We start from the raw sequence: 72,089 nt of genomic DNA on the forward strand, positions 1-72,089 counted from the left end.
GGACAAACACTGAAAGCACATTTGAACCTTTGTTGTTTGTGCAGACTTTTACTTTTGTCTAAATTAGTTTGCCTGTTTGTTACAGAGCATGCATTTTTTTTCTGAGGCCAGTAAGAAAAGCAGTCTGAAGTTGAACTGACATTTTATCCTACATCTTATCCTATTCACGTGATACATGTCTAGGGTCAAGGCAAGTTCACTGAAATGTGCAATTAGTTTTCAAGCAAAGAACTGAATCTCGATCGAAAACTTGATTGAATATTCACTGTTGCTGGCCTACTTTTAACAGAACTGACTTTTCCAGGATTCACTAAGTTTCACTGGATAGAAAAGTATACAAGATTTGTCCAGTGCTACCATGAACACCAGACCTTAAATAGCCAGACTCACTATAACTGAGTAACACAAGTCATGGTTTGATCAACAAATGCGCAGTGAAAACTGCTGCATTATTTAGTATCTGCTGTAATTACAAGTAAGAACTACGCCATCAGACTATTATCAGCTTAATGACAGTATTATGCACTTCATTTGCATTTGTCTGTGAACGTCGAATTGTTCACCTTTAGTGTCTTCACCCCTTGAAAGCTGTAAACACTGCATACTGTTCAGCGACTGGCAAATAATCCATGCACTATTTGAGCGGAATTATGTGAAAAGCAGAGCGGCTATTGCATTTTTTTGCGGCAAATTTGCGTCACAACAGGTCTAATCTATTAGATAATCAACGCAGAAATTCACGACTTAGTTATTTGGGTTGCTTGACCTACCTGCACTCATGCACCCATATGTAACGTTTGACAGCCTGCAGATTACTAGGGCTCAATGAAACGCAGGCCCCCCCCCCCACCCCACTCTGTTCAGGGTATATGCGTGCTCCACCGAAGATCGTGCTCAGTGTCTACCGTGTCCGGCGAAACACTAGTGATGGGATTTCCGGCTCTTTTTAGAGATCCGGCTCTTTCGGTTCGGCTCACTAAAAAGAGCCGGCTCTTTCGGCTCCGAACCGGCTCTTCAGGTTGTTTTGTTGCTTTAATTAATTTATTATTAACAATAATATAAAATTATGCACAAAAGGAATTACTAACGTAAAAACAAGTGGTTTTATTTATATATGTTTATATATAAATATATGCGGTGGCCCCTAGAGACAAAACACGTACAAACTCCAAAACACATTTCTAGCATTAACTGAACTTCCAAAGCAGAGCTACTAGATCACTTAAATTACACAATTGAAAGCATGTGTGTATTTGTGTATTTATACACAGGCACTCATATATATATTCAAATAATTTAAAAAAAAAAGTTCATTTACCTGTTATTACCACACACCAAATCCGGTCGTTGGTACTTGCTGGCTTGTGTAGCCACAAGATAACAAAGGCTCAACACTGTGCCCAGCATCCTGGAGCACTTCTGTTGTCTTTTGTACGTGTTTTGAGTTTGTATGTGCTTCTGAGTTTTTATATGCTTCTGAGTTTTTACGTGCTTCGGAGTTTGTACGTGTTTTTACGTGTTTTGGAGTTTTTACGTGTTTTGGAGTTTGTACGTGTTTCTTACGTGTTTTGGAGTTTGTACATGCTTCAGAGTTCGTACGTGATTTGAAGTTTGTATGTGCTTTGTCTCTAGGGGCCACCGTAAATATACTTTTATTTATTCACTCCACATAAAATGTAATAAATAAATCATATAATACAAAAATCAACTATTCACATTTCAAGTTTTAACTATTTAAATTTTCAGCTTTTTCCTTTCACAAATTTAAAGTGAAAAGAACACAAAACACTGCAAACCACAACACAATTAAATATAAATTATAATATGAAAACTAAAAGAACATGCATATTCTCTGTCATATGGACCTGCATGAATAAACTTTCTCAATCCTTTATCATCTGCAACCGAAAATAGTTGTGGATGATTACTATACCTTTCTAATGTTGTTGTCCCTGCCTCTTTCTCTCTCTCTGGCTCTGTTCCTGTGCTACTGAGTGTAACTACCGCCCCTCCCCCCTCCGCCCAGCGTAAAGCACAAGGCTCGCGTGCAGAGTGAAGCGGAAAAAAAGTGTGAGAGAGAGGCTGAGAGAAAGAAAAAAAAAACCCCCACGTGACGGCTCGCGATAAGGAGCCGGCTCGCGTCGTTCACGTCAAAGAGCCGGCTCTAAGAGCCATTTCGTTCGCGAACGACCCATCACTACGAAACACGCTGTTCTCCCTTCATAGCACACCGTGTGAGTGTAGGCGACTTAATGAGGAGAGACTGAAGATTTTCTTTTAAACCACTGGATGTCATTTCATCTCCTCTTTGTGTGCTGAATAAGAAGTAGCCTCAAATACGTCGTTAGGAGAGAAAGCTTTGAAGCCCCCACAGTTGGGTAAGTATCATGATGTTCTTTCGAGTTATTATCCCCAGTCATTCATGAGAATGAGAATATTCATTTCTTGACGTATGTGTGTATTTAGTGGATAATCAGCGGTATAATAATAGCTGTAGATTCAAGTGACAAGAAAAAAAAAGCCCCAACAGAAAACTGTCAGTGAAGCTTCAACTGTGCATCATCAAACACTTAAATGGTGCAGTGCACACAGCTGTCTGCAAGAACAGCAGGTGATTTGGAGAATTCGGTGAAAGCTTACTGAGTACACAGTGATTAATCAACCTGCACGCACTGCCACCGATGGATAATTAAACAGGGGTCACGTGCTTACCATCATTTGAAGTTTCTCGGTGTTTTGAGCTCAGCTTGATTAAAAGTGTTTGCTTTTCGCTCGGTGATCATTTGTCTTGCGCAACTGAAAGCGCAAAAGATCCTGGCGTGTTTTTCCACAGTGAAACTGTAACAGAGCAAAGAGCCTCACACATTCATATCACTGATATTTGTAGCATCAGAAATGCAATTTCTGTAGGTGTGTAACCATTAATCACTGAGATTCAATAAAGGACCTGCCAACAGATGGCACTTGGATTCACCAGGACCTTTAGAGAGAAGGCGGTATGATTGTACAAAAGGAATGCTTCCTATCAACATCTCTATCGGAGGAAACTTAAACAGGCTTCAAGCCAAACATATGAAATGTTTGGGGGATTTTGTGGATGTTTATGCACACTAATGATTGAGAAACCTTTCATTACACACAGGGGGATCTTTGTTGTGTGTGCAACCTTAATTGGTCGAGGTTTTATAAAGAAAATGTAGCTTTGCCAGTGCAAAACATGAGTGTGGGCATTTGTATAGTTTCCAGACTAGCTGTGTCAAAAGAAACTGCTGCTCCACTGAATGTCTGTCCTTGTTGAGTGAGTGTTTAAGCCTTTACATCTTCAGCCCTCTCAGCTTTTTTTTCTGTAAGACAGAAAGGAGTAGTTCAAAGCCATGCTATGGTTCAGTGCACTCAGTGAGAAGTTCACATCACTGAACAAGCATCCTGGCCCTGCTGTCTCTCATTCTGTATCATTTGTAACACTAGACCACATGCCACACACAAGGTTTTTTCTTTATATTTTTATATCACCAAGTTGTTGCTTCTTCGTCTCCCCAGGATGAAATAGCCAATTTGGTGTATTTACTGAGCTGCCCTTCATCCATAAATCAGCTGCTTGTATTTTCCATTAGCTTCATGAATGAGCTGTTGTTCCTGCTGACGTGAATGCAGTTATATGCTGTCATATAGTGCTCGCATTATGAAAACACTGCTTCTTTTTTTGCATCATGAAATCATTAACATAATGTCCCCAGTGTTTAAGAACGAGTGCTGCTCTTCTGCTTGACTTACTCTAAATATTATTTGCAGTCTGTTTTGAAGACTGTCAGATGAATTCGCTATGCTTACCTAACGGCGACATTTGGAGAGTGGCTCACACATTCATTGTCTTTATCCGCTTTTTTAAAAAACAAGGGTGTGGGGATTTTTTCCCCTTTGAAATACCATTCAAGGAATTGCACTAGTCATTCTTGTAGTTCAAAAAGCTAACAATCGTGAATAAGAACAATTAACTGAAAGCAGATTTGATTGAAATCTGGTGTACAAATTTGACAAAAATTGATTGACTAGATCTAACTAATAGTCACATTTATACCACACACACATTAATTTATCGGTTCTGGAGATTTTGTAGATCTTGTAAGTCTCGTGTTGATCAAGGAAGAATTTAAGCATAAAAATGTGGAAACTTAGAAGTGGTATTGTTTAACAAATTCTTAATTTGATGCCAGCATCAAGTCTCAAAAAAGGGCATATAGGGCTGTGCCCTACATTTTTCATAGCAGGCTTGTACAAGTCATTTTATGAGTATTTCTTTAAGTTATGAAAGCTACTTTCATCTGCTTCCTTATTCATAAGACGTCACCCCAGCAGGTTGTTCCACATGATGTAAGCCCGAAGGGATTTGTGTCTCCTTCCAGGATTGAACCAGGGACTCTGCAAATGCTGTTATCCACTTATTTCTTTAAGCTATAATAACCCTTAACAATAAATATTCCTGGACAGGGCATATATTACTAATATAACTGCTAAAATAGGAAATGGTATTTCTATAGTTAAATGCCATGCAAGGTCTTTGGCACCAAAATCCATGCAATTAATCCAAGCATTGATATTTTCTAATCTTGATTATTGCCCAGTAGTATGGTTGGGTGGTACAATGGAACGGATTAAGAAATTGCAAATGTTACAAAACAAGGCAGCAAAAATGATTTGAATGGTTGTCAGCGTAGAACAAATATTGTAAGAATGCATAAATGTCTTAAGTCAGTTAATTGTAAAATTTAGATTTCTTTATTCTTTACTTGTATTTATTAGAAATATTATTGTTACAAAGGTAGTAATTCATTTGTATAAACACTGTATTTCAGTATAGACAGAATATGCTACTAGTTAGGTTAGTTAGATTTTTGTTACCCAAACCAAGAACTAGTTCAATCAAAAGAACAGTTTTGTATAAGGCTATGGAAGAACTGAATTTGTTACCAATGCAGATAATACAAGAAACCAGTAAAACTGGATTAAATAATTGGAACTGGATTTGGTCTGACTTTTGACCAGTGTTAAAAATGGCAACATGAATTTGAAATATTGTCTGTGCACTGTAGTAATGATGGTAAATCAGTCTTATCTGTGCAAAGGTTAGGTGATCAATGCTTACCCTGATACGAGACCTTTGCATTATCAAAATGTAAAGCTGCGTTGCAGCAGCTGATGGGGATCTTAATAAACTAAACTAGACTAAACTGGTTGTTGTTGCACAATAGTGGCTTGGTATGTAATCTCTAAATCTGACTTCATTCCAATAGGCCCAAGTGAGAACAGCTACAGTAAGTCATCAAAAGAGAAACCACAGTAGGAGGCTGCTATGAAGAAAATGGACAACACAGCCACAGACAGCTGGATTGTGGACAACAACCCTGACTCCTCCACAGTGAAAAACTCCTGTCACCCAAATCTGAAGGTAGTCTACTTTCTCCCTCTTACCGAAAACAATCTTAAGTGAGTTAATATTCACAAAAAACTGGCATCATGTATTTTTAATTTCTAAATATTAAAAAATATATATAATTCTTTTGTTCTCATTCTTAAAAAGTCCAAACATCAAACTGGGAGGACCTTCCTTTCTACGTTTCTTTTATAAAGCCTGTAATTACACATGAGACCAGCCAACGGAGACGGTTATGTTTACCAGAGAAAAGTCATATGAACACGTAGAAATCATTTCAGCCAAAATGGACAAAGGCCCCACATGTTTGTCATTTTCCCAAGTCATCTGACTGGCCTAGAGGGTGCACACAAATCTCTCTCTCTTCCTATCAAGTGGGGTCACGTGTGTCTAAAAGACACAGAGTAGATTCATTAGTTGGCGGCACTCATTTATGTGCTTTCATGTGTAAAAATGGTAAATGGTAAATGGCCTGTATTTATATAGCGCTTTTACTAGTCCCTAAGGACCCCAAAGCGCTTTACATATCCAGTCATCCACCCATTCACACACACATTCACACACTGTGTAAGTAAATGCTACTACTCGAGATAACTCTTCAGCCAGTTTGTGTAAAAACACTTTATCACACTTTTTTCTCTGTGTTGACGAATCTATCAAACACCTACTTAAAATCTGAGTTAAGTGTAGGGCATGTAAGCCTTGTTAATGACCATGCGAGGTCTAGTGCAACAGCTCACGGTGCCCTTTGGACTTGGTATTAAGTCGCTGTGAAAAATTTCTTAGACAAAGTTTGTGCTTTTGTAAAAGAGGTCTGAAAGGAGGTTTTGTACCTCTTTATTGGATTATGAGGCACACTGAGCAATAATTAAAAAGCTGCTTAGTGAACTGCTTAGGTAACTACAAGAAACAGTTACATGGAATTCCAGTAATGCTGCTTTTTTCCTCTGTGTGTGCTTTCCATTTCTGCATAGTAAAGCTATAACAAACCTCTCAGCTGGTTCTACTGATACAAGCGGTCTGCATACTTTTGATCTGAGCAGTCTCCATGCTTGTTAATCTCAGATTAGGCTTGTCCTATGTGCATGTGTTCTATGTCACTTGCAAACACTCTGAATATTCCAGTTGACTTTGCATGAAACTCTCGTTTAGATTCTTGTTGAAATGTGTTTCATTTGTCTAGTAATGATTTACAGAGACAAGCCACCAGAGATTTGGCTTTAGTTTTGTGGAGAAATTTCAGTGCTTGTCCAAATTTCAGCGTTTTCTTTTTAAATTAGTGTTAAGATTTTCTTTATGTGAAACGTTACCTTTTCTTCAATGTACAAAACAAAAATGTTTCTGTAAGCATATTATCTGTTTTTAATAGAGGTTTCAATAAATGTTAAATGGTAAAATTTAATGTGTTATTAAAAAATATAGGTTAAAAAAATTCTTGAAGAAATTAATACAGAAAATTCCTTCATTTTTAAAATGTACATTGTACCATATTTATACAGATTTCTTTTTACTGTGTTGGTATATATAAGCTCACGGCTGATGGTCAGTTCCTATAGAAAAGTGTTAATGGTGAAAATTGATTCGTTTGAATCAATTCGTTTTCTTTTGCTATAAAAGGAAAAGTCCAGAGTTCATTATTTTTCACAGTGTGCAATACAAAGGGAAGCATATGAAATGGAAGTAAGTAAGTAAAGTAAAGTAAGTCTGGATTGAGTGCTGCTGCTCAAATGTGGATATAGTGACAAAGCAATATGATATCCTCAATGCCTTCAATAGAGGAACGAGAGTCTGCTAATTATTAGGGCCGAGGTCACTGTAAAAGAAAAAGAACAAGTACGCTGGCAGGGCCCTTGGATGTGGATGGTTTCCTTAAGGATCTAGCTTGGGTTTGCAGAGACTTGTGGAGGTTTTTTACTGAATGATACACGTCTGTAACGTCATGTAGCAGGGGTACTAAAGAAGAGAGTTTATGCAATAGTTGACCTTTGGAGGAACAATGCAGTTTTCACTGTGGCCATGGATCACTGGGCTGGCACTGTCTCGGAGATATTCGAACGTGTATGGGAGTTTGTCCAGCTTGTGTTTTGCGCATTTATTGTGGTGTCCTGTATGGGGTGTGAATAATGATCCTATTTATGATAATTTTGTCAGTTATGCAATCATTATGTTTTGAAATTAAACTTTAAATTGTAAGAAAAAAACAAAGTGAAAAGAATTTGATATTTCTGGACAAGTAGGTTATATTGACATATTTATTATAATGCATTTATAATGCATTGCAGTTTGTTGTTTGGAAGCAGTCTCTTCTGCTTTCACTATTTTAATCCCTTACAGTGCAGGCTATGGTTACCGCACACCTGTTTCCAATTATGTGTCCAAGGATGTGTCTGTGTCCTTGTGGGATTGGCTTCTCTAATCCTCCCTTTGTGACTGACTGTCAGTGTCCACAGGCGGCTGAGCAGAAGAAGGAGGCTGCTCAATACACTCTCTGGCCCAGCGCATATTGCCAGCTGCCCTTTTATAAAGATGTATCTGAACTGCAAATTCATGTCATACACACACACATGTATCCTCAAAGAAATGCATTCACGTGCACTGCTGTAGCTCACTGGGTTCAGCATGCAACCCATATCCCATATGCCCATATAAGACTATTGCAGAGGCCCGGGTTTAAATCCACCCCCAGCAGTTTACTTTGTCTTCCCTCACTCTTTCTTCTAGCTTTTCTCTCCACTGCTCTGTCATAATAAAGCCTTAAAACCCCCGTATAAAAGAAATACATTCACTAAGTCTTGTGATAGGTTTAAGGTTAATTAGTGCAGGCTTGTGTTTTTGCTTGTTAGTCGAACTTCATTCAGAAATTCATTTTTATTTTGTAGTTGTATTTGAATCTGCGCCTGAAAAATGAAAGAAGGAAATTATGAGATGTTTGGACTGCAGTCAAAATCAAAAACAATCATATATCCATATCAGAGCCAGTGTGCCTGACATTGTATTGTTTTTTTCTTTTTGTGTCTCTGCAGATGTTCCTTGCAGCCTTGTCCTTTGCTTACTTTGCCAAGGCTTTATCTGGCAGCTACATGAAGAGCACAATTACACAGCTAGAAAGGCGATTTGATATCCCCAGCTATCTGATTGGCATCATAGACGGCAGCTTTGAAATAGGTGAGTTTCTCTGGCTCTTTGTGTACATTTCTGTATTTGGTGGCTGTATTTGTTTATTCTCTATTTATTGTATTTTTATGATACTAATGCTACAGCGAGACTGCTTAAAGGAGGCTTAAAAGTAGAGACGGGTGACAAAGCTTATAGTTAGAACTGGATCAGGTGACTCTAAACCATTCCTTAGTTATGCTGTGGAATACTGTGAGGTCTTGAACCAGGAATATTATGACGGCATGTTAATATTCCCAATACCATTGCATACTTCCATCTCATTTAAGCTTTGAATAGTGCCTTGTTGCATACCTAACTGACTATTGAAGAGTGAAAAATAGTTTTAAGCCACAGTATGCAGACTTGGAGTAATGGTTTATGTAGTTAGTTACAGACTTGTGGATCAGAATCAGTGCTTATCAAAGATAACACATCATGTGTATGATGTAGTTAGTGAGACTTTTCATGATTTATGATTCTGAGCAGTACATCTCATGTTTGGTGCCTCTGACTCCTCTCCATCTTCTTTTCTGATCATCTTAACCCTGTAGGGAATTTGCTGGTAATTGCGTTTGTGAGTTATTTTTGTGCCAAGCTCCACCGACCCAAGATCATAGCAGTCGGGTGTATTTTGATGTCTTTTGGAACCTTCCTGATCGCCATGCCTCATTTCATCATTGGCCGGTAGGCAAAGCGCAGTGTCTGAATGCATGCATCGCTGTTCATAAATTCCATTCACATATTACTTTGATCTCTGTAGTCTCTGATGTATTTGTGCTTCACATTGTGAATATCTAACAATACCTGGTGCTTTCTCCCTTCCCTTGTTTAACAGTCACATTGGTATTTTATACGCAGCTATAAGATCGAAACATCAATTAGATCTTCAGTGAATTCGACCAATAACCTCTCTCCATGTCCGGCAAGCTCACCTGAGTCCCTGAGGGCAGGTGACAGACCCTCTATACTGCCTTCTAGAGGTAAGACAAAAAACATTTATGTTGTTTATGACAACATGTGATTAAGGTTGAACTTTGTTTTTGCAGATACTGTTCGTGCTAGCATCGTTGCTAGGTCAGCACATGCGTGTTTATGTTTTAAGTCATTTTTGATGATGAATTGTGATAACTTGCACATATCCATGCTATAGTACTAAATGAGTAGGCTATTCATTCTGTTGGCTGTGAAATAAAAATGATACAGTACTTTTTAGAAGGTGCTATAGGTACATAAATGCAAAAAAGGTCATTTTAGCCCATTATAGGGAAGTTTCTAGGAAATGTGATGGTGTTATATCATACAAAGGCCAGCTTTTTTGAATATATATGCAGATATGAGAAGTTATCGTCATGAAATTAAAATGACTTGATACTTACGTAAAGCTTTGTAGGTGCATGAGGGCCAAAAATAGGTCCTTTTAGCCTGTTGCTTGGTAGTTTCTAAATGTTGATGTCAAAATATCTAATGCTGATAAGAACCTTCAGGGGCCTAAGATTAACCAAGTGTGTGGCCAACTTCTGATAGTGCAGGCAAAGTTGGGGGACAAAGAAACAAACATACAGACAAACAGAGAGAGATTGCGGGGATTATAGTAAGATGTGTTGACTTATTGTGATAATAGAATATTTTTCATCAATGTTTTGTTAGTGTAAATCATAATGTATAGTTTCGGCCCATCTGGCAGATGGCGAGGCCGTTCATAGTTCACACAAGTCTTCCTATTGTATTGTTCAGAATTCAACCAATCTTACACATAACAATCACCATGTGTGTCATAATCCAAACTGTTCTCAAGGTCAAGCTCAAGTTCACAGTTGTTGTTTTATGGCCAGTAACCTGCGAAATTGAGATGGATCATGAGCTGCATAAGGCTCTATGCCATTGACATTCTGACTGCTGTTTTTAAACTGCAGGCTGTGAAAAAGAGTCCAGTGTTTCCATGTGGATCTATGTCCTGGTGGGAAATATCCTGCGTGGGATTGGAGAGACTCCAGTGCAGCCTTTGGGAATCTCCTATATTGATGACTACGCACAGTCCGATAATGCTGCTCTCTATATTGGTAATCCACCTTTGTTACAGCTGATAGCTTTGATAGGAATTGGGGTTTTTTTTAGAAATTTTTTGGAAGGTTATTTTGAAACTAGAAAATTAGATACTACTAAAGATGAGTTAACCTTCTATAGATTTCTGTAATAGGAATATTCTTGTTTCACTGTGCTTTCATGTTAGGGAATATTGGATGTCTTTAAAAGAAATTAAAAAAAACAAAAGTGCTGTCAACAGGCAGAAAAACAAAAAGTTTTGTAATGTTGTTTAAGTTGCACTTAAACAATAATATACTGCAGGGACTGTACAGGTAGGCGAACATCTGCTTATTACAGATGAGAGCAGGTTCACCCTGAGCTCATGTGACAGATGAAAAGTGGTTCTGGAGAAGCTGTGGAGAACATTATACAGCCTGTAACACTGTTCAGCATGAGTTTGGTGGTGGGTCAGTGATGATCTGGGGAGGTATATCCATGGAGGGATGCACAGACCTCTACAGGCTATGCAAAATAACCATGACTGCCATTAGTCATAAGGATGAAATCCTTGGCCCTACTATCAGACTCTAGTGCAGTCAGTCCTGGGTTCCTCCTGGTGCACAACAATACCCGGCCTCATGTGGTGAGTGTGCAGGAAGTTCCTGGAGGATGAAGGACTTGATACCACTGACTGCCCCCCTCACACACCTGAGCTAAATCCAATAAAAAAAAATCTAGGAGCTATTATGCTTCGGTTCATCCAATGTTGCCAGGTTGCACCTGGCCGTCTCATTAGGAGCATGCATTAGTATTGTCCTGCAAGCACGGTGGGGCCATACAAACTACTGAGCACCATTATGAGCTGAAATTTTGGCAAAATGGGCGATCGTGGCTCAAGAGTTGGCAGTTCGTCTTGTAATTGGAAGATCGCCGGTTCGAGCTCCGGCTCTGACAGTCCTTGGGCAAGACACTTCACCCGTTGCCTACTGGTGGTGGTCAGAGGGCCTGGTGGCGCCAGTGTCCGGCAGCCTCGCCTCTGTCAGTGCGCCCCAGGGCAGCTGTGGCTACAATGTAGCTTGCCATCACCAGTGCGTGAATGGGTGGATGACTGAATGTGTAAAGCGCTTTGGGGTCCTTAGGGACTAGTAAAGCGCTATACAAATACAGGCCATTTACTAAAATGGACGAGCCTCATGCATCATTTTGTCACTCTGAAAATAGCTCTTTTCCATGAAGCAATTTGGCATATTTCTTTTTTGGTAACCTATTACCTGGTCCATATCAGTATAGAGATCCAGATTATTTTTTCCCCCAATGAGATCTGACATGTTTTCGAAGTGTTCCTTTAATTTTTTGAGCAGTGTATTTGAGCCATTCCTGTTGTATAAATAATATAAATATAAATAAAATTGAGGGCAGCACGGGGTCTTTCTGTGTGGAGTTTGCATGTTCTCCCCGTGTTTGCGTGGGTTCCCTCCGGGTACTCCGGCTTCCTCCCACCGTCCAAAGACATGCAGCTTGTGGGGATAGGTTAATTGGACAATCCAAATTGTCACTAGGTGTGAATGTGCGAATGAATGTGAGTGCAAATGGTTGTTTGTCCTTGTGTGTTGGCCCTGCGACAGACTGGCGACATGTCCAGGGTGTACCCCGCCTCTCGCCCTATGACAGCTGGGATAGGCTCCAGCGCCCCCCGCGACCCTGAAAAGGATAAGCGGAAGCGAATGGATGGATGGATAAATAAAATTGGAACGTTTGTTGTATGTAAGCACAACCAAAGCAAAGATGTCAAGTTCAGAGTATGAGGGGAAAGAAAGCCCATTTTGAGAAAATAACCTTTAAAAAAACTTAATGCATCTTTATTAGAAAACACTAAATATCATCATACAGCTGCTCCATCATACAACTAACGGTGCCTGACTACAGTTACACTGTTTTTGCCTGTAGTGGCTCTCTTCATTTTCAGTTTTCAGAAGTTTTAAGAAGATTTACTAAACTATCCAGTACAGTTTGATTTCTTTTTGTTTATAGGACATAATGTAATCCATTATGATTATGATTATGATTTTTTAACGATACAGAGATTAACCCAATATATATTAGGCTATAAGTAGGTGTTTTTTGTGTGTCTCAGGTTGTGTCCAGACAATATCAATAATTGGTCCTGTCTTTGGGTACCTGCTGGGGTCCCTGTGTGCCAAAATCTATGTCGACATTGGATATGTGGACATGGGTGAGTAACATGTCATCTAACCATCAACTACATCTTTAAGAATTTGAAAAGGTAATCAGTAAAAGTAAAAAGTGATCGTTTTTGCTTCAACTCAAGTGCTTAAGGAGCATGTGACTTTAGTAAATACATAATTGTGGTTAATTACAACCATAAAAGAATGAACAGCGCCAATAATGTGCTTCTATCTTTACAGAAACTATCACTATTACTCCTGGCGATGCCCGCTGGGTGGGCGCATGGTGGCTGGGCTATCTCATTGCTGGTGCCATCACCCTCATGTCGGCCGTTCCTTTCTGGTTCCTGCCAAAATCACTGCCGATGCCTGTGGAAAAGCATGACACCAACTGCACACCAGAGCAAACCAGATTTATTAAAGATTCCCCAGGCTTGAAGCACATGTTCAGACCCGAGGAGCCAGCTAATTTACATCTGATGGCCAGTGGTAGGATAGTGATCACAGTGTGCTTTATGAAAGAATGTTGATTTTCCATTTTAACCGTATTATTAAACTGACTGTGTGCAATTAATGGAATCTTAACGGCTCTAAGATCTGTTTTACTGCTATAGTATATATAATACTGTCATTTCTGTCGACAGTAAACACAAATAGAAGTTTATTCCTTCTTGTCAATGTGAGAAAATCAAAATAGTTTTAATGATAAATCAAAATAAAAGGCTGAGGTTACTTCAAGAAGTGAAAATCACTCATTTAAACATCCTTTCACAGAATTCGTCCCCACATTGAAGAGTCTCCTTGGAAATCCTGTGTACACCATCTACTTATGTGTGACCATTGTTCAGTTCAACTCTCTCATTGGTATGGTCACCTACAAGCCCAAATACATTGAGCAACACTACGGCCAGTCAGCTTCAAAAGCCAATTTTCTCATGGGTGAGCAAGATATTATACTAATTTATATTGTTTACCTCATTTGGATTATTTTGTTCTTTTATCTTTGTAAGTGAGATCTTTGTAGAGCTAAAAGCTTGCTTAGAACCACTGCTGTTTGGCTGAAAAGTACCTATTTAAGGATGCAAAGTGATGTGAGCTGGATGGTAATCATAAGAGTTTCATGAGCTGGCTTTTGATCAATTTTTTATACCCCGACTCCCACTTCCCTCTTAAGTAAATGCTGCAAATTCAAGATGACAACCTGGTTTACCTCAGTCCTTGGGCATTTGACAGACAAACGACAGACATTGATTTAAAAGCACTTGAGGCAATCAGACCAATTAACATGTCTCCCTGATGCGAATGGAGACAACGTTGCTCTTTTTGTCCCCTGTAACCGAGTGGGTTAAGAGTACATCGGCTGATGAGAAATACGTCCCAGATCCTCTGAACCACCATAACTTATTTTCATCTTTCGCAACATGACTTAAGTAAAATATAAATGAGAGTGCTTTGATGTACATGAGTGTTCTGACTTTGATCCCTTCTGGCGAGTGATGTTGCTGCCTGATATCGCCTGTTTAAGTTCTTTCTCGATTCTCCATCCATTTAAGGATACGCTGTATTCTGCGGTGTCTCATAGGCATGATCAACATACCTGCAGTGGCCCTTGGGATGTTCTCCGGAGGGGTTGTGATGAAAAAGTACAAGCTGTCTATCATGGGAGCAGCTAAATTTGCCTTTGGGACCTCTCTGCTGGGCTACTTTCTGTCACTCCTATTCTTTGCCATGGGCTGTGAGAACGCTAAGGTCGCAGGCATCACAGTTTCATATAGTGGGTATGTAATACCTTTGTATATTTTCCTTAGTGGACTTGATAGTCATCAAACCAGGAAATAGATTCAGAGAAAAAGGGATTGGGGTTTTATTTATTTAATCTGCCACTGTTTTTAATTCCATGGCTCGTTTTTCTTGTCTGATCGATGTTTTAAAAGGGCTGACAATCACATGCCTTTTTTTTGTGTCACATGCAGACTGGGGGGCTTATCTTATCAGGAGCAGTCTCTCATCTCTGACTGTAATTCGGATTGCTCGTGCACAAGCAGAGAGTGGGATCCAGTGTGTGGAGAGAACGGGATCACCTACGTGTCCCCGTGTTTGGCTGGATGCAACTCCTCCACTGGCTCTGGCAAGAACACGGTCAGACACACACCACTGCCCTCGTGAAACTTGCATGCTTTTCAGTAAACGCAGCATGATATTCAGGCTTGATTCTCAATTTTCATTCATATCGTACCGCAGAGAAGCATGTGACATTTCCGTGATTATTTACAGACAGAACAAGTGTTTCCTGCTGTGCCGCAGCTCATTTATCACTGAGTCACACCTTGTTTTCTTTTCTGTCAGGTGTTCAACAATTGCAAGTGTCTCGCGGTGGCTAATACCCAACCAGGCAACTTGACAGCCAGCCTGGGTCAGTGTCCACACAGGGACAGCTGTGAGAAAGTCTTTCCATACTTCCTGGCTATGTCTGTCCTCAGTTCCTTCATCATCTCTCTTGGGGGTACACCTGGCTTCATGCTGCTTGTCAGGTCTGTCATATTCTGCTTTTGTGCCTTAAAGCCACTTTTTGCTGTAATGTTGTTTGTATTGTTCTGAAACGTCTCCCTCTAAGAAATACAAACGTCATTCTTTCATTGTCATTCTTTAAGTGTTGCCAGGTTAAAAGTTGAGTCCTGTCTAATACCACAGTGTTGTTTCTAAAGGTGCATTAAACCTGAGCTGAAGTCTCTCGCTCTTGGAATCCACACCTTGGCCACTCGTACCCTTGGTGAGAACCACCTTTGCTGTTCTTGGCATACATCACTGTCTATTTCATTTACATTTCAGGCTCACAGACATTTCCCTCAAGCTGACTTTCAGCATAATATATATAGTGAGCACAGTTATTGGGAGATCACCAATAAAAATTACTTTTTATGTTAAATTAACCCAAAGTATTTAGCTTAGTACGGCTAATTATCAGTTTAGCTGTATAATTATTAATATTCAAAGTTATTGTAAGGAAGTCTGACTTGTTTAGATTGTAACGTGAGTTCAGGCGAACCGTGATTTGACTTGAAATTCTGACATAAGTTACTTTATATGTTGTAACTCAGCTGGAATACCTGCCCCTATATACTTTGGAGCCATAATTGATACGACCTGCCTCAAATGGGGATACAAGATGTGTGGAGGAAGAGGAGCTTGCAGAATATATGACACTTCAGCTTACAGGTACTTGTAAGATGCCTTTATTTTAACTTTGCATGTGATTTCTATGGGATTGGCTATCCTTCAAACTCTTGATTTAGTGACCCTGTAATCAAGTTATGTGCAAGTTATTACGCACAGCCATGAGTTATGGTTGATTTATTTAAAATGCTGAACCCATAGCAGATCTTAAATGTACCGCTGGAGGAACAGTGCATTCAAAATAAAAAGTGAAGAACAATTGTTAACAACTGTCAGACCAGTGATTTTAAACACTTTCTGGCATTGATTTCTTTTTCTTTGTCTCAGCTTCAGACACCAAAACAAGCGCATGTTCATTTTTTTTTAATCACTAATGATAAAAAGGGATTCAAGTTCAATTCTACCTAAGTAAGGATTAGCATCAGAATTCTATCAGACATTTTCATTACAAAATAATATTGATTCATTCTCCACCCCCCCACCCCCCACCCCCACCCCCCACTGCACCAAACTACTGTTGGGGCTCTGCCCATAATCTGAAAACCACTGAACTGCACGCTGTCAGCAGTGAACTGATGGTGTTGGGCACACTAGGGAAACTATTGGTTAGAGACTTCTGCACAACAGAATTATAGCAACCATGTTTAATGACCTCCTTGCACTTGAAATGGTTGCTTCAAAGATGGAAACAAGGTCCAAGACCACTTCAGTCAGTTTTCATCTTCAGACCGACTTTGGTGAGTCAAGACCACGAAAAAAGGGCAACAGGATGGATTCAGTCAAGTATCAGTTTGTCACTGAATGGAGTCAAGTTGGCAATGACAAACAATTTGCTTGTTTACTGTGAAAAATCATTGAAAATGACAAACCTGGTTCTGTCTGTCTACATGTTTTCGTATTACTCTTACACTTTACTCTTAATGTTTTTTTCAGGGTGGAGTGATTGTACGGGATAGGTTTTTAATACATTTAAAAAAGAAAACTTGGGTGCACTCGTTTAAATTTAGTTAAATCATTCACTTAAATCTTTTAATAAGTGGCTCTACAAAACCTTTTAACTTGACGAGGCCAAGTCCTGTTAACTTCTTGTTAATGATCAAGATTGGCTACAACTGGTAGTTTCTTTTTGAACTCCTAACCACAAGTGTGCATTGAGAGTCTGCCCAGAACCTCACAGAATTAAAACAGAAATTCAGAATTTCCTCCACAAATAGTGATGTAGTTGCTGAGGAACAGCAATTTAACCACAAAGTGGCACGGGCGCTCAGCAACCCTGCTTTTATATTTCTGTCTCTCTTCCACAGCATGCCTTTTAGCCTGTCTTCCTTCTCTCTCCCCAACCGATCGCGGCAGATGGCCGCCCCTCTCTGCCGGAGGTTTCTTCCTGTTAAAAGGGAGTTTTTCATTCCCACTGTTACCAAAGTGCTTGCTCATAGGGGGTCGTTGATGGTTGGGTCGTTCTCTGTATGTATTATTGTAGGGTCTACCTTACAATACAAAGCGCCTCGAGGCGCCTGTTGGTGCTGTATAAATAAAATTGAATTGAATATAGGAACTAGAGTATAATCACTTGGCAGGCAGTTGGGTCAAGCCCCCTACTGGAAAGAAATGCATTGCAGGCAAGTATTCTTCACTTGTGATCACAACATGTTGGAAGTGTGTCTGCGTTCAGCAGCAGCTGTTTGGAAACTTTCACTCGTCTTTCTGAGACTGATTGCAGTCGGTCCAAATTGAACTGCAATTCTTTGACAGGTTGCTTCCCACCAGGTGACCGGTGCAATCGCTTTGTGACAGAAGGTGGTCATCCTAGACGTTGAGGGTGTTGCCCACCCTCTGGGCAACCAGCTGCAGTAGTTACTGCAACTACATGCAAAATGCAAAAATAGTTCAGTAACATCCCTGGGCTATTACAGATTTGACCTTGTCACAGTCAGGTTTACTGCTGTGTTTTAACGGTAGTGCCTGAGAGATTGCAGTTTTGGAACAAAGTATTTTGACTGTAATAAATAAAAAGAGCAGTAATTTTACCTTTTCTTAATTTCAAGTCCTGTCTTTAGTAGAGAGCTAAGATTGTGGCATTACAACATCTTCCAAAAGGACTAGAAGAAAATGCTATTTATACAACTTTGAATGGGAAAAAGTCCAGTAGTGACTAACCTTTAGGGATTTGTAGCTTCACTTAGAGCTGGCCTAAACCGTGACGGAGCAGTTCGTACTCTTAACTGTTGCTTTTTTTTTTGTACAGGAGAGTCTACCTGGGTCTGACTTTGGGCTTGAGAACAGTCTCCTTCTTCCTTTGTATTTTGGGATTTGCTCTAATCAAAAGACATATTAGGAAAGAAGAAAAACATGTGCTGACCAATGGGAGTGCAGAGTTGGAAACACTGAGGAAAGAGGAGAACAGCTCTATACATTGTGAGCAGTTTGTACTGGCCTTGGACTGCAATCCCGACAGAGAAACTCGCTTGTGAGCCTCGGCGCATCTTCTTTTCTTCTGACTCAGCCCGACGAGCACCTCACCTCACATCTACTGAGGAAGACACACTGTGGACATTTTTCATAGCACACAGAGTATATATATTTGTAAAGGATTTGCGTAGATGTACGGTATCTGAAATTAGTCATTTTATAAAACAGTCTGATATTTCTGGAATGTGTATGTGTTTGTGTTTTTCATGAATGGAAGACTTTCATAGAAAAAAAAAGATTGTAATTGTGTTGTACTTTCTGTTCTTCATTTTTATGATTAAACGTGATAAAATCAGATTTTGCATTTTAACATTTAAGATGCCTGAATATGATGGTTTAACATACCTGTTTGTGCTGTGCTCATGGCTTTGCTTTTAGTTCATGCATGCACAGGTCTGTCTAGTGTCTCTCACACCTGCATCGCGTTTCTACTTGTGAATGAAACAATTGGTCAAGGGGTAGATCAAAGCTTGAGCAACAGGAGTAGCTCCTTGAAAGGGTATCTCCTTTCCATACAGGGTAAAACCCATCACTTCCTGTACAGATATAAGGGGATGTATTCAGTGACCTAACTGTGCCTTACAGTATGAAATTAAATAGCACAAATTCCACAGCTGTTTTATTTTTGACGTATAGTGGCTTTCAAAGCACCTTTTCTAGGTGATTATACAATCATCTACTACAAATATACAACACTGGGCCTCTTAATCACACTGATCATAGCAACAAGTTCAGGAAATATTATTAATTATTATGAAAGTTTATTTTTCATACTCATATTTATACCATCAAACTGTCACCAGAGTATGATACAGTATGTCAAGATTAGGTTTGCCCTCCTAAAGTCAGTTCAGTTAGAGCCACTAGCTTAAAAGAAGATTATTATTTCCATCTTCCATATTTTATACTTGAAGATATGGGTCTTACAACCCAAGCCTTCCCCAGAGGCAGACGAGGCAGGCAGAGAACGAGTAGAGCTCCTCATACAGAATAAAGTGGAGGTGCTATTCAAATCGGCTTCCAATTTGGCAGTAAATAGCATAGATTATATGAGATTTGTTGATAATCAGCCATCAGCTGATGGCTCACAGACATCTGGTGAAATGGCATTTGTGAGCAGCTTATATATATGTGTATGTATATGTTTTTACAGGAATCTGTGCAGGTTTCTGGAAAACTAAGTACACCATTAATGCTTTCATAGGAATTACTATAAGAGGGTAAGTAGCAGTCAGGAGCTGCTAATCAAATGCACATGATTAACTGATCAGCAAGCTTGACTAGCTCTATAAGCAGTTCTGTCAGTTTGCTGGTCTGGAGCATTCAGGTGTATGCAAAATAATGCAACAGGCTGTGAATCCCCCACAAATTAACCTCAAAGTGACACCTTCTATTGTTCACAGAAATAGGAAAAATCTAAGAGCAACATCTCAAATTACACAGCTCTCCATTCACATGTGAAATGTTCAAGTTCATGACAGCACATCCCATTACAGTGTATAGTTTATAGTGTGCATCCCATTGATGTACAATATAAAAGTCATTACAGTAACACTAACACTTTGTGTTTATAACACAGCTTAGCAGTCAGTAAAAAAAGAAACAATGCATATTCATAATGAAGAGTTACTGTAAGTTAATAGCAAGATTTGTCTATTGCACTCAGTTCAAACTTTAAACAACAATGAAGATTCAAAGACAATAAAAACAGGTCGGGTAGCAAACTAGATACAGCACACAATCGAGAGGTATAAGGAAAAAAATGTCCATGGAAGGAAGTAAGAGCTGATACTGTGTTTTAATGTTCACCAATCCTTTTTGTCTTCAGCGCTCTGAAGATTCTGTCAATTAAAAACAGGATCAATGTGGGATTAGCAGTGTGAATATACAGGAGATATTCTGTGATGTGTGTTTGTCATGTATTACCTGGAGCTGATGGTGTTCTCTGAGCAGTCTGTCATACTCCTGAGCCAGACCTTTGGCTTGTCTCCTCATTGCCTCAATATCAGCATCAGACTTACGAACAGCTACACACACATACACGCACTTAATGATTACAAATTTGGACTACATATCATAAATGCTTTTCAAAATGTATCTATTGTACAACCATATGACCAAGAGACCTCTTTGTCTACATGCTCTGCAAACGTAGGTGCAGCTTTCCATTAACGTATTTAAATTAGGTCGCTCACCCTCCTCGGCAGTCTTCAGCTGACCCGCCAGCTTTTCCACCTCCAGCTTCAGCTGCTGCTTTGCTGCTGACATGGATTTTTCCTTTTCCAGGAAAGACTAAGCACAAAGGATTCTCCTTAGTTACTGAGCTTAAGCTGATTATTTAAACAGCAGATGACAGAGCACATGTTAAGTAGAAAGCATAGGAAAATGAAATCACAGCATGGTGTGTGCCTACAGTATGCTAATGCGTGGGCATGACCCAGAAACAAACAAACAAAAAAAAGCAAAGTAATTTTTATTATGTTACTTGACAAAAAAAAAGAAAAAGAATTAAAAAAAAAAAAATTAACTCTGTTTCTCACTTGCTTGAGGGTCAGTTTGTCCTCCTGCTGCTGCTTAGCTGCTCTCACAGCATTGTCTATTTGTGACTGAAGACCTGCGCTGTCCTCCATGGTGACAGCAACCTGGTTTAGCAAAGTGGCAACCCGACGCATCATACTGTGTTGAAGTCACAAGACAGAAAAAACACAACAAAATAAGACAGTACTTCAACACGTGTGAAGGGTGTGCAGATGGAGCAAAGTAAGTGACAAAATTCCACTAACAGCCAGAGAAAGAGAGAGAAGCCAGATATGTAGAGGTTCCTCTGGGCTCTGAAAAGCTTCATGTGGACGTGGTCGTACACATTTGGGTTCACTTTAGCATCTTGCATGGGCTCAGGACCGGAATACTTCTGCACCTCGCGTAAAGCGTCTGGAAGGGTGGACAGAAACACGACCAAGTGGGATTTGAATACACTTGCTATTATTTTTTAATATCTGTCACACAAAGGAGATTATGTCTGACTCAAAAAAGCTCGCTTACCCAGGAAAAGAACAATAAGGACCATTATTATTGTAAAAAAGCATTTATTCCAGTAAGGAGATAACCAGCTCCATATTCGCCACCTGAAAATCAAACGCCACCTGCAATGTAAAGGTATAGACGGTCTGCTGGGGAAGGATTTGAATGCACTCTACTGGCTATTTGTGTGAACTGCCCGTTTGGGATGATATATCTTTTTAAATATTTCAGAAATTGTGCTCCTTAAAGCAAGTATCTAAATAAGCTTTTGATGACTTATGATATGCTTTTAAAATTGCCTTACCGCTGTGCTGATATTAAAGGCACACACAAAATAAGGTTGACTGTGATCTCTGCATACAGGAAGAAAGCCACCACCGTCCACTGGAGAGTCATTGCCACTGTGATTCTCTGCAGAGATAAGCACATTGATCTATGGGTAGTGTTTTATACTTGTGGAAATCTGTTTTGCCTCCATTGACGAGAGCATTTGTCTGATAGATACTAGCTTTTAGATTAAATTACTCTATTAAACAAGCGGAAGTGGGTGTGAAAGTGGCCAAGTATTCCTCTATTTTGATCTAAATTTCGTCTAGGAAACCAGGCACCACGCACGAGTTTCTGAGCATGCATATAAATGTGTCTACAGGCCTACAAAGCAGGCCAACAGTAGCAGCTATTCGGCTGTTTTCTCTATATGGGACATTTATATCAACATTTATACCAAGTCATTCATCACCGGCTGTTCTGAATGCTGAGCTGGAGCCTACAGCGAAATATAAATCTATGCAAAGCAAAAATATAAAGTTGTTGGCTTACCGGACAAAGTTGTATGGTGCAAAGTAGGCTACTGGAAAGTCCAGACGAGCACACATGCGCGCACACATTCACGACAGCTGCTGGGGAGCCTCAGAGCACCCACAGCCCTAAATAAAACTCTGCCGGATGGCCTCATTAGGGAGTCCCCTTTGGATTGCATCAAAACCCTTAAAGTGATCAAAAGATTAGTTTTTAGTGACAGAATGATTTCAAGAAGTTGTTTTTGTTTGCCTTCATAATGTTACTGTACAAAAGAACTAGGGGAGACCGGGGATAGTTGTAACGTGGGTCAGTTGTAACACTTCCAATTTCTCCAATCAGGGCTAAGTTTCAAATGATGTGACTCATCCTGTGCATGCCCAATTCAGTTCTGCTATCACATGTGAAAAATCAGCACATTTTGTCAAACACAGACAATTTAACACGAAAAAATGTAATTTGTATGCCAAAAAGTAAGTTTTTCTACTGTATTTCAATGTTTAATAGCATTATCTGCTTTACAGTTAAACTCATCAAATTTAAATTATGTTATTTGTATGTCTATGGGGATATATTCTGTGTAGGTCTTTAGAGCTAGTGTTTTAGCCGTTGGCTGTAATGTTAGCTAGTTCATGGCTATAGGAGTCTGGGTCAGTTGTAACAATAATGCAGATGTTACAACTTACCACACTATTACTTTAACTTATATTAAACAAGTTGGGGCAACGACATCAGCAGAGAGAGGTTCACTGGTCGCTTTTGTATATGTGGTTAATGCCATTGGCAACACAATTACTTCACTGTTTGTGTTCCCCACACATATATTATGCAGACCACTGTGTCAGAGATGGACCAGTAGGAAGTACTGGTAGTGGAAATAAATCAGGATGGGTGCAAGAAACAGATTTCCTCATCTTTCTGAGGCACTTTGCAAACCACACCAAGGTAAGCCATGATAAAAAGTAATGGAATTGCGATGCTGGTGAACAAATACATTTTTTCAGCTTCATTGTTATGTTTAAAATTGGTGCAAGAGTTGTAGGTTATAATGCCCACTGAGCCAATGAGGCCAAACTCAAGGAAGACCAACCAAAATTAATGAAATATTCAGTTGCAGAAAATTCCATAATTTGTCTTTTTTGGGGGGGTTGGAATATGTTCAAAAGCTAGATTTCTGCATTCTGTCACACACACACACACACACACACACACACACACACACACACACACACACACACACACACACAGCTACATAAATGGCTCTAAGTGCATTCATGTGTTGAATAAATAAAGATTACATGTTAATATTTTGTCAGTACCCTTATTTCATTGTGTTACATTTCACCCCAGGATATGTTACAACTAACCCAGACTATGGGGTTAATTGTAACATTTCACTCTTTGTGTTTGAGGCCATACCATGCAATGGGTAATTGTGCTGCAGAGAAAATAGCTGCACCATTTAATAGCCGAGACATGTAAATACTTTGCATTACATTTTGAATCCACTACCTTAAACGAGCTCCAATTTACAGACAGAAATGTCAAAAATGTTACAACTATCCCCGGTCTCCCCTACCCAGTGATCATTATATGATTATAGCAAATCATTAAAGCAAATATAACTGATGTTTTTCCCAGATATTATAATGAAAATAAACGGAATTCATATTTGCACTTCGGGTATAAATATGTTGGCTTTTCTAAATGATTTTTCTTTTCATTGAAGACTAGAAGGCCGTCCAGAAGGGGGCGATGTTGATTAAAGTTAGCTGTTGCAGAGGCGCCTGGAGGAGGACGACTTGGATATCTTTTGCAAATACTGCATTAAACTCACTCCAACACAATTCCTCATGTGATAATCAAATATAAGCACATTGAAAAGTGTGGATAAACGGTTCTATTTACAAACCAACATAATGTAAGTGTCAGTAAAATAAGGAAATACGAGCTCATTACAAAAGCAAATTGATTTCTTAGTTGATAGAATTGCTCTTATTGTGTAACCTTTAAAAAGGCTTCAGATGAGGGTTTTTTTTTGGACATTTCTTCCTCTCAAATGTACTCAGCTTGCAAAGTGTATTCACATGGGCTTCCTCTGTGAAAGAGACTGGGCTGCTATCCTTTTTGACTGCATTTCTCAGGAGGGCTGAGGAGCAAAATCTTTACAGCTGCACCCTGTGATAGCTTTTGGAGAGCGGGTAAATGAGTATGGCAGAACTGAATGTGCTTTGATTGCGCTCCTCTCCACATCATGTTAGAGGCTACACCCACTGTTTGTACTCATAATACATCTACAGGGAGGCATCCATAAACATGAAATTATGTACACACACCAAACATTTTATTAGAAACACCTGTACACCTACTTATTCATATAGTTATCCCATCAGTCAATAATGCGGCAGCAGTGCAGAGCATAAAGTTGTTCAACTACAGATCAGGAGCAAACCATCCATGTGGACAAAAAGAAACAAAAACACGATGGAAACAAAAACAAGCAATTACAGACATGATTCTGCAGGTTGGGCAGGTTTAAATATTTCAGGAACTCACAATAGAAATAGAAAATACTTGAAAAGAAAAATGGGAGTGAATGGCAGTTCAGTGGATGAAAATGCTTCGTTCAAGAGCGAGGTCAGCCGAGAACAACCAGACCGGTTTTAGCTGACAGAAAGGTGGTATTGGTTCAGATAACCACTCGGGAAAAGAGCATTTCAGTGTGCACAATCCACCTCGAGGTACAAATAAGTAGGGTGATTTGTAACACGATTGTACAGATTACAAATACATAAGCTGAGAGTAAAAGGGGGAAAAAACTCATTTGTAAATTGACAGTTTGGACTCAAGTGGTTTATTCACTCAAATGGTCCCACTTCAGCATTTACTTACAGATGAATGTCAATGCTTCACATTTCTCTTGCTAGAAATATGATTAAGCAGTCTTTATTAACAGGCTACGTACCACAGGCTTTTAAGGTGGCAGTAGCTAAACCATTACTTAAAAAGCCCTTAACTGATCCATCTGTCTTAGTTAATAGACAGTTAGTTATTATATTCTTTTAGTAGTCTTCACAGAGTTAGCTTATTATTTGCCAAGAACTGGTTTATTTGAAGAGCTTCAGTCAGGATTTAGTGCAACAATGTACAGAAACAGCATTAGTGATGGGTACTGATAAATCTTCTTACAGTATCTGACAGTGGACTCATCTCTGAGCCTGTTAGACCTCAGTGCAACATTCAACACCAATGACCACAATTTTTTTACTACAGATATTAGAAAACATAGTTGGTATTGTAGGAATGTTTAGCTGATTTAGAGTTTAGAAATGTGTTAACATAGAATGTAGAATTATTGTAGAGACACTGACACTGCCCTCAATGTAATAAAGGCCTGACTGTGTCATGAACTTAGGAGTAGATTGTAGGAGACCCCTCCCCCAGTTGAACTGTGAAAGGTCTCAACATTTGTAACTGGAAAACTGTGGTCTGGAAGGGAGATGGGTTTTTATGACCCCTAGGGAGTCGCCTACATCCACAGTGTTTTAACTGTCACGCACACTCACTCACGTGCACACACATACACACAGGTATGCGTACACAGTCACTCACAAGCACTCACATAGACACGCGGGAACGCGCACATGTAGGTCCTCACCTGCTTGTGCACATAGACACAGACACAGAGTTTGCAGCACACCGTGGGGGGGGGGGGGGGGGGGGGGGGTGACGATGGGGTCGCCTCTATAAAGCTGGCTGTAACTAACAAAGGGGTGAAGATTTTGCAGAGAGTCACACCGGCCTCGCCTTCCCTTCTAGAAGTGCATGCTTAAATGAAGATGAATAAAGATGAATAAAGGTTTTGTGAAATAACTACTGAGTTCCGGTGCCATCTCTGGAAGTTTCGACGAATAAAAGAACCGGGGTGAAACTGATTTCGTAACAGTATTAAAGGAACTTCACACTGTGATTTGTAATATATATATCTGATAGATGTAAATGGTCCTTCCCTTATATATTAATCATGGAGTTCCACAGGGTACTGTGTGGGGACCAGTTCTATTTACATTACACAGCTTCCAATAGGCAAAATTATTAGATAAATTCTGTATGCATTTTCATTGCTATATTGATGACACCCAGCTTTATCTATCTAAGAAGCAAGATGATACAAATCTATTACTTAAACTGTAAGCATGTCTTTAAGCTATAAAGGCCTAGATGACCTGTAATGCTAAATTAAGACAAAACTGAGGTTATTGTCCCGATCCTAAAAATCTAAGAAACATGACACTTAACTTTTATTTTATAGAGCAGTACCTTAGCCTCCAGTACGACTGCAAGGAATCCTGGAGCCATTTCTTGATCAAGAAATGCACATTAAACAAATCAGTAGGACTGCCTTGATTCATTTGTGAAATATCTCTAAAATTAGAAACTTCCTGTCACATTAAACGTGATGCTGAAAAACTAGTTCATGCATTTATTATTTCTAGGCTGAACTACTTTTACTTCATTATTATCAGACTGCTCTAAAAGTAGTAGAAGAAAAGGCTTCAGTTGATACAGCATGCTGCAGCAAGAAAGAGACCATATTTCTCCCATATTAGCTTGTGTTTACTGGCTCCTTGATAAATTCAGACTTCAATTTAAAATGATTTTCCTCACACACAAAAGCTTGAATAATTAGACGGTCATATTTGAAAGACCTCATACTATCTTATTTTCTTAACCGAGCACTTTAGTTGTGGCGGCCTTACTTGTGGTTCCTAGAGTTTTCAAAGGTAGAATGGGAGGCAGACCCTTCACTTATTGAGGCTCTTTCCTGTGGAACCGGCTCCCAGCTTAGATTTAGGAGACAGACACTCTCTATCTTGAAGATGAGGTATACAACATTTTCATATAGCTTACATTGAGGGCTGGATCAAGTATTTACCTTGCAAGATAAATCTCCTAGAGGCAACTGTTTTTGTGAATCAGCAGTATATATTAATAAAATTGAATTGAATTGCAGAGTTTATGAATAGCATCAAAATATGCACCTTTTACCTTCTTTCTGACATTTTCATGTGACAAACATATGCAATATATCTTGTTTCTCTGACATTTCAAATCAAAGCTAACTACAAACAGCTAACTTGCTAAGCTTCCAGTCCCCGGCTATGCACAGCATGCGTCAGTGAATGTCAGGGAAGGCTGCCTGACATATGAGGCCCTCATAAATTTCCAAACTGATATATTTGAAAAACAGAATTGTTATTAAGCTGTAATAAAGAGACAAATATGTCCATAGTTTTACTTTCAGTTGCAGGTAGACTTACCCATATTGTAAATGGTTATGGAAGGTCACAAATGTGTTTGTATTCACTGCCGTTCACTGACTTTGGTGACTTCTTGGCAAAATTGTTCTGTGGTTGGTTACAGTTGTTATCAAGCTGATGATTTCAGCTCTCTCTGAGATTGCTTTGTTAAATGGGACATGTTGAGAGTCATTGATGCAATATTGAAGAGCCACGCCAGCCTCACAAAATCCAGGGTATTGTCTCCCCCAGCTCTTTGTCCTTACACAAGGACGTGTCATTTGGGCTTTAGATTTCCTTAAAAGTGTACTTTCCTGCCTCAATTTCCTGTCATCCCAAGCCAAAGTCAGCATTTCCTTACCTTTGCTGAAAAACAATTCTGAGGCACATTTCGCACAGCTCCTGAGAGCTTTTGCTTTGGGAACTACAAAGATTTTTATTTTTCCCCGGTACACTGCTTTCTAGACTAACAGCCACAGTTAGTGTGATGTTCATCTTTCTGTTCTCAGGTGTAGTAAGCACACGGGTTTTCAGTACATTACAACCATAATAATTTCTTAGCTAGCCTATTGTCATCAATAACAAATCACAACTGATTAAATCAACTTAATTGCAACATCAACATTTAGCCTACATTTGCAGGTGTAGAAATCTCACTGCAGTCAAAAGCCTCGAGTTATCCAAACTCATCAACCAACTATTTTGGGGGACTCCCAGAGCTTTTACTTGCCTTCTGTTGTGTTTGCTTTAGACTTAGGTATTTTAAAGACACGGAACTGTGGTCTCATTTGCATACACCTATGCAAGTGCCAAAGTCACAATCTGAACTATTATGAGCACTGAATGTGAAAGACTCCACTAAGCTAAGGACTCAGGTCACTGTCTCTGCCTTGGTTCAAAGCTACAATCTTTATATTTATAGTTAAATATAAATGTTTGTGCAACCTGATTGAAATGATGTAAAAATACACAAAAAAAACATACATGCCTTTATCCACACAACAATGTAGAGAGAAAATGAGCATTAGTGACACATAGGATAATTCAACCATGCATGCACACAATTTCAAGCCTGATCTGGAAATGAAAAATAAGGTGATGCATAATTTAACAAAAACAAAACAGACAATTTCACAGAGCATGCATCTTGTGTTATTTTTTGTAACATTTTTTTTCCCTTCACATATTGACCCAAACTCAAAAGGTGTGATTTGATAGATTTAATGTAACGTTCCTAAAGATCAAATCCAAAACATTTTGGGTTTGTAAACAAATGCTAGTTATAGTTAATAAGCAAGAAATTATAGCTCTGCAAGGATGGAGAACACTATAATTTGAGGATGGAAAGGTTTTGTACATCGTCTTTATTTTGCTAACTGAAAACGTTAAAAAATGACATAAGTTCTGAAAACAAAACCTTTTTTTAAATCGCAGAAGTAGTAACAGAGAATTATCAATCTATGTTGTTTCTACTGATGTACCATGATTGATTTAATATATAGATTGTATTGCAGCGTAGTTTGTGAAACAATAAAGTTCAGTGCTGTCTGCTGAACTGTGAATAGCAGACTGTAGCTGATAACTAGCTTTTGAAATACAACGCTGGAAACAGTGACATAACATATTGTATATATATACAAATGTTGAGGGGTATACGCATGTGCATGATCCGATATCGTCGTGTTGGTGCTGCTGCTGATCAATAAAATAGTTTGGTTTAGGTTCAACATTGTGAGTGACCAATCACATTGTAGTGATGTCATAGATTTGCAAAACACGTCACACGACACAGTAAACCACAACACTAACCCCATAACCGTAAACCTAACCCTGACTATAGCCCTGTAACCTTAACCCTAAACACAATCACATCCTAACCCCCCCAACCACAAATGCCCCTTTTTTGAATTTCATCTGCAGTTTTTTTTCCCCAAGTTGCAAAGCTATGACAATGTAATTGGCCAGATGCAATGTTGATCCTGGACAAACAGTATTATGTGTAACAACACAAACGTGATGATATCAGACAGACCATATGGATGTAGTCATTTATAACTTGAAGACAGCCCAAAAAATCCACTCTGTTGGGCTCTTCTGCCTCTCCATCTGGCAAGATGCATGATTAAAAACTGTCAACCAATCATTCGCCTACCTATGATACTGCTTGGTGCATATTTGTTTCAGAAACAGAGACCATTTTAGTTATGTTAACAATACACACAATACACATTTTTGTGATAAATATGGACTAAAAGTGTAAGAAAGCACTTTATTTAGGCAAAGAAAGATATTAGGTATTCCCAGCTCGACAAACACTACACCTGTGTGTAATATCCCACAACCACTGAAATTTTGCAACTCTGTTGCGACACCGGGACACTTGAAATCCAGCAGAATGTAAATTTAAAATTCAGTTGCCAATCATGTCTGCACCGAATGCAAACCGCATCGTGCCAAATTTAAGATGCTGGGCTCTGTTAGTGAGCTTTGTTATGGTGGTCCCATTGATATCATTCCACGAGGGGGGAGGAGACTGGTGTATAATCACCAGACAGCAGTCATCACTGTGAGGAGAACTGGAGGGCAGCAATTTTCTCTCTGCTGTCTACCTTCTCACACACAGTGGTTGACACTCTGTCATTGCCTGATAAACATTTGGACTGATATGTGGCTTTGTGCACACATTATATGGGCATAGCAGCACATGCTGGCATATACACTCATGAATTTAGGGTGCACACAATGCTGAATAGTGAATAGTGGACACACATGTGCACATGCAATTGGTTTCTGCACTGGCTGCACCAGGACAAAAAGAAGTCACAAGTTTTGCGCTGACATGGCTACATGCCCGGTCTGTGTGTGTCTAACTGCACCTGTTAGACACACACAGACCGGGCATGTAGCCATGTCAGCGCAAAACTTGTGACTTCTTTTTGTCCTTCACAAGTTTGGTTCAGAATGATAAGAATGTTCAAGTCAGCCTTTTTTGTCTATTCAGACTGAAGGATGAGAAAGATTTCACAACATAATGGCAAATCCATGAGTCTTAATAACTATGCTTGATAAATAAGAGTTTCTGTAGTTTCTTACTTAGCATGTATCCAAGTTGCTTATCCATGTTTACCCCTCTGGATTTCTTTGTTCTCTGACATACAGTGGATTTTAGAGATGAGCACTTGTCTCATTAAGTGTCTGCTTTCTGCTGATAACAACAAGGGAATACTGATCTGCACAGCACTGTTTAAAAGGCAGGCAGTGTTTCATGTTTTTTCTGTATCAATGATGCCATTAGGGTCATGTCAGGTGGAGGTTATGTTCCATTGTATCTGTCTGCCTTTAATTCCTGCTTCTTCTTTTCTTTAATATCTCAGCCATAGATTTTCTTGTACAGAGATTATAGGTTTTTATCAGAGTCATATATCTTTCAACTCTATAAAGTGTCCTTCCATCTCACTAAATGTGGCTTGGTGAGAGTAACATTTGGAAAATGACCACAAGCAACGATTTGTCAAAGTGTGCTGGCTGGTGTGCTCAATGCACTTTCTTCTTCTCTACAGTAGCAGAATTACAGTTGAGTGTTCGCTGACCTAATGCAATAGAGGCTCCATACGGACAGAGTAATGTGATTTCCCAGGCTTTTATTCTGTGTCTGCTGCTAGATAGAGAGGAGCCCCGAAGAGATGCCATCTGAATTGGGGATGGCTGTTGGAGAGAGGCGGCCATTGAACAAGGGATGGAAGGACATAATGCATGTGATGCAAGCTGCAGCCTGGATGTGGACCGCAGACGAGAAGGACAGAGGAAAAAGACAAGGACTCCCTGGGGTCAAGTGATTATTATAAGGCTCTCAGTGAAGCATCACTGACCCTTTGGTATTAACTGTGCTGCTAAATAAGAAAGTACGGAAATGCTTAAATATCGAGCCTGCGTAGCATTTCCAATGGGAGAAATGTTTCGTCACTCATCAATGCATTAATGCAATCACAGCATTGTAGCCATTCCCCAACTCTCTGTGAATGGCACTCATGGCCACTGATCAGTGGTCTTTGATCAATGATCGTGACAATTTCCTTATTAATGATCAAGGAACTGACCTCACAGTCCATTGCTCAATCAATGGGCTGGTTTCAGTTATTGTGCAAATATGTACTGTTTATACGATTGGGGAAACCTGCAGTCAGCTGAGACTGAAGAAGTCACTTGGATGAGTGATGAAATGTTTCTCCCGATGAAAACGTTACGTCCAGATGAACAGAATCAAACTTTTTGGGAAGCTTATCAGTCCCAAGCTAAATGGAGAATGACTGAGACTGTTTGTTTTTTCTTTGCTTGTTTTATGTTTGGTTTCTTCGATGGACAAAAGATGTTGATCAGATTTTAAAAGATTTTTTTAGGATGTAACTAAAGGCTCCGCACATTTTCAGTATATCTTAGAAACATATGGTCTGGGAAAAATATTCAAAAAGATTTGATTGTTATAGATGAGCCCAAGACAAAATATGTTCCACAATAGTTGTCTTTATTAAGACTGAACTCGTTTCCACTAACAAATGCCTGCAATACGTTAAAACCAAATGAAATTTCATTTTTGCAACAATTACAGAGATAAACACTACAAACTAGTGCACGTAAACAACAAAACAGTTAAAGGGAAAAGAAATTCACAGCCCTGTTAGTAAGCAATGTCCAAAGAAAGATATTCATCGTTTTAATGTTGCCGTTTTGATTTTGTGTTAGGTAAGAAAGGACCTCACAATAATATTTAACTACTTTAAACATAAATAAGACAAAAACAATCTTTTAAAATTGGTTTTGAAACAGTGGAATGTGTGATATATTCATGGTCTATGACAACTATGTTGAAAGCATTGTTTGAGTAGAGAGCGTATCGGTGTAATGTGGTGTTTTACTGCAAGTGTGAAGGGATTAAGATGTATCTGTAGTTTAAATGCTGCTGGTGAGCAACTGCATATAAAATATGGATGTATAGTACTGTGCAAAAGTCTTGAATCACCCCTAATTTCTTTATATTTTGCTCTCAAGGCTCCAGACTTTCTTTCTGTCATGTTAAGAAGTGGTCCTGAGCAATAGTTCTCTAGGCTTTCTGCAGATCAGGTTTTTCTTTGGACATTGCCTGTTTTTTTTTCATTATTTTTCAGTCCTGTCCTTGTACCTGACCATTTTTAAAGCAAATATTATTTTTGTTTGTTAAGCCACTTAACACTGACCTAAAAAAGAAATCCTTAACTCAAGTAACGAACCACTGTGTCCAAAAACACAACAGACAATTTAGCAAAGAACCAAAATATAATTTTAAATTGTAACTTTAGGCACTTTTTAGTAGCAGCCTGTTAAAAAAAACATAATTTGTTCCCATTACTTTAGCTTAATCTGAAAAAAATGACCAGAAATAACATTTTGACAGATATAAAATAGGATTTTTGCACCAACAAAGGGAATTCCAAAAGAACTATTATCTGAAACTTGGCATATCTTGGCATGGGGTGCAGTGTATGCTTAAAATATGTGAGGAAATTGGTCAAGTGAAGGAAAAAAACAAAGTAGCAAACCTAAACAAAATTAAAGCTGCAAGCAGCGTTATGAGGGCCCTCGCACCCCCGGCACGTCGAGCCACTGCCAACACCTCAAACCGGCACGTCCGTTGTGATGTCACATTGATGGATTTCATGCTTTTAATCACCAGCTAACATTTCATCTTATTCAACCAGGATTATAGTCATGCCACTAGGTGGCGCTCTAACCATTATTGACAAATAGCATAACAAACATTTCCAAGCTCGAGTCTCATCACACCTGCGACCTTTGGGAGAGATTGGACATTGTGTTTTTTAGTGACAGCAGATTACTGCTTTTTGCGAGTGATTGAAACTCTACGTGCCGCCATGACCACCCCGTTTCCCTGAACGGAAAAAGCTTCGCAATTTAACATCACAAAGGTCTTTAGATTCTACACACTGAAGAATGCTTCAATATGATGAAATCCCTTGGAGGAGTTCGTCAAAGTATGAGGCCTGAAAAGGGGGGAAAATGTCATCAAAATTACACATTAATTTTAAAATGGCTGACTTCCTGTTGGATTTGGGATATTGCTCCAAGAGACTTTTTTGTACATCTTGATATCTTACACAAGCTTACCAAGTGTCAGACTCATAGATGAAACACAGAGCAGGGGCTGATGTTTTGAAATATTGTAGGGGGCGCTGTGGAGCCATTTTGCGCTATTCAAGGAAAATGGTTACATAACAACAATGCCTTCATCCATTTGGAGGTGTGTGCCAAATTTCAAGCCTCTATAAACTTTCCAAGCCCCTCAAAAGCCACTTCATCTTTCATGGTGGACCGCGTTGCCACCAGGGTGCGCCGTTCAGTTTAAAGTCACAATTTTTGCACTGAAGCATCACGAGGGACTGATGGTGATATTCACCGCTTTTGAGGTGGCCACGATGAACCTGTGAAAATCAGTACAACAAAGTTAAAGCCATGACATTTCCTGTTGCCACTAGGTGGCGCTGTCCGTATTTCCGACAATGGGCACATCAATCTGTTCAGGGCGGGTCTGACATCATGCCTGTAAAGTCTGGTACTGATCAGACTGGATTTCATGGAGTTATACTAATTTGTTTCTTCATGGCGTGACATCAAAGTTCGCCATGCTGCTGGGGTCACACCCTTTCGCGAAAACTCACAGTTTTCACTGTAACCCAAGACCAACTCCTTAAGGCTTTCCTGGAGAAATTTGAGGCTGCAGATGTCACCCATCACTATACTGTACCCCAAAGTGTAAAACATGACATTTCCTGTTCCCACTAGGTGGCGCTGTCCTTCATGTCAAATATGGCAGTTGAAATATGTTCAGGGGTGGAGCCTTATCATATGTGTTCACTTTGGTCAAGGTCAGAAAATGTATGACAAAATGAGAGGCAATAAGATTTTCATGGCGAGTCATCGAAATTCGCCATGGCGCCACGGCCTCATAGTATTGTGAAAACTCAAAAGCTCCGCAATTTAACATGGCACAAGGGTGTAGTTGACACTGTCCAAATTTGAAGGTTATGAAATGAAACCCCAAGGAGGAGTTCGCAAAAGTTCGAGGCATGGAAATGGCAAAATTAGAGCCAAAATGTCACCTTCTCTTCCAAATGGCGGACTTCCTGTTGGGTTTGCGTCAATGGGCCCACAGACTTTTTTGTTCGTCTTGGCATGATACACATGTGTGCCAAATTTCATACATGTAGCTCAAACGATGTGGTCGTAGGGCTGCATTTAACAAGGCATAGGTGGCGCTGTAGAGCCATTTCCCAGTGCTCATATGTAAAACCATTAAAATACAAAATTTTTCACCAGACCTGGCATGTGTGCAAAATTTCATGAGTTTTTGAGCATGTTTAGGCCCTCAAAAAGGCCCTTGTTTGGGGTGAATAATAATAATAATAATAATTAAAGCTGCAAGCAGCGTTATGAGGGCCCTCGCACCCCCGGCACGTCGAGCCACTGCCAACACCTCAAACCGGCACCTCCGATGTGATGTCACATTGATGGATTTCATGCTTTTAATCACCAGCTAACATTTCATCTTATTCAACCAGGATTATAGTCATGCCACTAGGTGGCGCTCTAACCATTATTGACAAATAGCATAACAAACATTTCCAAGCTCGAGTCTCATCACACCTGCGACCTTTGGGAGAGATTGGACATTGTGTTTTTTAGTGACAGCAGATTACTGCTTTTTGCGAGTGATTGAAACTCTACGTGCCGCCATGACCACCCCGTTTCCCTGAACGGAAAAAGCTTCGCAATTTAACATCACAAAGGTGTTTAGATTCTACACACTGAAGAATGCTTCAATATGATGAAATCCCTTGGAGGAGTTCGTCAAAGTATGAGGCCTGAAAAGGGGGGAAAATGTCATCAAAATTACACATTAATTTTAAAATGGCTGACTTCCTGTTGGATTTGGGATATTGCTCCAAGAGACTTTTTTGTACATCTTGATATCTTACACAAGCTTACCAAGTGTCAGACTCATAGATGAAACACAGAGCAGGGGCTGATGTTTTGAAATATTGTAGGGGGCGCTGTGGAGCCATTTTGCGCTATTCAAGGAAAATGGTTACATAACAACAAAGCCTACATCCATTTGGAGGTGTGTGCCAAATTTCAAGCCTCTATAAACTTTCCAAGCCCCTCAAAATCCACTTCATCTTTCATGATGAACCGCGTTGCCACCAGGGTGCGCCGTTCAGTTTAAAGTCACAATTTTTGCACTGAAGCATCACGAGGGACTGATGGTGATATTCACCGCTTTTGAGGTGGCCACGATCAACCTGTGAAAATCAGTACAACAAAGTTAAAGCCATGACATTTCCTGTTGCCACTAGGTGGCGCTGTCCGTATTTCCGACAATGGGCACATCAATCTGTTCAGGGCGGGTCTGACATCATGCCTGTAAAGTCTGGTACTGATCAGACTGGATTTCATTGAGTTATACTAATTTGTTTCTTCATGGCGTGACATCAAAGTTCGCCATGCTGCTGGGGTCACACCCTTTCGCGAAAACTCACAGTTTTCACTGTAACCCAAGACCAACTCCTTAAGGCTTTCCTGGAGAAATTTGAGGCTGCAGATGTCACCCATCACTATACTGTACCCCAAAGTGTAAAACATGACATTTCCTGTTCCCACTAGGTGGCGCTGTCCTTGATGTCAAATATGGCAGTTGAAATATGTTCAGGGGTGGAGCCTTATCATATGTGTTCACTTTGGTCAAGGTCAGAAAATGTATGACAAAATGAGAGGCAATAAGATTTTCATGGCGAGTCATCGAAATTCGCCGTGGCGCCACGGCCTCATGGTATTGTGAAAACTCAAAAGCTCCGCAATTTAACATGGCACAAGGGTGTAGTTGACACTGTCCAAATTTGAAGTTTATAGGACCAAATCCCAAGGAGGAGTTCGTTAAAGTTCGAGGCATGGAAATGGCAAAATTAGAGCCAAAATGTCACCTTCTCTTCCAAATGGCGGACTTCCTGTTGGGTTTGCGTCAATGGGCCCACAGACTTTTTTGTTCGTCTTGGAATGATACACATGTGTGCCAAATTTCATACATGTAGCTCAAACCATGTGGTCGTAGGGCTGCATTTAACAAGGCATAGGTGGCGCTCTAGAGCCATTTCCCAGTGCTCATAAGTAAAACCATTAAAATACAAAATTTTTCACCAGACCTGGCATGTGTGCAAAATTTCATGAGTTTTTGAGCATGTTTAGGCCCTCAAAAAGGCCCTTGTTTGGGGTGAATAATAATAATAATAATAATTAAAGCTGCAAGCAGCGTTATGAGGGCCCTCGCACCCCCGGCACGTCGAGCCACTGCCAACACCTCAAACCGGCACGTCCGATGTGATGTCACATTGATGGATTTCATGCTTTTAATCACCAGCTAACATTTCATCTTATTCAACCAGGATTATAGTCATGCCACTAGGTGGCGCTCTAACCATTATTGACAAATAGCATAACAAACATTTCCAAGCTCGAGTCTCATCACACCTGCGACCTTTGGGAGAGATTGGACATTGTGTTTTTTAGTGACAGCAGATTACTGCTTTTTGCGAGTGATTGAAACTCTACGTGCCGCCATGACCACCCCGTTTCCCTGAACGGAAAAAGCTTCGCAATTTAACATCACAAAGGTCTTTAGATTCCACACACTGGAGAATGGTTCAATATGATGAAATCCCTTGGAGGAGTTCGTCAAAGTATGAAGCCTGAAAAGAGGGGAAAATGTCGCCAAAATTACACATTAATTTTAAAATGGCTGACTTCCTGTTGGATTTGGGATATTGCTCCAAGAGACTTTTTTGTACATCTTGATATTTTCCATAAGCTTACCAGGTTTCAGACTCATAGATGAAACACAGAGCTGGGGCTGATGTTTTGAAATTTTGTAGGGGGCGCTGTGGAGCAATTTCGCGCTATTCAATGAAAATGATCACATGACAACAAAGCCTACATCCATTTGGAGGTGTGTGCCAAATTTCAAGCCTCTATAAACTTTCCAAGCCCCTCAAAAGCCACTTCATCTTTCATGGTGAACCGCGTTGCCACCAGGGTGCGCCGTTCAGTTTAAAGTCACAATTTTTGCACTGAAGCATCACGAGGGACTGATGTTGATATTCACCGCTTTTGAGGTGGCCACGATGAACCTGTGAAAATCAGTACAACAAAATTAAAGCCATGACATTTCCTGTTGCCACTAGGTGGCGCTGTACGTATTCCCGACAATGGGCACATCAATCTGTTCAGGGTGGGTCTGACATCATGCCTGTAAAGTCTGGTACTGAACAGACTGGATTTCATTGAGTTATACTAATTTGTTTCTTCATGGCGTGACATCAAAGTTCGCCATGCTGCTGGGGTCACACCCTTTTGCGAAAAGTCACAGTTTTCACTGTAACCCAAGACCAACTCCTTAAGGCTTTCCTGGAGAAATTTGAGGCTGCAGGTGTGACCCATCACTATACTGTACCCCAAAGTGTAAAACATGACATTTCCTGTTCCCACTAGGTGGCGCTGTCCTTGATGTCAAATATGGCAGTTGAAATATGTTCAGGGGTGGAGCCTTATCATATGTGTTCACTTTGGTCAAGGTCAGAAAATGTATGACAAAATGAGAGGCAATAAGATTTTCATGGCGAGTCATCGAAATTCGCCATGGCGCCACGGCGTCACCGTATTGTGAAAACTCAAAAGCTCCGCAATTTAACATGGCACAAGGGTGTAGTTGACACTGACCAAATATGAAGGTTATGAAATCAAACCCCAAGGAGGAGTTCGCTAAAGTTCGAGGCATGGAAATGGCAAAATTAGAGCCAAAATGTCACCTTCTCTTCCAAATGGCGGACTTCCTGTTGGGTTTGCGTCAATGGGCCCACTGACTTTTTTGTTCGTCTTGGAATGATACACATGTGTGCCAAATTTCATACATGTAGCTCAAACCATGTGGTCGTAGGGCTGCATTTAACAAGGCATAGGTGGCGCTCTAGAGCCATTTCCCAGTGCTCATAAGTAAAACCATTAAAATACAAAATTTTTCACCAGACCTGGCATGTGTGCAAAATTTCATGAGTTTTTGAGCATGTTTAGGCCCTCAAAAAGGCCCTTGTTTGGGGTGAATAATAATAATAATAATTAAAGCTGCAAGCAGCGTTATGAGGGCCCTCGCACCCCCGGCGCGTCGAGCCACGCCCAACACCTAAAACCAGCACGTCCGATCTGATGTCACATTGATGGAATTCATGCATTTAACCACCAGTTAACATTTCATTTGGTTCAACCATGAGTATAGTCGTCCCACTAGGTGGCGCTCTAACCATTATAGACAAAGGGCATAACAAACATTTCCGAGCTCGAGTCTCATCACGCCTGCGACCTTTGGGAGAGATTGGACTTTGTGTCTTTGAGTGACAGCATATTACTGCTTTTTGGCGAGTGATTGAAACTCCACGTGCCGCCATGACCACCCCGTTTCCTTGAACGTAAAAAGCTTCGCAATTTAACATCACAAAGGTCTTTAGATTCCACACACTGGAGAATGGTTCAATATGATGAAATCCCTTGGAGGAGTTCGTCAAAGTATGAAGCCTGAAAAGAGGGGAAAATGTCGCCAAAATTACACATTAATTTTAAAATGGCTGACTTCCTGTTGGATTTGGGATATTGCTCCAAGAGACTTTTTTGTACATCTTGATATTTTCCATAAGCTTACCAGGTTTCAGACTCATAGATGAAACACAGAGCTGGGGCTGATGTTTTGAAATTTTGTAGGGGGCGCTGTGGAGCAATTTCGCGCTATTCAATGAAAATGATCACATGACAACAAAGCCTACATCCATTTGGAGGTGTGTGCCAAATTTCAAGCCTCTATAAACTTTCCAAGCCCCTCAAAAGCCACTTCATCTTTCATGGTGAACCGCGTTGCCACCAGGGTGCGCCGTTCAGTTTAAAGTCACAATTTTTGCACTGAAGCATCACGAGGGACTGATGTTGATATTCACCGCTTTTGAGGTGGCCACGATGAACCTGTGAACATCAGTACAACAAAATTAAAGCCATGACATTTCCTGTTGCCACTAGGTGGCGCTGTCCGTATTTCCGACAATGGGCACATCAATCTGTTCAGGGCGGGTCTGACATCATGCCTGTAAAGTCTGGTACTGATCAGACTGGATTTCATTGAGTTATACTAATTTGTTTCTTCATGGCGTGACATCAAAGTTCGCCATGCTGCTGGGGTCACACCCTTTTGCGAAAAGTCACAGTTTTCACTGTAACCCAAGACCAACTCCTTAAGGCTTTTCTGGAGAAATTTGAGGCTGCAGATGTCACCCATCACTATACTGTACCCCAAAGTGTAAAACATGACATTTCCTGTTCCCACTAGGTGGCGCTGTCCTTGATGTCAAATATGGCAGTTGAAATATGTTCAGGGGTGGAGCCTTATCATATGTGTTCACTTTGGTCAAGGTCAGAAAATGTATGACAAAATGAGAGACAATAAGATTTTGATGGCGAGTCATCGAAATTCGCCATGGCGCCACGGCCTCATAGTATTGTGAAAACTCAAAAGCTCCGCAATTTAACATGGCACAAGGGTGTAGTTGACACTGTCCAAATTTGAAGCTTATACGCCCAAATCCCAAGGAGGAGTTCGTTAAAGTACAAGGCATGGAAACGGTAGAATCAGAGCCAAAATGTCACCTTCTCTTCCAAATGGCGGACTTCCTGTTGGGTTTGCGTCAATGGGCCCACAGACTTTTTTGTTCGTCTTGGAATGATACACATGTGTGCCAAATTTCATACATGTAGCTCAAACCATGTGGTCGTAGGGCTGCATTTAACAAGGCATAGGTGGCGCTCTAGAGCCATTTCCCAGTGCTCATAAGTAAAACCATTAAAATACAAAATTTTTCACCAGACCTGGCATGTGTGCAAAATTTCGTGAGTTTTTGAGCATGTTTAGGCCCTCAAAAAGGCCCTTGTTTGGGGTGAATAATAATAATAATAATAATAATAAGAAACGGAGCAGATACAATAGGGCCTTCGCACTCTCAGTGCTCGGGCCCTAATAATAATAATAAGAAACGGAGCAGATACAATAGGGCCTTCGCACTCTCGGTGCTCGGGCCCTAATTAAAGCTGCAAGCAGCGTTATGAGGGCCCTCGCACCCCATCGCGTCGAGCTACGCCCAACACCTACAACCAGCACCTCCGATCTGATGTCACATTAATGACATTCATGCATTTAACCACCAGCTAACATTTCATCTCATTCAATCATGATTATAGTTGTCCCACTAGGTGGCGCTCTAACCATTACTGACAAATGGCATAACAAACATTTCCGAGCTCGAGTCTCATCACGCCTGCGACCTTTGGGACATATTGGACATTTTGATTTTGAGTGACAGCAGATTACTGCTTTTTGGCGAGTGACTGAAACTCCACATGCCGCCATGACCACCCCGTTTCCCTGAACGTAAAAACCTTCGCAATTTAACATCACAAAGGTCTTTAGATTCCACACACTGGAGATTGGTTCAATATGATGAAATCCCTTGGAGGAGTTCGTCAAAGAACGGTGCCTGGAAAGAGGGGAAAATGTCACAAAAATTACACATTAATTTTAAAATGGCTGACTTCCTGTTGGATTTGAGATATTGCTCCAAGAGACTTTTTTGTACATCTTGATATCTCCTATAAGCTTACCAGGTTTCAGACTCATACATAAAACACAGAGCTGGGGCTGATGTTTTGAAATTTTGTAGGGGGCGCTGTGGAGCCATTTTGCGCTATTCAATGAAAATGATCACATAACAACAAAGCCTTAAGCACAATGTAGGTGTGTGCCAAATTTCAAGCCTCTATAAACTTTCCAAGCCCCTCAAAAGCCACTTCATTTTTCATGGTGAACAGCGTTGCCACCAGGGTGCGCCGTTCAGTTTAAAGTCACAATTTTTGCACTAAAGCATCATCAAGGACTGATGGTGATATTCACCGCTTTTGAGGTGGCCACTATGAACCTGTGAAAATCAGTACAACAAAGTGTAAGACATGACATTTCCTGTTCCCACTAGGTGGCGCTCTTCATATTCCTGACAATGGGCACATCAATCTGTTCAGGGCGGGTGTGACATCATGCCTGTAAAGTCTGGTACTGATCAGACTGGATTTCATGGAGTTATACTAATTTGTTTCTTCATGGCGAGATATCAAAGTTCGCCATGCTGCTGAGGTCACACCCTTTCGTGAAAAGCCACAGTTTTCACTGTACCCCAAGACCAACTCCTTAAGGCTTTCCTGGAGAAATTTGAGGCTGCAGATGTCACCCATCACTATACTGTACCCCAAAGTGTAAAACATGACATTTCCTGTTCCCACTAGGTGGCGCTGTCCTTGATGTCAAATATGGCAGTTGAAATATGTTCAGGGGTGGAGCCTTATCATATGTGTTCACTTTGGTCAAGGTCAGAAAATGTATGACAAAATGAGAGGCAATAAGATTTTCATGGCGAGTCATCGAAATTCGCCGTGGCGCCACGGCCTCATGGTATTGTGAAAACTCAAAAGCTCCGCAATTTAACATGGCACAAGGGTGTAGTTGGCACTGACCAAATATGAAGGTTATGAAATCAAACCCCAAGGAGGAGTTCGTTAAAGTTCGAGGCATGGAAACGGTAAAATCAGAGCCAAAATGTCACCTTCAATCCAAAATGGCGGACTTCCTGTTGGGTTTAGGACATTGCCATAATAGACTTTTTTGTTCGACTCTGAACGTTATATAAGTGTACCGACTTTCAAACATGTAGGTCATACCCATATCGGGGGCTCGCGTTTTTCATTTTTCTAGGTGGCGCTACTGAGCTAATTTTCCCTGGCCATGTCTGAGAACATTAAAATACGTAAATTTTCACCAGACCTGACGCGTGTGCAAAATTTCATGAGTTTTCGAGCATGTTTAGGCCCTCAAAAGGCCAATTCATTTGCCGGAATAATAATAATAATAATAATTAAAGCTGCAAGCAGCGTTATGAGGGCCCTCGCACACCATCGCGTCGAGCCACGCCCAACACCTACAACCAGCACCTCCGATCTGATGTCACATTGATGGAATTCATGCATTTAACCACCAGCTAACATTTCATCTCATTCAATCATCATTATAGTCGTCCCACTAGGTGGCGCTCTAACCATTACTGACAAATGGCATAACAAACATTTCCTAGCTCGAGTCTCATCACGCCTGCGACCTTTGGGAGAGTTTGGACATTTTGATTTTGAGTGACAGCAGATTACTGCTTTTTGGCGAGTGATTGAAACTCCACGTGCCGCCATGACAACCCCGTTTCCCTGAACGTAAAAAGCTTCGCAATTTAACATCACAAAGGTCTTTAGATTCCACACACTGGAGATTGGTTCAATATGATGAAATCCCTTGGAGGAGTTCGTCAAAGAACGGTGCCTGGAAAGAGGGGAAAATGTTGCCAAAATTGCACATTAATTTTAAAATGGCTGACTTCCTGTTGTATTTGGGATATTGCTCCAAGAGACTTTTTTGTACATCTTGATATCTCCTATAAGCTTACCAGGTTTCAGACTCATACATAAAACACAGAGCTGGGGCTGTGGTTTTGAAATTTTGTAGGGGGCGCTGTGGAGCCATTTTGGGATATTCAATGAAAATGATCACATAACAACAAAGCCTTAAGCACATTGGAGGTGTGGGCCAAATTTCAAGACTTTTTAAACTTTCCAAGCCCCTCAAAAACCACTTCATTTTTCATGGTGAACAGCGTTGCCACCAGGGTGCACCGTTCAGTATAAAGTCACAATTTTCGCACTGCAGCATCATGAAGGACTGACGGTGACATTCACCGCTTTTGAGGTATCCACAATGAACCTGTGAAAATCAGTACAACAAAGTGTAAGACATGACATTTCCTGTTCCCACTAGGTGGCGCTCTTCATATTCCTGACAATGGGCACATCAATTTGTTCAGGGCGGGTCTGATATCATGCCTGTAAAGTCTGGTACTAATCAGACTGGATTTCATGGAGTTATACTAATTTGTTTCTTCATGGCGAGATATCAAAGTTCGCCATGCTGCTGAGGTCACACCCTTTCGTGAAAAGTCACAGTTGTCACTGTACCCCAAGACCAACTCCTTACGCCTTTCCTGGAGAAATTTGAGGCTGCAGATGTCACCCATCACAATACTGTACCCCAAAGTGTAAAACATGACATTTCCTGTTCCCACTAGGTGGCGCTGTCGCTGACGTCAAATATGGCAGTTGAAATATGTTCAGGGCTGGAGCCTTATCATATGTGTGCTATTTGGTCCAGATCGGACAATGTATGACAGAATGAGAGGCAATAAGATTTTCATGGCGAGTCATCGAAATTCGCCGTGGCGCCACGGCCTCATGGTATTGTGAAAACTCAAAAGCTCCGCAATTTAACATGGCACAAGGGTGTAGTTGGCACTGACCAAATATGAAGCTTATACGACCAATTTCCAAGGAGGAGTTCGTTAAAGTTCGAGGCATGGAAACGACAAAATTAGAGCCAAAATGTCACCTTCACTTCTAAATTGCGGACTTCCTGTTGGGTTTGCATCAATGGGCCCACTGACTTTTTTGTTCGTCTTGGTATGATACACATGTGTGCCAAATTTCATACATGTAGCTCAAACTATGTGGTCGTAGGGCTGCATTTAACAAGGCATAGGTGGCGCTCTAGAGCCATTTCCCAGTGCTCATAAGTAAAACCATTAAAATACAAAATTTTTCACCAGACCTGGCATGTCTGCAAAATTTCATGAGTTTTTGAGCATGTTTAGGCCCTCAAAAAGGCCCTTGTTTGGGGTGAATAATAATAATAATAATAATAAGAAACGGAGCAGATACAATAGGGCCTTCGCACTCTCGGTGCTCGGGCCCTAATTAAAGCTGCAAGCAGCGTTATGAGGGCCCTCGCACCCCCGGCACGTCGAGCCACTGCCAACACCTCAAACCGGCACGTCCGATGTGATGTCACATTGATGGATTTCATGCTTTTAATCACCAGCTAACATTTCATCTTATTCAACCAGGATTATAGTCATGCCACTAGGTGGCGCTCTAACCATTATTGACAAATAGCATAACAAACATTTCCAAGCTCGAGTCTCATCACACCTGCGACCTTTGGGAGAGATTGGACATTGTGTTTTTTAGTGACAGCAGATTACTGCTTTTTGCGAGTGATTGAAACTCTACGTGCCGCCATGACCACCCCGTTTCCCTGAACGGAAAAAGCTTCGCAATTTAACATCACAAAGGTCTTTAGATTCTACACACTGAAGAATGCTTCAATATGATGAAATCCCTTGGAGGAGTTCGTCAAAGTATGAGGCCTGAAAAGGGGGGAAAATGTCATCAAAATTACACATTAATTTTAAAATGGCTGACTTCCTGTTGGATTTGGGATATTGCTCCAAGAGACTTTTTTGTACATCTTGATATCTTACACAAGCTTACCAAGTGTCAGACTCATAGATGAAACACAGAGCAGGGGCTGATGTTTTGAAATATTGTAGGGGGCGCTGTGGAGCCATTTTGCGCTATTCAATGAAAATGGTTACATAACAACAATGCCTTCATCCATTTGGAGGTGTGTGCCAAATTTCAAGCCTCTATAAACTTTCCAAGCCCCTCAAAAGCCACTTCATCTTTCATGGTGAACCGCGTTGCCACCAGGGTGCGCCGTTCAGTTTAAAGTCACAATTTTTGCACTGAAGCATCACGAGGGACTGATGGTGATATTCACCTCTTTTGAGGTGGCCACGATCAACCTGTGAAAATCAGTACAACAAAGTTAAAGCCATGACATTTCCTGTTGCCACTAGGTGGCGCTGTCCGTATTTCCGACAATGGGCACATCAATCTGTTCAGGGCGGGTCTGACATCATGCCTGTAAAGTCTGGTACTGATCAGCCTGGATTTCATTGAGTTATACTAATTTGTTTCTTCATGGCGAGATATCAAAGTTCGCCATGCTGCTGAGGTCACACCCTTTCGTGAAAAGTCACAGTTTTCACTGTACCCCAAGACCAACTCCTTAAGGCTTTCCTGGAGAAATTTGAGGCTGCAAATGTCACCCATCACAATACTGTACCCCAAAGTGTAAAACATGACATTTCCTGTTCCCACTAGGTGGCGCTGTCCTTGATGTCAAATATGGCAGTTGAAATATGTTCAGGGGTGGAGCCTTATCATATGTGTGCTCTTTGGTCCAGATCGGAACATGTATGACAGAATGAGAGGCAATAAGATTTTCATGGCGAGTCATCAAAATTCGCCATGGCGCCACGGCCTCATACTATTGTGAAAACTCAAAAGCTCCGCAATTTAACATGGCACAAGGGTGTAGTTGACACTGTCCAAATTTGAAGCTGATAGGACCAAATCCCAAGGAGGAGTTCGTTAAAGTTCGAGGCATGGAAATGGCAAAATTAGAGCCAAAATGTCACCTTCTCTTCCAAATGGCGGACTTCCTGTTGGGTTTGCGTCAATGGGCCCCCAGACTTTTTTGTTCGTCTTGGCATGATACACATGTGTGCCAAATTTCATACATGTAGCTCAAACGATGTGGTCGTAGGGCTGCATTTAACAAGGCATAGGTGGCGCTGTAGAGCCATTTCCCAGTGCTCATATGTAAAACCATTAAAATACAAAATTTTTCACCAAACCTGGCATGTGTGCAAAATTTCATGAGTTTTTGAGCATGTTTAGGCCCTCAAAAAGGCCCTTGTTTGGGGTGAATAATAATAATAATAATAAGAAACGGAGCAGATACAATAGGGCCTTCGCACTCTCAGTGCTCGGGCCCTAATAATTAAAGCTGCAAGCAGCGTTACGAGGGCCCTCGCACCCCCGGCGCGTCGAGCCAAGCCCAACACCTAAAACCAGCACCTCCGATCTGATGTCACATTGATGGAATTCATGCATTTAACCACCAGCTAACATTTCAACTCATTCATTCATGATTAGTTAGTTGTTCCACTAGGTGGCGCTCTAACCATTATGTACAAATGGCATAACAAACACTTCCGAGCTCGAGTCTTATCACACCTGAGACGTTTGGGAGAGATTGGACATTGTGTTTTTGAGTGACAGCAGATTACTGCTTTTTGCGAGTGATTCAAACTCTAAGTGCCACCATAACCACCCCGTTTCACTGAACGTAAAAAGCTTCGCAATTTAACATCACAAAGGTCTTTAGATTCCACACACTGGAGATTGGTTCAATATGATGAAATCCCTTGGAGGAGTTCGTCAAAGAACGGTGCCTGGAAAGAGGGGAAAATGTTGCCAAAATTACACATTAATTTTAAAATGGCTGACTTCCTGTTGGATTTGGGATATTGCACCAAGAGACTTTTTTGTACATCTTGATATCTCCTATAAGCCTACCAGGTTTCAGACTCATACATAAAACACAGAGCAGGGGCTGTGGTTTTGAAATTTTGTAGGGGGCGCTGTGGAGCAATTTCGCGCTATTCAATGAAAATGATCACATGCCAACAAAGCCTTCATCCATTTGGAGGTGTGTGCCAAATTTCAAGCCTCTATAAACTTGCCAAGACCCTCAAAAGCCACTTCATCTTTCATGTTGAACAGCGTTGCCACCAGGGTGCGCCGTTCAGTTTAAACTCACAATTTTTGCACTGAAGCATCACGAGGGACTGATGGTGATATTCACCGCTTTTGAGGTGGCCAAGATGAACCTGTGAAAATCAGTACAACAAAATTAAAGCCATGACATTTCCTGTTGCCACTAGGTGGCGCTGTCCGTATTTCCGACAATGGGCACATCAATCTGTTCAGGGCGGGTCTGACATTATGCCTGTAAAGTCTGGTACTGATCAGCCTGGATTTCATTGAGTTATACTAATTTGTTTCTTCATGGCGTGACATCAAAGTTCGCCACGCCGCTGGGGTCACACCCTTTTGCGAAAAGTCACAGTTTTCACTGTAACCCAAGACCAACTCCTTAAGGCTTTCCTGGAGAAATTTGAGGCTGCAGATGTCACCCATCACTATACTGTACCCCAAAGTGTAAAACATGACATTTCCTGTTCCCACTAGGTGGCGCTGTCCTTGATGTCAAATATGGCAGTTGAAATATGTTCAGGGGTGGAGCCTTATCATATGTGTGCTCTTTGGTCCAGATCGGAACATGTATGACAGAATGAGAGGCAATAAGATTTTCATGGCGAGTCATCAAAATTCGCCATGGCGCCACGGCCTCATACTATTGTGAAAACTCAAAAGCTCCGCAATTTAACATGGCACAAGGGTATAGTTGACACTGTCCAAATTTGAAGCTTATAGGACCAAATCCCAAGGAGGAGTTCGTTAAAGTACAAGGCATGGAAACGGTAAAATCAGACCCAAAATGTCACCTTCAATCCAAAATGGCGGACTTCCTGTTGGGTTTAGGACATTGCCATAATAGACTTTTTTGTTCGACTCTCAATGTTATATAGGTGTACCGACTTTCAAATATGTAGGTCATACCCATACCGGGGGCTCGCATTTTTCATTTTTCTAGGTGGCGCTACTGAGCTAATTTTCCCTGGCCATGTCTGAGAACATTAAAATACGTAAATTTTCACCAGACCTGACGCGTGTGCAAAATTTCATGAGTTTTCGAGCATGTTTAGGCCCTCAAAAGGCCAATTCATTTGCCGGAATAATAATAATAATAATAATAATAATTAAAGCTGCAAGCAGCGTTATGAGGGCCCTCGCACCCCCGGCGCGTCGAGCCACGCCCAACACCTAAAACCAGCACGTCCGATCTGATGTCACATTGATGGAATTCATGCATTTAACCACCAGCTAACATTTCAACTCATTCATTCATGATTAGTTAGTCGTTCCACTAGGTGGCGCTCTAACCATCATGTACAAATGGCATAACAAACATTTCCGAGCTCGAGTCTCATCACGCCTATGAGCTTTGGGAGAGATTGGACATTGTGTCTTTGAGTGACAGCAGATTACTGCTTTTTGGCGAGTGATTGAAACTCTACGTGCCGCCATGACCACCCCGTTTCCCTGAATGTAAAAAGCTTCGCAATTTAACATCATAAAGGTCTTTAGATTCCACACACAGGAGATCGCATCAATCTGATGAAATCCCTTGGAGGAGTTCGTCAAAGAAGGGTGCCTGAAAAGAGGGGAAAATGTTGCCAAAATTGCACATTAATTTTAAAATGGCTGACTTCCTGTTGGATTTGGGATATTGCTCCAAGAGACTTTTTTGTACATCTTGATATCTCCTATAAGCTTACCAGGTTTCAGAATCATACATAAAACACAGAGCAGGGGCTGATATTTTGAAATATTGTAGGGGGCGCTGTGGAGCCATTTCGCGCTATTCAATGAAAATGATCACATAACAACAAAGCCTTCGTCACATTGGAGGTGTGTGCCAAATTTCAAGCCTCTATAAACTTTCCAAGCCCCTCAAAAGCCACTTCATCTTTCATGGTGGACCGCGTTGCCACCAGGGTGCGCCGTTCAGTTTAAAGTCACAATTTTTGCACTGAAGCATCATGAGGGACTGATGGTGATATTCTCCGCTTTTGAGGTGGCCACGATGAACCTGTGAAAATCAGTACAACAAAATTAAAGCCATGACATTTCCTGTTGCCACTAGGTGGCGCTGTCCGTATTCCCGACAATGGGCACATCAATCTGTTCAGGGCGGGTCTGACATCATGCCTGTAAAGTCTGGTACTGATCAGACTGGATTTCATTGAGTTATACTAATTTGTTTCTTCATGGCGTGACATCAAAGTTCGCCATGCCGCTGGTGTCACACCCTTTTGCGAAAAGTCACAGTTTTCACTGTAACCCAAGACCAACTCCTTAAGGCTTTCCTGGAGAAATTTGAGGCTGCAGATGTCACCCATCACAATACTGTACCCCAAAGTGTAAAACATGACATTTCCTGTTCCCACTAGGTGGCGCTGTCCCTGATGTAAAATATGGCAGTTGAAATATGTTCAGGGATGGAGCCTTATCATATGTGTTCACTTTGGTCAAGGTCAGAAAATCTATGACAGAATGAGAGGCAATAAGATTTTCATGGCGAGTCATCGAAATTCGCCATGGCGCCACGGCCTCATGGTATTGTGAAAACTCAAAAGCTCCGCAATTTAACATGGCATAAGGGTGTAGTTGGCACTGACCAAATATGAAGGTTATGAAATCAAACCCCAAGGAGGAGTTCGTCAAAGTTCGAGGCATGGAAATGGTAAAATCAGAGCCAAAATGTCACCTTCAATCCAAAATGGCGGACTTCCTGTTGGGTTTAGGACATTGCCATAATAGACTTTTTTGTTCGACTCTGAACATTATATAGGTGTACCGACTTTCAAACATGTAGGTCATACCCATACCGGGGGCTCGCGTTTTTCATTTTTCTAGGTGGCGCTACTGAGCTAATTTTCCCTGGCCATGTCTGAGAACATTAAAATACGTAAATTTTCACCAGACCTGACGCGTGTGCAAAATTTCATGAGTTTTCGAGCATGTTTAGGCCCTCAAACGGCCAATTCATTTGCCGAAATAATAATAATAATAATTAAAGCTGCAAGCAGCGTTATGAGGGCCCTCGCACCCCCGGCGCGTCGAGCCACGCCCAACACCTAAAACCAGCACGTCCGATCTGATGTCACATTGATGGAATTCATGCATTTAACCACCAGCTAACATTTCAACTCATTCATTCATGATTAGTTAGTCGTTCCACTAGGTGGCGCTCTAACCATTATGTACAAATGGCATAACAAACATTTCCGAGCTCGAGTCTCATCACACCTGAGACGTTTGGGAGAGATTGGACATTGTGTTTTTGAGTGACAGCAGATTACTGCTTTTTGGCGAGTGATTCAAACTCTAAGTGCCGCCATAACCACCCCGTTTCCCTGGACGTAAAAAGCTTCGCAATTTAACATCACAAAGGTGTTTAGATTCCACAAACTGCAGATCGGTCCAATCTGATGAAATCCCTTGGAGGAGTTCGTCAAAGAACGATGCCTGAAAAGAGGGGAAAATGTTGCCAAAATTGCACATTAATTTTAAAATGGCTGACTTCCTGTTGGATTTGGGATATTGCTCCAAGAGACTTTTTTGTACATCTTGATATCTCCTATAAGCTTACCAGGTTTCAGACTCATACATAAAACACAGAGCAGGGGCTGTGATTTTGAAATTTTGTAGGGGGCGCTGTGGAGCCATTTTGGGATATTCAATGAAAATGATCACATAACAACAAAGCCTTAACCACATTGGAGGTGTGCGCCAAATTTCAAGACTTTTTAAACTTTCCAAGCCCCTCAAAAGCCACTTCATCTTTCATGGTGAACCGCGTTGCCACCAGGGTGCGGCGTTCAGTTTAAAGTCACAATTTTTGCACTGAAGCATCACAAGGGACTGATGGTGATATTCACCGCTTTTGAGGTGGCCACGATGAACCTGTGAAAATCAGTACAACAAAATTAAAGCCATGACATTTCCTGTTCCCACTAGGTGGCGCTGTCCGTATTCCCGACAATGGGCACATCAATCTGTTCAGGGCGGGTCTGACATCATGCCTGTAAAGTCTGGTACTGATCAGACTGGATTTCATTGAGTTATACTAATTTGTTTCTTCATGGCGTGACATCAAAGTTCGCCATGCTGCTGGGGTCACACCCTTTTGCGAAAAGTCACAGTTTTCACTGTAACCCAAGACCAACTCCTTAAGGCTTTTCTGGAGAAATTTGAGGCTGCAGATGTCACCCATCACTATACTGTACCCCAAAGTGTAAAACATGACATTTCCTGTTCCCACTAGGTGGCGCTGTCCTTGATGTCAAATATGGCAGTTGAAATATGTTTAGGGGTGGAGCCTTATCATATGTGTTCACTTTGGTCAAGGTCAGAAAATGTATGACAAAATGAGAGGCAATAAGATTTTCATGGCGAGTCATCGAAATTCGCCATGGCGCCACGGCCTCATAGTATTGTGAAAACTCAAAAGCTCCGCAATTTAACATGGCACAAGGGTGTAGTTGACACTGACCAAATATGAAGGTTATGAAATCAAACCCCAAGGAGGAGTTCGCAAAAGTTCGAGGCATGGAAATGGCAAAATTCGAGCCAAAATGTCACCTTCTCTTCCAAATGGCGGACTTCCTGTTGGGTTTGCGTCAATGGGCCCAAGACTTTTTTGTTCGTCTTGGCATGATACACATGTGTGCCAAATTTCATACATGTAGCTCAAACGATGTGGTCGTAGGGCTGCATTTAACAAGGCATAGGTGGCGCTCTAGAGCCATTTCCCAGTGCTCATATGTAAAACCATTAAAATACAAAATTTTTCACCAGACCTGGCATGTGTGCAAAATTTCATGAGTTTTTGAGCATGTTTAGGCCCTCAAAAAGGCCCTTGTTTCGCCTGAATAATAATAATAATAATAATAATAATAATAAGAAACGGAGCAGATACAATAGGGCCTTCGCACTCTCGGTGCTCGGGCCCTAATAATAATAAACAGAGCAATTACAATAGGGCCTTCGCACTATCAGTGCTCGGGCCCTAATAATAATAATAATAAACAGAGCAATTACAATAGGGCCTTCGCACTGTCAGTGCTCGGGCCCTAATAATAATAAACAGAGCAATTACAATAGGGCCTTCGCACTGTCAGTGCTCGGGCCCTAATAATAATAATAATAATAATAATAATAATAATAATAATAATAAGAAACGGAGCAGATACAATAGGGCCTTCGCACTCTCAGTGCTCGGGCCCTAATAATAATAATAATAATAATAATAAGAAACGGAGCAGATACAATAGGGCCTTCGCACTCTCAGTGCTCGGGCCCTAACTACAGCAGATGAACAGTATCAGTGAGTCATGTCCTTAAGAAATAGGAAAGAATACAGGAAAGAACTGGCACAGGACCTGAAAAATACATCTGGCCCTTCAGTTTATCAATTTAATGCTTGCCTCAACAGAAATGGTCTCATTTTCAGGGTCACTGTCAAGGAGAGGTCAGAAAAGAGGTATAACAGTGAGTGTCCACAGCCATCAGTAAAACACAGTGAAGGCTCTGTCATGGTTTGGGACCGGCGGCCATATTTAAAACGTATGCTTGTATATGTTGCAATAAATGGTTCTACATATTTCCTATTTTGCTAGCAAAATGGGGAGAAATGAGGAGTGGCTTGAGACTTTTTGGACAGCAGAAGCTGACCTCTAATAAAAATAAATAAATAAAGTAAAACATAATGGGAAATAGAAGAATGTTTTCATTTCGTTCTCTAGTTTCAAGCGTTATTATGTATTTTCTGTAACCTATGACCCTCATTAGAGTCAAAGCGAAGTATGAAGCAGGATATGTTTTTGCGATTGACAAGTCATTATGGTACTAGCGAGCAGTGTGGCTCTTTTATCAGTCTGATCCTCCCCTTATGACAGCTGTCCTCCTGCTTAAGGCTTGACATGGTGTTTCACTAACCAATAGGTGATGCCAGAGTGGCTACATCCATCTTTAATTTTCAACCTATGGTCAGCACTCAAAGTGTTTTGCTATCCCAGTTTAGAAAACACATTTTTCTGAAGGCTTGTGCAATGTGTTTTGTTGCCACAGAGGAAATGAAGCATTAAAACAATTTTATAGCGCAGTATGTGTAATCCAGAAATGAATGAGGACACTGCGGCTCAAAAAGGTCAGTCTGAAAAATGCCAACTATATTGACAAGAGACCCAGGCTTGATTTTACACATTACTCTAGTTCATTTTTCAGTTGCACAGGAGAAGAGCCTTTGCAATGAAGAATATTTTCTCCTCTGTTATAGTCATGGTGTTTGTAACAACATCATATCAATAAAAAAGGTCTTAGTTGGGATAGTTTGGAGCATTTAATAATGCAATATTTTTTCAAAATAAGAGTGGAGATTGATTTGGTTTAATACTGTCATGGTCCTGGGTCGTTGACCCAGCGTTTTGTGTTTTGTGACTATTTCCCTCTGTTCTAGTTATTCTTTGTCCTCCCCCCTTGTGTCCGGTTCGGGTTCTAGATTTCCTGTTTTACTTTGTAGGTCTGTGTCTCGTTATGCCCATTAAGTTCCAGCTGTGTCCCCTCCTGTGTGCCATTTCCTCATTACCTGGTGTGTGTATTTATAGTTGGTGTCTGCCTGTGCTCCTCGTCGGGTCGTCTGCACTCATCCGTGTATTTCTGCGTATCTCTGCATTCATCTGCGTTCTATGGTGTTCCTGTCTCTGCGTCTCTCTGCCCCGCACCCCTTTTGTATGGTCTCAGGTTTGTCATTTAGTTCTCCCAGTTTAGGTTTCTTCAGTTTTTTTGTCATGCCTCACTGCCTGTTTCTGCCATTGTCACTTTGTAAATAAACATCACTCGTATCATCAGTCACTGCTGCATTTTGGGTCCCCCCTTTCCTCCACACCACACGGCTCACTCCGCCAGCCGTGACAAATACACTGCTAGCCTTTCCATTTTTTCTATGAAATGGGCTACAGTGTGACAAAATAATAATTTTGTATTATTAGATATTAAGTAGATAGTCAAACTTCCAGACCAACAAAGCAGCTTTCATTTGTGGCGACAGCAAACAATACAGGCCATTAACACTAACCTGTAGTAGACTTTGTGAAGATTTTTGCCACTAGTCAAACTAATGTATAAATAAGATGTCAGCTGGTTAGTGTGGTAGAAAAAGTGTCTTTTTCATATGTCCTCTGCATAAATGTGGAGGTGTTATTCCTGCTTAGAGAAATTTTCAACGGTCTCTGTGAACTGATAAGGACCAAGGCTTGTGACCTGACTTTAAAATAGCTGGTAATGGGAACAAGAAGCTACAAAACACAACAGAAGTCTAACCAAGTAGGCCCTTTAAGGTCAGTATGTATAATAGAAATAATGCAAATAATGGTATTAGCATTGCCATTAAATGATGTACCCAGTACTCACACATTTCTGTGTGTGCAGGAAGTAACATCAAGGGAACTGATACATTACCCAGCACATCAGGATATGTTGGTGTGTTCACGAGATCTTTTTTTGGCTTGTTTGTTTCTCTCCAGTGTGGCTGCACTTGTGGATCGAAAACAAATTGTGACCTCAGAGTCAACATAAATTGTATTGGTCTTTGCGGGGTAATTTTAGGAGGGAATCAATAAAAAAGATTTTTTTTCCAGCAGCACTGATGAAGTTTAGAATAGTACCTGGCATTTGAGCACAGATCTAATTCACGTGTTTTCCAGGAAGATAATCCTGTTGGTTATTGTGTCTCACTGTTGTATGCCCGTATAAATGTATAGACTTATTTCTGATGCCTCACCTTGGAAGTCTGTCTTGTAAAATTCCGACTTGTATACATATTCATGTTAGGTTTATCCTCTGGCTAAATGTGCCATCTTGTAGGTCACTTTCTTTGCCCTGTCAGCTAATCTGTTGCTGGCAGTGTTCCCATCTCCACTCTCAATCACAAATGTGCCCTCAAGGCACCATGACATCCACACTGCTTGTTAACAGCGGGAGCCATAAAGAACCTCGCCTGCATCAATATTCCCATATCACTCCTTTCTGCTGTGCTACAAACCAGACGCCGACAGCTAGAGAGGCATCTGATCGAGGTTGTGTAATCACTCTGGTAGCCAACACAACTGTGCTCTCGGGATTTAAAGGGCTCTTCAGTTTTCTACCATACCTGACGCAGCAACGGCACGCATGTAAAAAGTTCATTACAGAAATGTACCATGGGAACAAATGGAAATGAATTTGTGTGTACCTTCATGTATGCATGGAAATGCGATGTGTGTATCCACATCACAGATAGAGTCTAATTGTTGACCCTGGGATTGAAATGAAGTAGACTGCCACAGTAGCTGAGGGGGGTTTTACATGCTGATGAATATTGTTACTCTGCATCCAGATTTGGTATTAAAGTGCACATCAAATGTATTAAGGTGACAGTATTTTTTTTTCCTGCAGATTTTTACTTCAGAAAGTCTTCTGCAGCTGAATGAATAAATTATTCTGAGTTATTTAGGGCAAATGTGTCAACTAGACAAGTTGAGCCAAAAATACAAAGCTGGCTGCATCATAATCTATCAGCTGAAAAATACAAACACATTTACCGTCCTTTCTCTTTGATAAACAATCAAAGGCATGCACTACTGGTAGTTACACGCAAGCATGGAAGAAGAACTTCATTGTTGTGTATTGTAAACAAAATCTTTTATTTTCCTTCATGATATTTGCAGTGATCCTTTATTACAGTCACGGATTTGCTTATTTGGAAAGCATTGTCGTTTGGCTGTTGTTGTTAAGCACAGACAATTCGATAATACAACAATTTCCCTTCGGTTAAGAAACTTGTGTATTGAAACGTTATCTGTGGATTATTGTGCCATCGAAAATAAACACAATGCTTGCTGATCATTCATTCAGCGTGTTCAGCATGTGCTCGTCACTGTCACAGTCTCCTGTTCTGCCACAACACAATTCATCAAATGAAAATAAGGCAACTGTAGAATTTCCATTTGGCTCAAAGAGGTGACTGCTAATGCGAAACAGATTTTTCATAACATCTGTTTTTATGTCAGACGTGATGATGAGAACTGTGGCGTTCTGTTGCGTCTGAGAAATGTGATCTTGGTCTTTGTCGACTATAAAAGCGGTGTTTGTGAGCGGCAATCTCAAAGGTTTTTTTTTTACACTTTTAGCTAAAGCAATAAAACATCCACAACTTCCAATACCTATGTTTCCACATTACATTTGACCTGTGTGTGTTTTGGTGTGGCTTCACGCTTATTGTCTCATTTAAGTGTGAGTGCTCTTTCTCGGCAATAAGGTCAGTGGTCACTGGTGATATCAGGGTCTGGTGTCAGAACGAGTTGCACAGTGATGAATGGGAGTAATCTCACAGCTGTTACACAGTCACAGACATTTTACTCGGGGGAGGGGAGAGTACGAGTGAACACAAAATTTATTATAAATATACATTTACATAACAATTTCTATGTCTTTGTCTCTCTCTCTATCTCTCTCTCTCTGTCTATATATATATATATATATATATATATATATATACTTTGTTTACCCTATTCTGTACATGTATTTGTATGTACACAATGTTATTTATTTTGCGACTGATACAAAAAGCCATGCAATATCTACAGTACAGTAGACAGTATATCTATGAAACCTAGTTTTGTTCTCAATAAATAGTAATAAATAATCTAACTCATGTTGTTGTATGTTCTACTGCCCATAACATTTACATTACTGCTTTGGATTAACGTTTTCCCTTTTTCGTCATGACCTGATGTCAGTTTTAGCTGCTTTGACTGTATTTGCTGATAAGATGATAAGTTCCTTCACTCCACATTCTCTGAAGATAGACATTTCAGTTGGGCGTCTTTGTCCTCAAACGTCACCTTTTTGTTCCTCTTTGGGTCAATCCAAGAGTTGTGAATAATAGCGTTATTGGGGGTAGGGTCCGCCTCAATTATTGACACCACTCGCTTCTTCATCTTGCTTTTCAAGACTTTCTGGAACTTCTGCCTTGTGAAGGCATAGAGTAGTGGGTGAAAGATAGTTGTCCCATAAGCCATGACCAGGAAGCCTAGTCGCAACTTGACCATCAGGTCACTGAGGCCCACGCTGAGGATTACTGTGTTTAGTACCGTGATGGGCGTCCAGCACAGCAAAAAAGTAGACACGATGAGGAGGGACATTCTGAAAACTCTCTTTTGGCGTTCTCGTCTTTCCCTGTGACGTTTAACTGCCCTGCGCAAGGCAATAATGACGGAGACGGAGGTTCGCATACCCAGCGTGGGATTACGGGTGCCACTGCTCTGCGAGCCGTCCGTGGTCTCTTGCTGTGTTGTCATGGTTGTCATGGACAGACGCTTTTTCCTGCGAGCTTTCTTCTTCTGTGAAGCATGGAAACGCGTACCAATGCGAATGTTGAGCGCTTGCAGGATCTTTGAGTAGGTGATTAGCATGACAATTGCAGTAAAGAAGAAAATAGGAATCTGAGCAAGCAAGTGGTAATAGAGGCCAAGTTCATTGTAGTACTGGTTAGTGGGGACCACTTTCTCCACCAGTGTCTGGTTCTGCTCTGTGTGGCCTTGAGCAAAGAAGCCCACCTCAATAAAGGGTACAAGGAAGCTAACAAAGGATAGCACCCAGATGGTGGCCAGCAGGGCCAGGGCACGACCCATGGTCAGGACTCTGTTGGCTGGTTTGACAGAGATGTCGTAACGATCAAGGGTGATGGCCAGTACATTAGCAGCAGTGGCAACACTAGCGAAGGAAACACAGGCTTCATGGAAGCAACAGACGAGGGCTGTGTCTCCTTCCAGGGAGAGTAGGACCACCACAATGGTGAGAGGGATGCAGCACACGCAAACCAGTACATCCAGCACATGGAGGTTCATAGTGACGATGTTACTGACGGAGCTAATGAGGTTTGACTTCATGCAGTAAAGGGCAAGCACAGTGAGGTTGGAGCTCAGGCCAAGCAGGATTTCTAGCATGAGGAAGCCTGTCAGGGAGACCTGAAAACTAACAGGATATAGGCTGGGGGTCGCCGGACTCATGGTGCCGCTGATGGGCTCAGTGTTGTCGGTGACCGTGACGTTGCTCATGGTGGCTTCTTTTTCAGGGCACATTATCCTGTGTGTAGGGAGTGAAAAAAAAATAAAAAATTTATGAAGTGGAAAAGGAAATGACGGGTTTTTGTTTGTGCATCTCTGGGAAGTTCCATTTAACACTTATGTGATAACTCTTATCAGATGAAGTTATCCAGTAAGAAGGAAGCGTCAGCATTTAAATGAGAAATACCAAGAGCACACACTTAAATAGAGCAATGATTTTCTTTCCTGTTATGCCCTGAAGATTAGATTGTCTCACTATGTGATTGGCATGACTCCTTGGTAACTATACTGTCTCAGTGATCCTATTTCAGGCTGTTGCGTCTACACCGGAGTCATATCACAGACTGAATTCCAATGTTTTCATTTTCAAGATTGCTTGGTATATTGTTGTTTTGTCAAAACCTACTTGTGGCACAGTGTAGTTCTGAGCATCTACTGAATAACACTTTATAACACATTATATGTTCCTTAGTAACTAAACTAATCATTTTTCACAGCATTTTCTCCACTGCAAAATTATGAATTATAGTTTATAACAAGATGACTCTGCCAAACAGGGATGTTTACATTGTCAGACTTCCAGCTATTAGAGATGCACATTAAAATACTGAGTGTCCATTCAGGCTAATCAATGGATCAAAGAAAAAAAGCTGCTGGCATTTGGAAATGTCATAAAATTGTTGTTAGGAAGAAGAAAAATTATATCTTACTCTAGGATAAATCATAACAGCTTATTAGTGCATGCATTATTAAACTCATCTAGCCAACCCCAGTCAAATCTGAATATGGTTATTAGATGACATGGAGAACAACAAATGTTTCTGTAATATTTACCCTTGCCTCCAGCACTATCTGAACACCAGAGCGGTGTAATCAGGCCATAGAGTCCATGTTAGATCCACAGAGACGAGCATCGCATCCAAACATCGCTTGTAGAAAAGTGCTTCCGTTCAACTAGAGCCCCCAGCGAGGCTTTTCCTTTTACTGCTAGTCCCTCCCAGAGAGGCCGAAAAACCCCAACTGTCTCACCAAAGATGTCAATGAGTTGTCACTTTTCTCCTTTCTGACCTTGTTGGCAAGAAAGCTAAGCAATTAGCCACCTGTATCCAGTGGATGCTGGGGAACATAGGCTGATGTCTTCTAGGCTGATTTTTTTTTTCTTCTCTCAGATCTCTGGTTTGATTTGGTAATGCTGAGATAACTGATAGATGAGCAGAGCAGGGATCAGATGTCTGAGCCACCTCCTGTTTATAGTCGCATGATATTCCCAGGCAGGAGAGTCACAGCCAACCAAGAAAACAAAGAAACGCAGACTCTCTTTCTCCAGTGCAGTGCTAAAATGTACTGCTCATAACATGAGCCTTTTTGCTTCTTTTGTATACAGTGAGAAAATAGCAGTCAGATATTTGTGTATAAGAAAATAGTTACATCCATATCCATGTCTGGTACTCCAAGAAGCGCAGTTGTCTGTCTGCCATGCAGATATTTCCGGTGCACACCACAGTAATGTCCCACATGTATTTGGGAGAGGTCAGAGTGTCCGGCCAGCATACAGGCCCATGCTTCCCCTGGGAGTACTAATGGAACAGGCCTTCAATCTCTACCTTTCTCATTAGTCTCTGTTCTCTTGGCTCCAGCTGCCATTGACTGAGCACAGATCTCCAGTTTGTCCCACGACATGCTTAAACCTAAATCACCGGAGATGGCATGACTGTAGCGTATGTGTATCCAGTCGCAATGACATATGTGAACACTGTCATTTGTGATTACCAGTATTTAAAGGTACTCAGGAGGGCTGGGGTGGGGTAGGGTGGGGGCTTGAATCTGCAATTCAGGCAAAGGTCATTATCGTGAGGTAGTGGATGTCAGTTCACCAGAGAGAGAAATTGCCTTTTAGATTTGTAAAGAGATCCCAGACAATAATTAGTCTTTAGGAGGCCGGATGTGTAAACGGTAACATCTACATGTCCTTCAGTTCCACACCTTTCATTCACAGTGACCTAAAGAGACAGAGAGAAAAAGAGAGAGGACAGGAAAATGGATAATAACGAGAATAAGATAAGGACAGAGAGGGAGTAGAAGGAGAAGAAAAGGGAAGTGTGGGACATATCCTCAATAGAGAGGCGACAAAGAAATTCTCATTAACAAAGCAGCAAGCCTCTGATGTCTTATCGTGTTCCTGTGCAGAACCTGATGCACTTGGTGAACGAGACAGTAGCACTAATAAAGGGATGCACAAAAGCCACGGAGTATTTTACATCTCATCGTTCTGTTTTGAGATTCAAGATTAACTGCAGCGTTATCTTGTGATTCGTGTTATGCATGTACATATCAATAAAGGAAAATGCTTATTAGGATGCTACTTGTGCAGCAACAGTGTTGGTGACATTGCTGTTGTTGCATTCTCACCAACGGCACAGACTTGCTTAAAGCTTTGGTGGAGTGCGATCCGTTGGGAAACTTGCTACAGAGACATGGATGCCTCCTCGCATGCCCCGATATGTGATCCATATAATCTCTCTGGAAGAACACATCTGTCACTCTTCAAGGTTGCAAAAGTGAGATATGCCTTTACTTGTATACCAGAGTGCCATCATAAATGATCGTTCCTCTGTAGCACGTAAGACATACAGCACAATTTTAAGGTGAACAACCAAGATTTCATGTTTAGTTTCTTATATCACAGAGCATAGGGCATGTGCTTGTTTGTAAGTAGGTGTGTAGCAGTAAGACACAAGTGTGCCCACAGTGGAATACACGTACATTGCAGTGGATAAAATTGAAAAAAGAAGAAAAAGCCTTTTAGACAATTAGCTTCCTTGAATTGCCCATTAAAAACCAGAATTGGTTTTATTTAGCTACTAATTGGTTTAAGCAAAACCAAATGTTTCTCAATTAAAGTCCTCCAAAAACACATCATGACTGAAACTGTTCAGGAAATTATATTTGCGATTTCTAATCCTTCACAATTGTTCTAACAGAGATGTTTGGTCCTTCATTAATCTTTGCTGCCATATACTCTCTGCTCGGCTTAGCGCTGTAGATCAAAGCAATAAGTATAGAGTGCCCCATCACAGCACAGCAAAGCTCACCATGCAGAGTAAACACAGATGCTCCTGAGCTGGTCTGTTCACCACGCTGTCCCCTGTCCTTCCACCTCTGCAACAATTCGGTGCGACTGACAGAAGCTGATGTTTTTCTCTTGCACTTCTCCCAGCAGGAATCCAGGACTGAATAGTGATGAACATACAAGGATCACACAACTGACAGATGTTCTTTCCTTCCTGAGTACCAGACAGAAGAAGTCCAGAAAGATGAGTCTTGACATGGATGTTGGTGGGATTCCCCTTTTTTCCCTCTTTTACCCATTTTACTTTCATCCATCCATGCGCACTGTGAAAACTCCTTTAGCCACCCAACTCTCTGTTGTGATCGCTCCTTCTGTCAGGATAGGAGTGCAAACCATCACACTCCTGGTATCTCTCTCCTGCTCTGCTCCCCTCTTTCTCCCTCACTCCCTCGATCCCTCCCTCTCTCTCTCTCTCTCTCTCTTACTGCGGAGGTTTGCAGTGCTCTCCCCGTCCTGATTGGTCTTCTGTAATAGGCTTAACTCTTTCCTCTCTGGCAAGGGGAGGTATTTCCTTTTGTTCTGATGCTCTCCTCTTTCCCTGTCAGTGATTGTAGCATTCCATGTGAGCCTGTAGTGAACAGCGTGGGATTAAAAAAAAAAAACTACTACACTTATGCACAGGGACTTTAGATGTCACTGCGCTAATCACACATCCTGCTTCAAAAGCAACCGGGCAGACTTTCGAAGCAAAAACAGGGGTAATGCATCCAGGATGATGTATTAATTAGCTCTGTCACAATATAATGAACAAATAATGCATTTGTAGACCGTGGAAGGAATGAGGATGGAGAGCCAGAAGAGAGAACCAATATTTCAGCATTGATTTTTGTGCACAGGTCTAATTTTGCATGTGCAAGTGAGCATGAGAGACAGCAAAGCTGATAGAGAAGAGGTCAATTCTACGTGGGGGGGGAATGGATAATGCAGGAAAGGTAGAATTCAGAAACAGGAGATAGAGTATTGTGGGCTCTGATTGATAGTTTCAATTAAGTTACTTTGTCAGATCAGTGAGAGGTTGACCACCCTCTGTTTCTTTTTCAAGTCTCATTTGTCAGGTGCAGTTATTGTCAGAGGGCATCCTGGTACCTGACAGCCTGCAGTAAAGAAGATGATGCCAACTGTCATTCTGGCATAGTGACTTGAAAAGAGCAATTAGCCCACACTTAGATTCAAAATTAGACCTTTACAAATGCGTTCAGGAGAAGAAAATCTGGGAATGCGCAACATATCCAACCTTGAAGTCAATGAGTGATGGTGAAAAAAGAAATCTGTGGTGGTCAAAAGCTCACCAAAACTGGGCAGCTGAAGATGAAAAATACACCTAAAATTAATAAAGTGATTGTTTGCAAAAGCTTTAATTTGCAGTTTCAACCTGCCTTATATCAGCAGTCCATGTTTGTGGTTGTGTGCGATGGTGTGGGAAATGTTTTCTTCACTCACTTTAGGCCCCTAAAACCAGTCAATGAATATGTAAATGCTTATCTCGGTATCACTGCTGAATATGTGTCTTAATAGCCCCCTGTTTTCCATCTTCTAATGGCTACTCCTGTCGTGTTATTACACTATATCACAATCCAAAAGTTGTGTTAATATAGTTTTGTCAATATAACATTGGAGACAGTAGCCTATTAGGCATGTGCTCTGAAGATCCAGATTCAGAATCTTGGATGTTGTAGAATTGAGACATTTTTAGGATGAATGTGTATCTAACACATCGGCAGAAGTGACATAATGCAATAATTTTAACATGGACTCAGGAACATTTCCAGCATCCAGCGTTGAGAGCTAAAGGAGAAAGAGGGGTTGGTAAGTGCTCAGTAAGTGTAGTAATTGCACGTTATCATCTGCCACCTACTTTGCAAGGCATTTAGAGTTTTTTGTATCAAAGGTCTAAATAAGACTATGAATTACAGCACCCAGTTTCAAATAAATCAGTCACTCTATCAAGTATACATCCATGCATCTTCTTCTCCTTTTATGTCAATATTTCACTAGCTTGAGCACTTCAAAAGTGAGGATTTTCTGATTGCTCAATTTCAAATTTACATTGTTGTTCATCGATTCGGTTTGAAAACCACAAGTGTGAAAAGGTAACTTGTGATGACAGTTTTTTTTTTAATATTTTATGACATTAGATTGGGTAAACTTTTATAGCCAACTATTTGTAAAGAATTATTTTTGCCAATGTAATGCGGTGCCTCTTTCATTTTTATTCTGTTCTTCTGCTAGAGCTGAAAAAGAGTTGTACACCGATGGAAATACGTAATCTGTAGAACTGGTAGTGCCACATAGACCTGGCGTTGTATGGTAACAAACCAGTTGAGATATGGGAAGTCTTTTCTGAGCTAATAAGCTTGCAGCTCAGGCAGTTATGTGTTTCTACTTTTTCTCTAACAGATTCACACGCTGATTAAACACGTTTAGTAGAATTTGTCATTCATTTGATCATTTACAGGATGCATGGCAATCTGTTAGCTTCCATTAGCAAGAAACAAAAATAAACTCTAGTGGATGATTCTGTATCTTCCTCTATGAGTGTTACAGTGCACACTTCTACCAAAATATATGCGGGGCTGACGGACACCGGTTGAAATTAGTTTTTCACATATTGCTGAACTCTAGTTGAAAGTGAGGTGGTGAGCTTTGCAGCGGGTTTAATGGAATCAACTGCTTGACACTGTACCAATGCCAGCTCCTTCAGTGTAAACCAAATTGGAAGTCAAGGGGAAAACAGTTTCACCATCACTATCACTGAATCATGTGTTTTCTCGCAAAAAATCCATAGAGTGATAGCTGTGAAAAGGTAGCTGCAAATAAAAATGCATTCTCAAAGCTATCAATAGAAAGGATAAGGTTAGTATTTCATTTCCATGAATATTTCATTGAGCTTTTTCGCTCCATCTCATATACTCTACTGTCTGATATTCACTGCAGTTTTATTATTTAGTCTCTGCGTGCCTGTAGATGTCCACGGATATGCTGTATGCATGTTTTTGTACATATTCAAATGTGTGAATATCTTCGCCTATGCAAGATCCTCCTTGTCACAGAATGTGTGATGTGTCTGTGAAGAGGACCCTCTCTGGCCTTAGCCCATCAGATGAAGCAGATGCAGATTTGCCAGACAGGGGCTGTCTTATAACAAGTGTACAATTTGCATGCCAAACATCAGCAGGCAATCATGCATTACAGGGAGGGAGCAATATGGGCCAGAGAAACCTACCGCATTCACTTTTATCTCTGTCTTGCAGCATGCATTGTGCAGGACACAATTTGGTGCCACTGTGATTTGTCCCAGAACGAAACTGCTCTCACCTGATCTATGGAAACTGCCCTTTTAACAAAGCCCGAGGAGCTCCTGCTTTAGCCTCATGCGAACATGTGCGGTCATTTGGAAAAGGAGAAAGGAAAATGATGTCTCCTAAGCTGCTCCTGTATTTGCTTTTCTTGTTGTAGGAAATTCTTCCCAGCTATGGCTTAAATCCCTCATTTGCCTATTCATCGCTAATCAGTCATTGCTTTCGAGAGAAATCAAATGCCAAACTCTTATTTTTACTCTTAGGATCAACGAGGGCTGAATGATGAGCTAGTCTAAATAACCACTGTGTTGTGCAATCAGCACTTAGAGTGAAAAATTAAACTGGCAAAATGAGAGTTGTTAGCTTCACGAAGGTTGATCTTTCATGGAATAATGAGGAGGATTAAATGACTTTGTGAACATAAAAAGCTTGAAAGAGTGGAGTGTCTTGCTGGAGTCATGAAAACCATATGTCCTAAAAATGAGAGATCATGAAGCTGTCAAAAGATTTGGAAGCAATTGAGAACACAGACAAATACTTTCTATGGTATTAAAAGAACAGCTGCAAAAAGCTCATCTTGAGCAGCAAAGTGGCATCAGCAGGAAACTCAAACCAGCATTTTGGGTACTTGTAACCAAAACCCAGACAGAGAAACATTTGCAGTGAATTGCCACTCAGCCCTAACAAGACTACAACATCAGAAAGGAGGTGGTGGACAGATGATCTTGCTGGAATATTGACCAGTGAAATGAAAATATCTCATTAGAATCTCTTCTATGGTGTGAAAAGAAGATATCTTCCAGAATAGTATTATCATCATGCAGGACAACACACCATCCCATGCTGCACAAAAAAGACTTCTTGGTTGCTATGGAAATAAAAAGAGAAAGAAATTCATCCCCTGACCTAAACCCTGATGAAAACCTATCTATTTAAGAAGGATGAGGGAAGGTATAAGCATGCCTTGAAGCAGTAGTGGCAGAAACCATACATGGACTTAAAGTTGAAAGGATTAGAGAGCTCGTAAACTGGTAACAAAAAAGGGCCTTTGTATGACTCTGTTCTGTTCATGACACAAACACAACACATATCTGTTTGGCATCTGTTACGACCTGCTGAATGGTTTTAAACTTTATTCTGCATTGTAATTTGGTCCAATGTATTTTGTTCTTTTCAAAAATGTGTTAGATTGTAAACAGTTGAGCACAATCTGATAGCGTTATGTTCTTGTTCTGTCACTGTCACTCAGAGAGGAATTTGAAAGATTATCAAACAAGACTTGAATACTCCAAATTTGTTCATGTTAAAAAAAAAATATTGTATTAGATTTTTTTTTCATATGCTCTAACTTGATTTGTCCAGCCACCTATCCCACACAGTGATATAAGTTTTTGAAAGTTTCCACATGTACTTCTGAGCGTTTTCTCCAGTGAATTATCAGAAAACAGGTAAATTATCCAGGGTAAAAACTATATATTTTTTCTTTTACTCAACATACCGTATTTTTCAGGCTATAAGGTGCACTTAAAAGCCTTTAATTTCCTCAAAAATCGACAGCGCCATATAATCCGGTGCGCCTTATGTATGAATTCTGGTTGTGCTTACTGACCTCAAACCGATTTTATGTGGTACACGGTGCTCAAAAATCTGTCAAAAAATGTTTCAGTATGACTTTGGTAAACTATGAAGCCACACCGCTTGATGGATTGTTGTAGCATTACGGCTGCCGGAGTCAGGAGCCTCGCAGAGTAATCTGGGTCCAAAACTCTGTCTGTTTCAGGTCACAAAGTCAAACAAACACTGCAGCATCACTGAGAGTTAAAAACTGTCTAAATTCTTTAATCCTTAATAAAATGAGTGTGAGGGTGTAACAATTAAGTTTAACATCCAGGCATCCATGAAAACAGAATTTATTAAATTCAATTTAGAAGTTAGCAGGAAGTTAGCTCGCTAGTTTCCACCTAAGCATGATATAGCATGTTCTGACTGAGAGATTTCTGAAAAAATTAAAACATACAGCTCTGCTATCACTTCCAACATAAACAAAGACAGAAAACTAAACAGCAGTGTCGTTTGTAGGGTTACCGAAGTTGGGCTAGCTGGTATATAATGATGTGCTACGTGATCGCTAGCGATACAGCTATGTTAGCATAACATAAACACAGTAAAGCTGGATGATAAATGCTAACTTTTTTCCACTCAATAAAAGTTAACGCGAGGGTCCCCAATGGTTAGAGACAAATGCAATCGCATGGCAGGGTGCTGTAAACGGACCACACTTCAGTCAGGAGAACAACTGAGATAATCCATCCACAATACAAGGTTAGTCATTAATATACTGCAAAAACATGGGAACAGAGCAACTGCAAGAGAATTCAACATTAATGAATCAATGGTACAGAAGTGGAGGAAGCAAGAAGACTGAGTTGAGTAAAGTTTGACTTATCTGACTGTTTATATGGTAATCAAAATTAATGCAGAGTTGATATTTAAGCTATGAAATTTCTCATTATATTGATGCTTAATAGTTTATTCTCGAAAAATCAGCCTGTATTAAAAACTTTGACTTTAGATTATAACAGCTGGAGATGATATATGATTGAATTACTGTAACTTGGAAAATTTCTACAGTATGAAGGTAATATTACGCATGACTTCATAAAATATGCTAAAATGATTCAAACATTTAAAGTAATGCATAATCTCTGAGAGATTATAAAACATACTGACCTTAACCTTCAGTGAATAATACATTTACACTTAGAATGTAACAGTAAACATTGTACTTTCATACGGTGCTCAAAACAATTAAATGAGCACTTTTTAATCAGAGTATAGCATCAAGTCAATTAACTTATGGGATATTGATCTGGTCAGTCAAATAGCAGAGGGGGGTGTTAGTTAATCAGCTGCTTTGGTGTTAATGAAATTAACAACAGGTGCACCAGAGGGGTAATCAGGAGGCAACTCCCAAAACAAGAATAGCTTTATAGTTGGAGGCCACTGAAGGGGCTGTAGAAGGTCTTTTAAAGATCAGATACAAACCTCTTTAGGCTAGACAACAGCACCCTGGCTGCCATTAGGTATTAGGATGACATCCTTGGACCCATTGTTAGAACCTTAGTGCAGTGGAGTGGGTCCTGGATTCTCAACAATGCCCGGCCTCATGTGGCCGTCCATCAAGGCAATTCATGGAGGATGAAGGAATTGATAGCAGGGACCAGCCCTCACACTAAATCTAATAAAACACCTCTGGGACATTATGTTTGCGTTCATCCGACTCCAACAAGTTGAATCTCAGACTGTCCAGGAGCTCAGTAATGCTCTGGCCCAGATCTGGCAGGAGATCCCCCAGGACACCATCCGTCATCTCATTAGGAGCATGCTCCGGTATTGTCAGGCATGCATACAAGCATTTTTTTATTTTTTTATTTTTTACATTTCAGTGTTGCCTTTGAATTCAGCCCTCTGTAGGATGATAATCTTTATTTCCATCAAACAGTTTGGCATCCTTTCATTCTTAAATCATTACCCAGTCCACACCAGTATAGATACTCATTATGATTTCTTTTTCCCATTGAGATGTGATGTGTTTTTCAAAGTGTTTTTTAAAATTTTTGGAGCAGTGTTATGTTTACATGATGATCATGATCATCCCTTCGGAAAGATGACTTCGTATACATGTTTTCCATCCCTTCCTAACGGGCAAAGATACCCAGTGTTGCTGTGGCCTTCAGAGTCTAATGATCTTTGTTGTCTGTGTGTTTCAAACAAGGATTTCCTTCTGTGGTGGGTCTCCGATGGCTAGTGAGCACAGAAATTTGGATTTGTATTAGTAGTTAGTCAGAAAGCCAAAGGCACCGACAACATTCGGGCACTGGCAGTGTCACTTAGTGTTATGTTTTCTAATGTTACTATGTTCTATGTAGAGCAAGCTGCTTAAAAATGTCCCTACAGGGATTAATAAAGTTGTTTGAATTCTTTTTTGTTGTTGTTGTTTTTTGTAATAATACTAACACAATAAAAACAGACACAAAGACGTGTGCAGACCGACTTCAAGCCTCTGGGGCTGAGATGTCCTTTGCACAAAGCATGCTTGAAAAATAATCAATTTGTCCTGATGTGTATTCAAAGCATGGACTATTCAAAAAAAATCCCCCAAACCAGTTACTAAATAGTCAATGACAACAAATTGGTTACTGAAGTCCTTTAACTGCTTGCTCATATAGAGTGGCTGTTTAAGAAAAAAGCCATATTTCCCAAGGGCAGCAGCTTGGCCTGATGAAACGCTGAGATGACAAGCACTGTGTTGCTCTGATGGCCGCCTGCCTGTAGGGAGTAGCCTGAATGTGTGCATCTGCGTGTTTATCTGCAGAATGTGTGTGGTTTGCCTGTACGTGCTTCCCCCAAGATTCAGGCTCTCACTGCACTCGTACCTCCCTGTGAGCGTGTGGGGGTCTCGCATGCATCGCCTTGCGTTCCCATGCCTTGGTCAACTCTCTTTGACATTGCTAACGTAAACAGATGTTATGCTGCAACAGGAAATGGACTTCTGAGGGGCTGATGGAAAAAAAGCTGTTATTCTCAGTGACAGAGAACAGTGACGAGGTCACAGTTCAGCAGAAAAAAAGCAAGGAATGTCTCCCAGGCGTCAGCATTTGCGGAGCCTATTGGGGATTGAAGAAACTCGATGGACAATCGCCAATTTCTTGCTCAAAGTTAAACAGTTGACCTCACCTAGTTACAACTTTATGGTTATAGCCCTACTGACCTGCTGCATCATCAGGACTGCAAATCACAGGCAGAGTACCAAGGTCATATCTAAGCACAGCAGGGAAGGACAGGTGATTGACTATGACAGAGAGAGACACAAAATGACAGAGTGAGAGAGAGAGGAAGACAAAGATTACATAATGGTGGCACCTGTATATTCAACTGTTGAGTAATAGCTGTAAAAAAAAAATTAAATAAAAAAGATTAAATCACAGCTTTTATTGAAGCTCTTCATTTAGCGCCACAGTATAACACAAGCCAGAACAATAAAACTGTTCAATAACTGGGAAAAGACACGCTTTCACTACCCATAAGATTCAGACTCGTGTTCACCTGTTCATCATCAATCTCAAGGAGGATGTGAGAACGATTTTCCTTTCACCTTTTCCAAAGGTACACTTGGACCGAGGCCAAAGAGGACTGCTCGGTGGTCAAGCCCCAAGCAAAAAACACCAAGGACGTTGGAATTTACTTTTATCCTTTTCTTCTCTTCTTCTCTCCTTCAACTCTGTCTCTTCAAAATTGTTTTCTCAATTACATTTACTGTAAGTGCCTCATAAATAAAATCTACTGCCTGCAGGGAAGGGTTCCAATATTACACCTTGTAGACACAGGCAGTATAGCACAAGCCTTTTTGCTGTGCTTCTCTCCCTTGAATTTTTTTTTTGCTTCTGCCCTTTCTTGTGCCTTTGCATACTTTCCTCTTTCTCACTTTCCTTAGTAGGGCCTAACGATAATTAGACACTGCTAGCTTTTGCCTTGTGCCTAGTCACCGCTTGTCATTGAGGCCACTCTTGTCAGCGGTTCGCCACTAATGGCCTACTCCCTTGGCTCTGTCAGCCAGGATGTGCCCATCTTCTTCACCTGCTACCAATAAGGCCTGCCTCAAGCCACTGTTGCACAAAGACCAGAGCCTTTGTGTCTGCATATGCCACAGCATTTGGGGATCTTCACAGCATCTCAGCTCCTCCTTAGACTCAGTTCATAATCCACATGCCAATTCGAACGCCTCAGCAGGGATGGTATCGTGGCTGCATGTCCGCTCGTCTGGTGAAAGCAAAGAAGCAAGTCAGTGAAGCTGGTGAAGGCTACTATCAATCATATAAAAGTAAGGAATTAAAATTGACCTAACCTCTAATCCATAAGACAAGATGTAAAGGGTCTCAATGTGTGCAAAAAAAAAAAAAGCATGAAGACAGCTCTCACTCCTACTTCTTGACTGTGTGAATGGGATGAAATAGATGTCAATTATATATAATTAGGGTAAAATTCAGCACTAGGCTGCTCATCTTCCGCTGCTTACTGCAAAGACGACGTTAGCTGTGAATTGAGTTCTTTATTTTATTTTGGGATGGATGGATCTCGACCTCTGACGGGTGTGGCGTGGACGATTTATCTTGCACAGAATTACTGCAGTGTCACTGCAGAGTATTTAGCCTTTTCAGAGCATCAGTGACACCAGGTGCATTTCAGTCCAGTCTCCCATGTTTCACTGAGATGACTGCTGCTTAGGAGTGTGACAGTCTGCGTGGGTGGCAGCTGTAGGGTATGGGCCCTGTCTGTGTGCATACTGGGCTCCTGCCCTTGATTGTCTGGCACAGGGTCAAGGTAAGAGGGCTGGTCAGTACTGTCTGCACTTCTCACTGCACGTAGTTTAATAACACTCAGATGTGTGTGACTGAAGTGTTTTTGCTCGTAGGTGTCCGGTCTGTTCTTTTAAGGTGCTATTAATTTTGATGCTGTTTTTTTTTCTTCCTATGTTTTGCTATTAGTCATGTTAAAGTAGACTGCCAAAATATTTCTATATACTCAGTACATCATTACATGACATAGTGACTGACTCATCCGCTTGCACTCTAACATGCACATCCTGTTTCGTGCGCTTAATTGTAGTCTGTGATCAAACAGTTTCATCCGGTAGTGTCACAGGAAATTGTGCACTAGTTCATTCAAAAAGTAGGAAGAACCTAGAATATTATTCACACATCTCTGTGGGGTTTATTATTTAGCTATCATTTTCCATTAAGAGATTTTTGCCTCCACTATGAATAAATCTTGCTGTCTGCATGGAGGAAGCTTACTCATCTCAGCAGAATGCAAATTGATCGTACTTTATCCAGGCAGAAATCCAGGGAGGGTGACTTGGGAATTTAATTGAGTGGGTGATGGTGTAAAATAGCGGTGGGTGAAATTACTGTCACTTTAAAAAAACAAAAAAATACAAGAAAACAAAGAATCTATCTATCTATCTATCTATCTATCTATCTATCTATCTATCTATCTATCTATCTATCTATCTATCTTAGTGATTCTAGGTAAATGGCACTCCAGCAGGGGTCCTTCTTACAGTCACTGTATCTATTGCCCTAGTAATATTATTTTTTGCTCTTTTTATAAACTAGCAAGGTAGGCTGAGCCTGAATATGCAGGTCATATTATTTTAATGGAAAGAAAAAGTAAGTGACATCACTTGCATATAAATACTAGGGTTTATTGTCTTATTACCCTCTCC

At 40.8% G+C, this 72,089-nt stretch overlaps 3 protein-coding genes across 3 annotated transcripts; 1 reads left to right on the forward strand and 2 right to left on the reverse strand.

Moving 5' to 3' along the window:
• Positions 1-5,350: 5,350 nt before the first annotated feature.
• LOC146628092 (solute carrier organic anion transporter family member 1C1-like) lies at positions 5,351-18,443 on the forward strand. Its single transcript, XM_085357567.1, has 14 exons — positions 5,351-5,446; positions 8,455-8,596; positions 9,139-9,271; positions 9,446-9,567; positions 10,501-10,647; positions 12,747-12,845; positions 13,039-13,287; positions 13,573-13,737; positions 14,381-14,576; positions 14,772-14,937; positions 15,145-15,329; positions 15,504-15,568; positions 15,897-16,014; positions 18,218-18,443. The coding sequence occupies exons 1-14, from the start codon at positions 5,351-5,353 to the stop codon at positions 18,441-18,443; spliced, it is 2,109 nt and encodes a 702-aa protein (XP_085213693.1).
• A 1,700-nt stretch (positions 18,444-20,143) lies between these two features.
• LOC146628093 (B-cell receptor-associated protein 29-like) lies at positions 20,144-22,327 on the reverse strand. Its single transcript, XM_085357568.1, has 8 exons — positions 22,282-22,327; positions 21,767-21,873; positions 21,484-21,584; positions 21,225-21,372; positions 20,982-21,117; positions 20,637-20,733; positions 20,368-20,468; positions 20,144-20,282 (listed from the first exon to the last, which is right to left on the reverse strand). The coding sequence occupies exons 2-8, from the start codon at positions 21,856-21,858 to the stop codon at positions 20,247-20,249; spliced, it is 711 nt and encodes a 236-aa protein (XP_085213694.1). The 5' UTR covers positions 21,859-21,873; positions 22,282-22,327; the 3' UTR covers positions 20,144-20,246.
• A 34,764-nt stretch (positions 22,328-57,091) lies between these two features.
• Positions 57,092-58,390, reverse strand: LOC146628094 (G protein-coupled receptor 22-like). The gene has a single exon (XM_085357569.1). It carries the CDS (start codon positions 58,388-58,390, stop codon positions 57,092-57,094), a length of 1,299 nt encoding a protein of 432 aa, XP_085213695.1.
• Between the last annotated feature and the right edge of the window lie 13,699 nt (positions 58,391-72,089).

This window comes from Diplotaxodon limnothrissa, linkage group LG7, assembly GCF_057381915.1.
Source record: "Diplotaxodon limnothrissa isolate DT_005_m linkage group LG7, D_limnothrissa_male_GT1.1, whole genome shotgun sequence".
NCBI classification, from domain to species: Eukaryota; Metazoa; Chordata; class Actinopteri; order Cichliformes; family Cichlidae; genus Diplotaxodon; species Diplotaxodon limnothrissa.

Coding starts and splice junctions, on each gene's coding strand:
- LOC146628092 (XM_085357567.1), top strand. CDS start 5,351: ATGAAGAAAATGGACAACACAGCCACAGACAGCTGGATTGTGGACAAC. Junction 13,288..13,572: donor TTTACATCTGATGGCCAGTG/GTAGGATAGTGA, acceptor ATCCTTTCACAG/AATTCGTCCCCACATTGAAG. Junction 15,330..15,503: donor GGCTTCATGCTGCTTGTCAG/GTCTGTCATATT, acceptor TTGTTTCTAAAG/GTGCATTAAACCTGAGCTGA.
- LOC146628093 (XM_085357568.1), bottom strand. CDS start 21,858: ATGACTCTCCAGTGGACGGTGGTGGCTTTCTTCCTGTATGCAGAGATC. Junction 21,118..21,224: donor TTCTCTCTCTTTCTCTGGCT/GTTAGTGGAATT, acceptor ACTTCAACACAG/TATGATGCGTCGGGTTGCCA. Junction 20,734..20,981: donor ACAAACTGACCCTCAAGCAA/GTGAGAAACAGA, acceptor CTTTGTGCTTAG/TCTTTCCTGGAAAAGGAAAA.
- LOC146628094 (XM_085357569.1), bottom strand. CDS start 58,390: ATGTGCCCTGAAAAAGAAGCCACCATGAGCAACGTCACGGTCACCGAC.